Raw genomic sequence first — 72,089 nt, 5'->3', positions numbered from 1 at the left:
TATTGCAAGAAAGCTTGGCTGAGTAGATTACACAAGAAGGAAAACACACAGCAAGTCAGCAGGATTTAGGAGCAACATGGCAGATGTGACAACCTACATGGTGAGCTGCAGCATGTGCTACATGTTCACAGATCGACTAGAAGAAGAATCGAATTTCACCTGTCAGAAGTGTAGACTAGTGGTCCTTTTAGAAGAAAAGGTGCGGGGTCTGGAAGAAAGAATAGCAACTTTGAAACTCATCAAAAAGAATGAAGACTTCCTAGACAGAACAGAAGCATCTCTACTGGTCACAGAAGGTGAAAAAAGTGTCAGAGAACCTCCAAAAGCAGATGAGTGGAAGCATGTGACCAAAAGAAGCAAGAAGACCATGGAGAAATCAACAACCACACAACTGAAGAACCGATATCAAATCTTTGTAGAGGATGAAGATGGCACACCTAAGGATGAAGCAATACCAGCAAGCAAAAAAGAAAAGGGCACACAGCAACAAGTGACAGCAAAAAGTACAGCCAAGAATCAACGAAGAGTGGTGGTGGTGGGAGACTCACTACTGAGAGGCACAGAAGCAGCCATCTGCAGACCGGACATAACTGCAAGAGAAGTATGCTGCCTTCCAGGTGCGATGATCAAGGATGTGACCGATAGGATACCAAAGCTCTTCAGCTCCAAGGACGTCCACCCATTTCTTCTGATACATGTTGGCACCAATGACATGGCAAGGAAGGACCTACCGACAATCTGCAAGGACTTTGAAGAGTTGGAGAAGAAAGTAAAGGAACTGGATGCACAGGTAGTTTTTTCTTCTATCCTTCCAGTAGACGGGCATGGCACCAGGAGATGGAACAGGATCCTTGATGCAAACAACTGGCTAAGACGATGGTGCAGACAACAAGGATTCGGATTCCTGGACCACGGTGTGAATTACTTGTACGATGGACTCCTCGCCAGAGACGGACTACACCTCAACAAACCTGGGAAACACACATTCGCCAGAAGACTCGCTACACTCATCAGGAGGGCGTTAAACTAGAAGAAGAGGGGACGGGAAGAAAAACATTAGACTCGAACAAAGAAGACCCAGGAAAACATACTCAGAAGGGAGGTAAGAACATTTCTAAAACAATCCACAGCGAGGAGATTGGAACAAAACAAAATCCTCTAAACTACATGCTCGCAAAAGCCAGAAGCCTGACAAACAAGATGGAAGAACTAGAAGCAGAAATATCTACAGGTAACTTTGACATAGTGGGAATAACCGAGACATGGTTAGATGAAAGCTATGACTGGGCAGTTAACTTACAGGGTTACAGTCTGTTTAGAAAGGATCGTAAAAATCGGAGAGGAGGAGGGGTTTGTCTCTATGTAAAGTCTTGTCTAAAGTCCACTTTAAGGGAGGATATTAGCGAAGGGAATGAGGATGTCGAGTCCATATGGGTCGAAATTCATGGAGGGAAAAATGGTAACAAAATTCTCATTGGGGTCTGTTACAAACCTCCAAATATAACAGAAAGCATGGAAAGTCTACTTCTAAAGCAGATAGATGAAGCTGCAACCCATAATGAGGTCCTGGTTATGGGGGACTTTAACTACCCGGATATTAACTGGGAAACAGAAACCTGTGAAACCCATAAAGGTAACAGGTTTCTGCTAATAACCAAGAAAAATTATCTTTCACAATTGGTGCAGAATCCAACCAGAGGAGCAGCACTTTTAGACCTAATACTATCTAATAGACCTGACAGAATAACAAATCTGCAGGTGGTCGGGCATGTAGGATATAGCGACCACAATATTGTACAGTTTCACCTGTCTTTCACTAGGGGGACTTGTCAGGGAGTCACAAAAACACTGAACTTTAGGAAGGCAAAGTTTGACCAGCTTAGAGATGCCCTTAATCTGGTAGACTGGGACAATATCCTCAGAAATAAGAATACAGATAATAAATGGAAAATGTTTAAGAACATCCTAAATAGGCACTGTAAGCGGTTTATACCTTGTGGGAATAAAAGGACTAGAAATAGGAAAAACCAAATGTGGCTAAACAAAGAAGTAAGACAGGCAATTAATAGTAAAAAGAAAGCATTTGCACTACTAAAGCAGGATGGCACCATTGAAGCTCTAAAAAACTATAGGGAGAAAAATACTTTATCTAAAAAACTAATTAAAGCTGCCAAAAAGGAAACAGAGAAGCACATTGCTAAGGAGAGTAAAACTAATCCCAAACTGTTCTTCAACTATATCAATAGTAAAAGAATAAAAACTGAAAATGTAGGCCCCTTAAAAAATAGTGAGGAAAGAATGGTTGTAGATGACGAGGAAAAAGCTAACATATTAAACACCTTCTTCTCCACGGTATTCACGGTGGAAAATGAAATGCTAGGTGAAATCCCAAGAAACAATGAAAACCCTATATTAAGGGTCACCAATCTAACCCAAGAAGAGGTGCGAAACCGGCTAAATAAGATTAAAATAGATAAATCTCCGGGTCCGGATGGCATACACCCACGAGTACTAAGAGAACTAAGTAATGTAATAGATAAACCATTATTTCTTATTTTTAGGGACTCTATAGCGACGGGGTCTGTTCCGCAGGACTGGCGCACAGCAAATGTGGTGCCAATATTCAAAAAGGGCTCTAAAAGTGAACCTGGAAATTATAGGCCAGTAAGTCTAACCTCTATTGTTGGTAAAATATTTGAAGGGTTTCTGAGGGATGTTATTCTGGATTATCTCAATGAGAATAACTGTTTAACTCCATATCAGCATGGGTTTATGAGAAATCGCTCCTGTCAAACCAATCTAATCAGTTTTTATGAAGAGGTAAGCTATAGGCTGGACCACGGTGAGTCATTGGACGTGGTATATCTCGATTTTTCCAAAGCGTTTGATACCGTGCCGCACAAGAGGTTGGTACACAAAATGAGAATGCTTGGTCTGGGGGAAATTGTGTGTAAATGGGTTAGTAACTGGCTTAGTGATAGAAAGCAGAGGGTGGTTATAAATGGTATAGTCTCTAACTGGGTCGCTGTGACCAGTGGGGTACCGCAGGGGTCGGTATTGGGACCTGTTCTCTTCAACATATTCATTAATGATCTGGTAGAAGGTTTACACAGTAAAATATCGATATTTGCAGATGATACAAAACTATGTAAAGCAGTTAATGCAAGAGAAGATAGTATTCTGCTACAGATGGATCTGGATAAGTTGGAAACTTGGGCTGAAAGATGGCAGATGAGGTTTAACAATGATAAATGTAAGGTTATACACATGGGAAGAAGGAATCAATATCACCATTACACACTGAACGGGAAACCACTGGGTAAATCTGACAGGGAGAAGGACTTGGGGATCCTAGTTAATGATAAACTTACCTGGAGCAGCCAGTGCCAGGCAGCAGCTGCCAAGGCAAACAGGATCATGGGGTGCATTAAAAGAGGTCTGGATACACATGATGAGAGCATTATACTGCCTCTGTACAAATCCCTAGTTAGACCGCACATGGAGTACTGTGTCCAGTTTTGGGCACCGATGCTCAGGAAGGATATAATGGAACTAGAGAGAGTACAAAGGAGGGCAACAAAATTAATAAAGGGGATGGGAGAACTACAATACCCAGATAGATTAGCGAAATTAGGATTATTTAGTCTAGAAAAAAGACGACTGAAGGGCGATCTAATAACCATGTATAAGTATATAAGGGGACAATACAAATATCTCGCTGAGGATCTGTTTATACCAAGGAAGGTGACGGGCACAAGGGGGCATTCTTTGCGTCTGGAGGAGAGAAGGTTTTTCCACCAACATAGAAGAGGATTCTTTACTGTTAGGGCAGTGAGAATCTGGAATTGCTTGCCTGAGGAGGTGGTGATGGCGAACTCAGTCGAGGGGTTCAAGAGAGGCCTGGATGTCTTCCTGGAGCAGAGCAATATTGTATCATACAATTATTAGGTTCTGTAGAAGGACGTAGATCTGGGGATTTATTATGATGGAATATAGGCTGAACTGGATGGACAAATGTCTTTTTTCGGCCTTACTAACTATGTTACTATGTTACTATGTAGATCAGTAATATGTCTCCATTCTATAACTGCCATCATTCCACAACCTTGAGAATTTTCGGAATAGAGGATTCTACTATTCTAGGATATATAATTCTAAAGTTGAGTATATATCTTGGCTAAAAAGTGCAGTCTCTAATATTTGCATATTTAGGAAACAATAAGAAAGCAATTAGGATCATTTGCCTGTAAAAAGTTTTTTCTTCCCTTTTCTCACCATCATACCCAGCTCCCAGCCAGGTCATATACATGTATATCAGCCTACGTTAAATAATAATGTTTTTTCAGTCAAAGGCTGTGAAGTCTATATGTTGATACGTTACTTATCTAAGCACAATTGGTAAAAGATTGTGCTAATTACACAACTTTTAATTGGGGGCCATTGTGTTTCTACTATTGTGTCATTATTAGGTGACATACATAAACACTTATTAACATTAACCTGGGACTTTCTAAAGACAAAGGAAATATTCCAAGCGCTGATTGTCACACTCGAAACAATGGACATGATAGAAACAGGAAGAATCTTATCCAAGAAAAGACCTAAAATGTCAACATGTTAATCAAATAAGCGCAGTACAATGGGCACCATCCTGCGGGATCCGTAGCAAAAAAAAAAAGGTAAGAAAAAAGGTTCTGCAGAAATTAAAGTGGTCATCTGGTCGGAGGAGACAGATGACCTATCCCTTTCGGAATCAACAAATATTTTGATAAAAATATCATTTTCAAATTTTGGTTGCAATGAAAACAAGAATATAAAAGATCCAACAAAAATTCAACACTAGAGGTAAAACAATGAAGTTGGATAAATGGTAAAATAATAACATTTTCTGTGCACTAAGTACATAGTCAAAATCTTTCATATGATGGACTGATGTGAGTGATGGTATGTTTGTATGGTATTGATGACCTATCCTGCAGATGGTTCCCCTTAAGCCGATCCATCCCTGCACATCATCGGACTGTGTCACATTATAGCTTTTTAATAACAACAACCTTCATTTTCTTCCATAACTCTCCAATAAATGTGTTAATGAATATCTGAGTTTTCCAGTGACCCCGTCAAAATATTACCGACCCTTTAAAAACATGTGCTACCAATTCCGGTTGTCTTCAGTCAAATTGTTAAAAATTGTTTTTCGTCAATAGTTATATATTTAGCTGTTACGGGGTCTTGTAGCTAGGGGGCGCATGGCAGCATTCAGCTCTTACAAGCCAGAAGCCGACTGTGGGAAAATCAGATAATTAGTTTCAGGCAACTGTTAGTGTGCTTGTATGTCAATGCGTGAGAACATATGTTTGTGTGTATGTATTCATAGATATGTGTTTGCATGTATCTGTTTTTGGTTTAGGTGTTTGTATGTGGGGGGGAGTATGTGTATTTATGTGCATTTTTGTTTAGGCGTGTATGCGTATGCTTATGAATGTGTGTTTTTGTTTAGGTGTGCATGCGTATGCTCATGTATGTGCATTTGTTTTTGCATTTTTTATTTAGATGTGTACGCGTATGCTCATGTATGTGTATTTTTGTTTAGGTGTGGGTCACAACCTTGTTGTCAGAATACCGGAGACCAGTGGCTCCCCAAGCCGGGGCCACATTCCTTGCTGAGCTCCTGAATCAGCCTTATATCTGTCACTCTCCCCCCACCCAGGGAAGCAATAATCTACAGCTCTGCCAAATCAGGATCCTTGGTAAGACTCACTTCTAGCTGCCTCCTGACCTGAGAATAACACTCCATACGTTTCGCCAGCAGCTCCAGCAGGAGCCCAACTTAGGAACCACAGTTTCTGCCTCTACATCTTGTGACGGGAGATTAAGGGCTCATGCAGATGAACGTTTAAATCGGATGTGTGCGATTTGATTTCCTGACGACCCCAATAGAGCTGTTTAGATGTATCATTTTTTTAACTCGGTGATCGTGAGAAAAACATGGCAGCATGCACTATTTTCATCCAAGTTTTCGATGTGACTCACGCATTGAAGTCTATGGGAGCGAGAAAACAATCGGAACCCACATGGAACAATTTTTACGGATAGATTTGTACTGTAAACCTAGAAAACTGTATGTGATCATGTACATGTTTTACTGTACTTGCATGAAAAAGGATTGACACGCAAGTCACATGGACGTTAAAAAAAAGGACACACGTATGGCATATGGATAAAATCTGCTGAAAATTTTGAAAAAAATCATCCCGTTAGCTGGTACCATGAAGCTACGTTCACATGTTGCTTTTTTATTGCATTTTTTTTCTGCAGCCAAAACCTGCTCTCTTGGCAGCTAAAAAAGCTGCTTATAAAAAGCAGGTTTTTTGCTGCTTTTTAGCTGGGTTTTAGCTGTAGATTATTTGTGTCATTTGTCTAGAGTACATGTTAATAAAGTTAGTTTCATTCACAAAAGGCATAAAAAATTCAACGTTGCGCTTTTTTGCAGCATTTTTGCACTTTCTCTTTGCTTTCTACGGTGAAAAAAAGCTAAAAAAAAAAGAAACAATAGTGACATGCTATAGTTTTCAAAAAAGCGGAAGTTTTCCAATTCAGTCAGGAAAACAAAGCAATCGTGGTCAGGAGATTTCTGAAGTTTCATAGCTTTTACTGGTACTGTAAAAAGCAGCTTTTAATTTGAATAAAAAACATGCATAAAAAACACTCTAAAAACGCAGCGCTTGGACATACCTTAAGGCTTGGGATGAGCTGAAATGTCACATTAATCACTGAATGCATCAGTTATTATTTGTTGCGTTCATATCCACATACATATGAGTATGTACATCATGTGTGCGTCCCCTCATGTGGGTGTTATGCTGCATGTGTGTACATACCATATGGCTTTTTATGTGGGTATTATGCTGTGCGTGTACATACGATATGACTATTTATTTGGGTATTATACTACATGTGTGTACATACCATATGGCTATTTATGTGGGTATTATACTACATGTGGGTACATACCATTTGACTATTTATGTGGGTATTATGCTGCATGTATGTACATACCATATGGCTAATTATGTGGGCATTATACTACATGTGTGTACATACCATATGGCTATTTATGTGGGTATTACGCTGCATGTGTACATACCATATGGCTAGTTATGTGGTTATTATGCTGCATGTATGTACATACCATATGGCTATTTATGTGGGCATTATACTACATGTGTGTACATACCATATGGCTAGTTATGTGGTTATTATGCTGCATGTATGTACATACCATATGGCTATTTATTATTATTATTATTATTATTTATTTATATAGCACCATTGATTCCATGGTGCTGTACATGAGAAGGGGTTACATACAAGTTACAAATATCACATACAGTAAACAAACTAACAATGACGGACTGATACAGAGGGGCGAGGACCCTGCCCTTGCGGGCTTACATTCTACAGGATTATGGGGAAGGAGACAGTAGGTTGAGGGTGGGTATTATACTACATGTGTGTATATACCATACAGCTATTTATGTGGGTATTATACTACATGTATGTACATACCATATGGCTAGTTATGTGGGTATTACGCTGTATGTGTACATACCATATGGCTAGTTATGTGGTTATTATGCTGCATGTGTGTACATACCATATGGCTATTTATGTGGGTATTATACTACATGTGTGTACATACCATATGGCTATTTATGTGGGTATTATGCTGCATGTGTGTACATACCATATGGCTTTTTATGTGGGTATTATGCTGTGTGTGTACATACCATATGGCTATTTATGTGGGTATTATACTACATGTGTGTACATACCATATGGCTATGTATGTGGGTATTATGCTGCATGTGTACATACCATATGGCTTTTTATGTGGGTATTATGTTGTGTATGTACATACCATATGGCTATTTATATGGGTATTATACTACATGTATGTACATATCATATGGCTAGTTATGTGGTTATTATGCTGCATGTGTGTACATACCATATGTTATGTGGGTATTATGCTGCATGTGTACATACCATATGGCTAGTTATGTGGTTATTATGCTGCATGTATGTACATACCATATGGCTATTTATGTGGTTATTATGCTGCATGTATGTATATACCATATGGCTATTTATGTGGGTATTATACTACATGTGTGTACATACCATATGGCTAGTTATGTGGGTATTACGCTGCATGTGTACATGCCATATGGCTAGTTATGTGGGTATTACGCTGCATGTGTACATACCATATGGCTAGTTATGTGGTTATTATGCTGCATGTATGTATATACCATATGGCTATTTATGTGGTTATTATACTGCATGTATGTATATACCATATGGCTATTTATGTGGGTATTATGCTGCATGTATGTATATACCATATGGCTATTTATGTGGGTATTATACTACATGTATGTATATACCATATGGCTATTTATGTGGGTATTATACTACATGTATGTACATACCATATGGCTAGTTATGTGGGTATTACGCTGTATGTGTACATACCATATGGCTAGTTATGTGGTTATTATGCTGCATGTGTGTACATACCATATGGCTATTTATGTGGGTATTATACTACATGTGTGTACATACCATATGGCTATTTATGTGGGTATTATGCTGCATGTGTGTACATACCATATGGCTTTTTATGTGGGTATTATGCTGTGTGTGTACATACCATATGGCTATTTATGTGGGTATTATACTACATGTGTGTACATACCATATGGCTATGTATGTGGGTATTATGCTGCATGTGTACATACCATATGGCTTTTTATGTGGGTATTATGTTGTGTATGTACATACCATATGGCTATTTATATGGGTATTATACTACATGTATGTACATATCATATGGCTAGTTATGTGGTTATTATGCTGCATGTGTGTACATACCATATGTTATGTGGGTATTATGCTGCATGTGTACATACCATATGGCTAGTTATGTGGTTATTATGCTGCATGTATGTACATACCATATGGCTATTTATGTGGTTATTATGCTGCATGTATGTATATACCATATGGCTATTTATGTGGGTATTATACTACATGTGTGTACATACCATATGGCTAGTTATGTGGGTATTACGCTGCATGTGTACATGCCATATGGCTAGTTATGTGGGTATTACGCTGCATGTGTACATACCATATGGCTAGTTATGTGGTTATTATGCTGCATGTATGTATATACCATATGGCTATTTATGTGGGTATTATACTACATGTGTGTACATACCATATGGCTAGTTATGTGGGTATTACGCTGCATGTGTACATGCCATATGGCTAGTTATGTGGGTATTACGCTGCATGTGTACATACCATATGGCTATTTATGTGGTTATTATGCTGCATGTATGTATATACCATATGGCTATTTATGTGGTTATTATACTCGTTACTTGAGATTTCCCAAGCACGCTCGGGTGACCTCCTAGTATATTTTAGTGCTCGGAGATTTAGTTTTCCTCACCGCAGCTGAATGATTTACATCTGATAGCCAGCTTGATTACATGTGGGGGTTCCCTAGCAACCAGGCAACCCCCACATGTACTTATGCTGGCTAATAGTTGTAAATCATTCAGCTGCGGCGATGAAAACAAAATCTCCGAGCACTAAAAAATACTCGGAGGTCACCCGAGCGTGCTCGAGAAATCTCAAGTAACTAGTATATTCGCTCATCACTAATGGAGACACAATATATTCAGTCACAGAATATAAAAATTAGCAAATAGAAAAATATTTCTCTAGAGGAGCCGCAAGGAATTAATATTATTATTATTTATGAGATAGATAATAGATAGTGATGAGCGAACATGCTGGGATAAGGTGTTATCTGAGCATGCTCGAGTGCTAACCGAGTGTCTTCCGCGTGCTCGAAAAATATGTTCGAGTCCCTGCAGCTGCATGTCTCACGGTTATTCGACAGGCACAAACATGCAGGAATTGCCTAACAAACAGGTTGTCAAACAGCCGCGAAACACGCAGCCGCGGGCACTCGAACATATTTTTCGAGCACGCCGAAGACACTCGGTTATCTTATCCGAGCACGTTCGCTCATCACTAATAATAGATTTTAAATAAATAGATACGAGATAAATATACTCCCATATTTTTTGCATGGACTCCTTTCCTGATACTCCTTGGTTGGGTTCTGGTGGTTTCCACCATGATTTACTGAATTGCACTTTATCCAGTTGGAATAATTTCATTCCATATTGTGCATCGAAATTGATCCATTCAAGCACATCTGAGCGATTATCTACTTATATGTTTCCGTGTTTCTGTGTGTCCATCTATGTGCATGTATATATACAGTTAGGTCCATATATATTTGGACAGAGACATTTTTCTAATTTTGGTTATAGACATTATTACAATGAATTTTAAACAAAACAATTCAGATGCAGTTGAAGTACAGACTTTCAGCTTTCATTTGAGAGTATCCACATTAAAATTGGATGAAGGGTTTAGGAGTTTCAGCTCCTCAACATGTGCCACTCTGTTTTTAAAGGGACCAAAAGTAATTGGACAGATTCAATAATTTTAAATAAAATGTTCATTTTTAGTACTTGGTTGAAAACCCTTTGTTGGCAATGACTGCCTGAAGTCTTGAACTCATGGACATCACCAGACGCTGTGTTTCCTCCTTTTTGATGCTCTGCCAGGCCTTCACTGCGGTGGTTTTCAGTTGCTGTTTGTTTGTGGCCTTTCTGTCTGAAGTTTAGTCTTTAACAAGTGAAATGCTGCTCAATTGGGTTGAGATCAGGTGACTGACTTGGCCATTCAAGAATATTCCACTTCTTTGCTTTAATAAACTCCTGGGTTGCTTTGGCTTTATGTTTTGGGTCATTGTCCATCTGTTGTATGAAACAACGACCAATCAGTTTGGCTGCATTTGGCTGGATCTGAGCACACAGTATGGCGGCTCTGAAGACCTCAGAATTCATTCGGCTGCTTCGGTCCTGTGTCACATCATCAATAAACACTAGTGACCCAGTGCCACTGGCAGCCATGCATGCCCGCGCCATCACACTGCCTCCGCCGTGGTTTACAGATGATGTGGTATGCTTTGGATCATGAGCTGGACCACGCCTTCTCCATACTTTTCTCTTTCCATCATTCTGGTAGAGGTTGATCTTGGTTTCATCTGCCCAAAGAATGTTCTTCCAGAACTGTGCGGCTTTTTTAGATGTTTTTTAGCCTTTTTATTCTTGATGCTTATGAGTGGCTTGCACCGTGCAGTGAACCCTCTGTATTTACCTCCATGCAGTCTTCTCTTTATGGTAGATTTGGATATTGATACGCCGACCTCCTGGAGAGTGTTGGTCACTTGGTTGGCTGTTGTGAAGGGGTTTCTCTTCACCATGGAGATTATTCTGCGATCATCCACCACTGTTGTCTTCCGTGGGCTCCAGGTCTTTTTCCATTGATGAGTTCACCAGTGCTTTCTTTATTTCTCAGGATGCACCAAACTGTAGATTTTGCCACTCCTAATATTGTAGCAATTTCTTGTACGGGTTTTTTTTGTTTTTGCAGCTTAAGGATGGCTTGTTTCACCTGCATGGAGAGCTCCTTTGACCGCATGTTTACTTCACAGCAAAACCTTCCAAATGCAAGCACCACACCTCAAATCAACTCCAGGCCTTTTATCTGCTTAATTGAGAATGACATAACGAAGGGATTGCCCACACCTGTCCATGAAATAGCCTTGGAGTCAATTGTCCAATTACTTTTGGTCCCTTTAAAAACAGGGTGGCACATGTTAAGGAGCTGAAACTCCTAAACCCTTCATCCAATTTTAATGTGAATACCCTCAAATGAAAGCTGAAAGTCTGAACTTCAACTGCATCTGAATTGTTTTGTTTAAAATTCATTGTGGTAATGTCCAAAATTAGAAAACTGTTGTCTCTGTCCAAATATATATGGACCTAACTGTATATATATATATATATATATATATATATATATATATGTGACCTGATTGTGTCTATCCTTTTGTGTTACATTTCGGCCTCTTGTATCCCGTTGTCTCGTCTCTGTCTCATCTCGTGTGTGATGTTCTTGCAGACCCCTGATGCGGGACCCTCGCCGTCTTCTTACCATTATCAGCCGATTCCCTCTTCACCTCTCATTGTTTATTTCCGGATCCAGAAACCAATGGACGTCATAATGGCAGAACGTGTTACCGAGCTGATAAAGAAACGCGGGGACCTACAGCCTCATGACATCAGCCTCCTCCACATTCACTTCACAGTCATGAAAGGAAATGTCTCAGAGATTAGGACTTCTGGGAATTGCAATAAATACGACTTTCTGCCGCGCGTCTCTTTACATGTTACTGAAGATGTTGCAAAGTCGCATTAGTCACTTAGATCTGGGCTGCGATCAGTCTCTAATGTGAGATAATCCAGTGCACGACCATAGACAACACATTGCGATATCTCATGAGCTCGATGACGCATTCAGCTCTGCGACATCCATATACATGGCCGAACTCATTAACACAGATCAGTCCACAAGGTTGGCTGGGGGAGTTAGCAGTCACACAGATATTTCTCAAGCTTTAGTGGTCAGTTGAGGAGTTGAGATGTCTACTGGCATTAGCATAATTGTAGAATCTGATGAGCCCCAATGCAAAATCTGGACTTGTCTTCCCCCCACATGTTCATCAGCTGTATGTGCCCTTGTAGCATTGTAAATCCTGTAAGGACATATGTGTTTCCCTTATCCTGGCCCATTCTTGATATATATGTCCCCATCCTTGCATATATGTCCTCAATCCTTGTATATATGTCCCCCATCCTGGTATATATGTCCCCCATCCTTGTATATATGTTCCCATCTTGGAATATGTGTCTCCCATCCTGGTATATATGTCCCCCATCCTGGTATATATGTCCCCCATCCTGGTATATATGTTCCCATCCTGGTATATATGTCCCCCATCCTGGTATATATGTCCCCCATCCTGGTATATATGTTCCCATCTTGGAATATATGTCTCCCATCCTGGTATATATGTCCCCCATACTGGTATATATGTTCCCATCCTGGTATATATGTCCCCCATCCTGGTATATATGTCCCCCATCCTGGTATATATGTTCCCATCCTGGTATATATGTTCCCATACTGGTATATCTGTTCCCCATCCTGGTATATATGTCCTCCATCCTGGTATATATGCTACCATCCTGGCATATATGTCCCCATCCTGGTATATATGTCCCCCATCCTGGTATATATGCTACCATCCTGGTATATATATCTCCCATCCTGGTATATATGTCCCCATCCTGGTATATATGTTCCCATCCTGGTATATATGTTCCCATCCTGGTATATATGTCCCCCATCCTGGTATATATGTCCCCCATCCTGGTATATATGTCCCCATCCTGGTATATATGTCCTCCATCCTGGTATATATGTTCCCATCCTGGTATATATGTTCCCATCCTGGTATATATGTCCCCCATCCTGGTATATATGTTCCGATCCTGGTATATATGTCCCCCTTCCTGGTATATATGTTCCCCATCCTGGTATATATGTCCCCCATCCTGGTATATATGTCCTCAATCCTTGTATATATGTCCCCCATCCTGGTATATATGTCCCCCATCCTTGTATATATGTTCCCATCTTGGAATATATGTCTCCCATCCTGGTATATATGTCCCCCATCCTGGTATATATGTCCCCCATCCTGGTATATATGTTCCCATCCTGGTATATATGTCCCCCATCCTGGTATATATGTCCCCCATCCTGGTATATATGTTCCCATCTTGGAATATATGTCTCCCATCCTGGTATATATGTCCCCCATACTGGTATATATGTTCCCATCCTGGTATATATGTCCCCCATCCTGGTATATATGTCCCCCATCCTGGTATATATGTTCCCATCCTGGTATATATGTTCCCATACTGGTATATCTGTTCCCCATCCTGGTATATATGTCCTCCATCCTGGTATATATGCTACCATCCTGGCATATATGTCCCCATCCTGGTATATATGTCCCCCATCCTGGTATATATGCTACCATCCTGGTATATATATCTCCCATCCTGGTATATATGTCCCCATCCTGGTATATATGTTCCCATCCTGGTATATATGTTCCCATCCTGGTATATATGTCCCCCATCCTGGTATATATGTCCCCCATCCTGGTATATATGTCCCCATCCTGGTATATATGTCCTCCATCCTGGTATATATGTTCCCATCCTGGTATATATGTTCCCATCCTGGTATATATGTCCCCCATCCTGGTATATATGTTCCGATCCTGGTATATATGTCCCCCTTCCTGGTATATATGTTCCCCATCCTGGTATATATGTCCCCCATCCTGGTATATATGTCCCCCATCCTGGTATATATGTTCCCATCCTGGTATATATGTCCCCCATCCTGGTATATATGTTCCCATCCTGGTATATATGTCCCAATCCTGGTATATATGTCCTCCATCCTGGTATATATGTTCCCATCCTGGTATATATGGCCCCCATCCTGGTATATATGGCCCCCATCCTGGTATATATGCAGCGCCCCAGAGTCCTGGTCGTTGCAGTAATGTCGTTCTCCCACCAGGTGGAGTGATGTTACGTCTGATGGCACCAAAGGAGTTCACCCTGCCAGGTATCCCAAAACACACAGCACACTTCACACTCCAGTCCACCAGGGGGAGCAAAAGGTTCTATGTACTAGGCCACTCCTCACATTAGGGTAAAACTGGTGGGTTGGATAGGAAGTTAGACAGAAGCAGACTGGGCTTTGCCCAAGTAACACCTAGTCAGAAAGCTACCTGGGTTCGACCCAGAGAAGACCTGTCAGGCAGACATGGGGAGAAGGAGGAACATCTGAGCTGCAGACAGAGGTCCCTGTCAGGGGTGGGATCCTGACAGAGACTGAGCACGAGATGGAACGTTACGGAGCTGCGCCTGCACCTCATTGCGGCAGCATCTTAAGAAAGGACACGAAGCGAAGTATATTGTGGAGAGTGAGCCACGAGATCACAGCACAAGGAGATAACACCGGGAGGAGTTCTGCCTTAAGATCGGCAACATCCTTCTGGAGCGAGGGCCGGTGGCCGGAACACTGAGGGAGTAATAGACTCTACGCTTTACTTCAGAGACCGGCAGGGCAGTCAATTCCAAGTTGGCTGTCCGACCTAAACACCTAAGCAGACAAGGTGGCAACGCGGAGGAGGGGCGTCTCTAGGGTCCCTATAAAATAGCCTCAGGCCACCACCGTCATACGGGTTGGTCCTATCCATCTGGGGGACAGAGAGAAAGAAACATAACATCAGCAAACGTTGTGAGGACCTTACCGAGTTGCTCAGCAAGGGGGTACTACAACGCACGAGCACTACTAGGAAGGCTACTGATTTCCACCTGGATAAGGGGAACTCTGGAATTGCCATTAGACCGGCCGGACCCTGCCTACCCTGTCATCCGGCACTCTGGACTGTGGATACTGAAGCCTTCAGTAAAGGTAAAGAGACTGCACCCACTGTGTCCTCGTTATTCACCGCGCCTTGCACCATCCACCATCACCATCTACACTTCTAGGAAGCCCTGGGGAAACACTTCACCGGTGGGAAGGTATACCATCTAGCTGCCATAACATCACCCCAGTGGAACCCTAAGCAGCATCGGTCACCCTGACCGAATACCACAGGTGGCATCACGAACACTACCGTTATCTACGAACTCCGCCTTTTATTGGGCGCCCCTCATAGGGCCACGGTCCGGGTCGGGCCACCATGACATCCTCGCAGAAGGAACTGAAGGACCCGGTACTGAGTACCCCATTGCCCTTACGTGGGGGTGATCCATATATGTCCCCCATCCTGGTATATATGTTCCCATCCTGCTATATATGTCCCCCATCCTGGTATATATGTTCCCATCTTGGTATATATGTTCCCCATCCTGGTATATATGTCCCCCATCCTGGTATATATGTTCCTATCTTGGTATATATGTTCCCCATCCTGGTATATATGTCCCCCATACTGGTATATATGTCCTTATTCTTGTTATATGTTTCCCATCCAAGTATATACAGTGATAGTAGAAAGTGTTGGCACCCTTGAAATTTTTCCAGACAGTGAAGTATTTCTCCCAAAAAACATTTTGCTATATACATGTTTATTTTCTTTGTTTGTGAACAACACAAAAAAACAGAGGAAAAAAAGTAAATTTAACAGAATTTCACAAAAAACACAAAAAGGAGCTGGACAAAATTGTTGGCTTCTTTCTAAAATTGTGGGTAAACAACTTTGTTTCAAGCAGATGATGCTCGTTCAATCTCACCTGTGCCAAGCAACAGGTGTGGGCAATATGAAAATCACTCCAGAAACCAGATAAAAAGGGGAGAAGTTAACTCAATCTTTGCATTATGTGTCTGTGTGTGAAACACTATGAATGGAAACATAAATAGGAGAAGGGAGCTGTCTGAGGACTTGAGAGCCAAAGTTATCGAACAATTTCAACAATCTCAAGATTATAAGTCCATCTCCAGAGATCTTGATGTTCCTTTGTTCATGGTGCGCAATATAATCAAGAAGTTTACAAACCATGGCACCGTAGCTAATCTACCTGCATGTGGATAGCAAGAAAAATTGATGAAAGGTTACAACACAGGATAGTCCGGATGGCGGATAAGAAGCCACAATCAAGTTCCAAAGAAATTCCAGCTGTCCTGAAGGCTCTGGGTGCATCAGTGTCAGTGCAAACTATCCGTCAACATTTTAATTAAATTAAACTCTATGGCAGGAGACCCAGGAGGACCCCACTGCTGACACAGAGACATAAAAGTCTAGAGTGCCGAGTCTAGAGTGCAGTTTGCCATTATGTATGTGAGTAAGACAAAATCCTTGTGGGAAAGCATCTTGTTGACAAATGAGAACAAAATAGAGTTTTTTTTAGTAAAGCTGTTTACTGAAAACGGAATGAGACCTACAAAGAAAAGATCAAAGTACCTACAGTCAAATATGGTGGAGGTTCAAAAATGTTTTGAGGTTGTTTTGCTGCCTCTGGCAGTGGGTACCTTGACTGTGTGCAAGACATCAAGAAATCTGAAGATTACCACAGGATTTTGAGTCACGATGTAGTACCCAGTGTCAGAAAGCTGGGTTTGTGTCCTAGGTCATGGGTCTTCCAGCAGGACAATGACCCCAAAAATACTTCAAGAAGCCCCCAGAAATTGATGGAAACAAAGCGCTGGAGAGTTCTGAAGTGGTCAGCAATGAGTCCGGATCTAAATCCCAGTGAACACCTGTGGAAAGATCTTAAAATTGCTGTTGAGAGAAGGCGCCCTCAAATATGACAGACCTGGAGCAGTTTGCAGAAGAAAAATGGACCAAAATTCCAGATCAGAGGTGAAAGAAGCTTGTTGATGGCTATAGGAAGCGATTGATTGCAGCTATTTATTCCAAAGGGTGTGCAACCAAATATTAAGTTGACAGTGTCAACAATTTTCTCCATCCAATTTTGGGGATTTTGTGTGAAATTATCTCCAATTTGCCTCTTTTTCTATGTTTTTTTGTATTGTTCCAAAACACACAAACGAAATAAGCATGTGTAACTGCAATAATTTTCTGAGAGAAATACATTTTCTGTAAAAATTTCTAGAGTGTCAACACTTTAGGTCATGACTGTATGTCCCCTATCCTGGGCCCATCCTGGTATATATAGCACTGTGCTTTTTACTGTATTTAACGGTCCACTTAGGGGACTTGAAGCTGTGATCGTCTGATCGCTTTTGCTATATGCAGCAATGGTTCAGCACCAGTTTTGATGAATCGAGGCCTACTTTTCATACAACAATAGTTGCAAAGCCCCCAAGATTATCACCAAAATCTCTTGTATACAAATCCTAAAAACGGAGGCGGCACCCTAAATTCATATAGTGAGGAAAAATGATTATATACAGCTCATATGATGTTTCAGTTCAAAATAGCAGAGAAATATCTGAGAAAGACTTCTGAGCCAAAACACTGCATGGACTCAATAAAGTCCCTCCCTTCCTTCCTCCCTTCCTAAATCCCTCCCCTCCCTTCCTTCCTTCCTTCCTTCCTTCCATCCTTTCCTCTCTTCCTTCAATCCCATTACTTCCTTCCCTTCCTTCCGTACTTCATTGCCCCTTCTTTCCCTCCTTGCTTTCCTTACCTTCCTTCTTTCCCTCTCTTCCTTCCCTCCCTTTCTTCCTTCCTTCCATTCCCTCCCTTTTGTCCTTCCTTCCATCCCTTCCTTTTATCCTTTGATCACTCCATTCCTTACCTTGCTTTCTCCCCTTCCTTCCTTCTTTCCCTTCTTCCCTTTCATCTTTCCCTCTGCTCCTTTCTTCCCTCCCTTTGTTTCATCCATTCCCTTCCTTTCTTCTCTCCCTTACTTAATTCCTTCCTTTGATCCCTCCCTTACTTCCCTCACTTCATTTCCTTCATTCCTTCCTTTTTTCCCTTCCTTCCCTCCCTTCTTTGCTCCCCTCTCTCCCCCTCCCTTCATTCCCTTCCTTCCTTCATACCTTCCTTCCCTCCCTTACTTCAGTGCTTCCTTTCTTCTTTCCTTTCTTATTTCTTTCCTTTGATCCCTCCCTTCCCTTCCTTCCTTCCCTCGCTTCATTCTCTTCCTTCCTTCCTTCCGTCCTTCCTTCTTCCCTTTTCTCACTCCCTTTCTTTCTTCCCTTTTCTCCCTTCTTTCCTTCTTTTCTCCCTTCTTTCCTTCCCTCCTTCCCTTCCTTCTGTTCCTTCCTTCCTTTCCTCTCTTCTTTCAATCCCATTACTTCCTTCACTTCCTTCCGTACTTTGTTGCCCCTTGTTTCCCTCCTTGCTTTCCTTCCCTCCCTTCGTTCCTTCCATTCCCATTCCCTCCCTATTTCTTCCATCCCTTCCTTTTATCCTTTGATCACTCCATTCTTTGCCTTGCTTTCTCGTCTTCCTTCCTTCTTTCCCTCCTTCCATTTCATCTTTCCCTCTGCTCCTTTCTTCCCTCCCTTTGTTCCATCCATTCCCTTCCTTTCTTCTCTCCCTTACTTCATTCCTTCCTTTGATCCCGCCCTTCTTTCCCTTGCTTCATTCCCTTCATTCCTTCCTTTTCTCCTTGCCTTCCCTCCCTTCTTTGTTTCCCTCTCTCCCCCTCCCTTCATTCCCTTCCTTCCCTTCCTTCCTTCATACCTTCCTTCCCTCCCTTAATTCAGTGCTTCCTTTCTTCTTTACTTTCTTTTTTACTTCCTTTGATCCCTCCCTTCCCTTCCTTCCCTTACTTCATTATCTTCCTTCTTTCCTTCCTTTTTCCCTTTTCTCACTCCCTTTCTTTCTTCCCTTTTCTCCCTTCCTTCCTTTCTTCCCTTTTCTACCTTCTTTCCCTCCCTCCCTTCCTTCTCTTCCTTCTGTTCCTCCCTTCCTTCCTTGTGAACCCAATTCTGGCTTTGGCTAAAAAGAAACTGCATCAATAACTGAAGTGGTGTTTTTCTAAAAACAAGACCCTCTGTGAATCCACCAAATCACCCTAAGGGTGCGCTCACATTACGATTAGGTACCCGTTCAGTGGTTCACGTTGGTGCTAATGTCCAAACCCCTACAAAACGGGATTCGAGCATATGCACTGATGGGGCCATAGACTACAATGGTGCCGAGAGAGCGAACATGAACTCTCCAGGCTTCATTTTAGGACGTGTACGCCTGGTGATGGACACCAAGTTGTAGTAGAGTGCAGGTAGGAGAATGTGCCCGAAAATGACGCACGACATAACGCACTTTGACACTGCCAGCACCGGTATAGTCTATGGCCATGTCGGCACATAATCCGAATCGCGTTTTACAGGGGTGTTTGGATGTAAGCCCCAATGGGCAACGGGGCCAGTGAATGGGTGCCTAAAGGCAATGTGAAATCACCCTTACAGAAAGAAGGAGAAGATGTTAAGAGTTCTCACCACAATTCTACACAAAAAACACATGAGGAGAATAAATGTAAAAGGTCGTTATGTTGTACACAGATCCTCCCAATACATCTAGTAAATGATATTCCGCACCCTGCAGACACCGTGATGTTTCCATACAAATAAGAATGATGCCATGAGAATTCATTACCCTGATGTGGTGACAATTGATCAATGGCCGTTAGACGTTCCTGCGATCCTCCTGTGACACATGGCAATGAAAATGTACAGATCCATGGGAAGCTGAGGAGGGGATTCATTAAGTGCAGGACTAAAGTGTCCCAGAAGATATAAACGATCCACAGGCTGAAGAAAAAATAGATAAAATGGCAGGAAGTTGTTTTTAAGGGATTTTTAAGTCATTGTGCCAATATTTGTACCAAATTTATTAATATTTCACGATGTTTGATAACGTAAGAATATTTCTAAATCTAAACTTCTGAAAACTTCAGTTTAAGTGAGCTTAATAACTTTGTACTCCATTCCCTATTAGAGTAGTAAACTACAAACTATATACAACTCATAATCCATTTGCACAGAGGAATATGCCAATTTATACAGCGACTCTTTGGAGGACAAAAGCTTTAGTATATTCACAGATAGATAGATAGATAGATAGATAGATAGATAGATAGATCATCTCCTGCCTTGACTACTGCAACATCCTTTTCTGCGGCCTCCCTGCTAACACCCTTGCACCTCTCCAGTCCATTCTTAACTCTGCTGCCCGACTAATTCATCTCTCTCCTCGCTACTCCTCCGCTTCCCCCCTCTGCAAATCTCTTCACTGGCTCCCATTCCCTCAGCGTATCCAGTTCAAATTACTAATACTGACCTACAAAGCCATCCATAACCTGTCTCCTACATATATCTCTGATCTAATCTCCCGATATCTCCCCTCCAGTCCTCCGAAGACCTCCTTCTCTCCTCCACACTTATTCGCTCCTCGTCCAATCGCCTCCAAGACTTCTCCCGAATATCCCCCATCCTCTGGAACTCTCTGCCCCAACACGTCCGACTATCAACCACAGTCGGATCCTTCAGACGGAACCTGAAAACTCATCTCTTCTGGAAAGCCTACAGCCTGCACTGACACCGCTGCCTCCTCATCACTACCGAAGCTACCGCCTCACCAACACCGGAGCTACCGCCTCATCAACACCGGAGCTACCGCCTCACCAACACCGGAGCTCCTGCAACCCTCAACCTACTGTCTTCTCCCCCATAATCCTGTAGAATGTAAGCCCGCAAGGGCAGGGTCCTCGCCCCTCTGTATCAGTCTGTCATTGTTAGTTTGTTTACTGTATGTGATATCTGTAACTTGTATGTAACCCCTTCTCATGTACAGCACCATGGAATCAATGGTGCTATATAAATAAATAATAATAATAATAGATAGATAGATAGATAGATAGATAGATAGATAGATAGATAGATAGATAGATAGATAAGATAGATAGAAAAAAGGAACAGCACAGTATAAATACTTATCTTCGGGTGCAAGGCCCCTAGACAATCCGTCCAATGATTATCCAAACGTCATAGAATTCCAAAAAAGAGGCAGCACTCCATTGTTTCAGTGGAAAAATGTGCAGGATTTTAATCAACCCACATGTCTGGGCGACGTTTCGGCTACAAATTAGCCTTCCTCAAGCCTTGAGGCCTGCACCCTCTGCCCCCCGGTAGCTACACTACTGTGTAGACTATAAGTCCATAAGGACAAGAGCCTCTCCCCTCTGTATCAGCCTTTGGTTGTTAGTTTGTTCATTGTATAGATTGTAAGCTTGCGAGCAGGGCCCTCACTCCTCTTGGTATCTATTTTGAATTGTGTTTTTGCTATGCTGAAATGTCTATTGTACAAATCCCCCTATAATTTGTAAAGCGCTGCGGAATATGTTGGTGCTATATAAATAAAATTATTATTATTATTATTGTATTTTAGATTTGTATTTGGTATGTAACCTCTCATGTATAGCACCATAGAATCAATCGTGCTCTAGAAATAAATAATAATAATAATAAAGATAGATAAATAATAGATTACAGTAAGGTAACAATGACAGACTGATACAGAGGGGCGAGGACCCTGCCCTTGGGGGCTTACACTCTACAGGATTATGGGGAAGGAGACAGTAGGTTGAGGGTTGCAGGAGCTCCGGTGTTGGTGAGGCGGTAGCTCCGGTAATGGTGAGGCGGTAGCTCCGGTGTTGGTGAGGCGGTAGCTCCAGTGTTGGTGAGGCGGTAGCTCCGGTAATGGTGAGGCGGTAGCTCCGGTGTTGGTGAGGCGGTAGCTCCAGTGTTGGTGAGGCGGTAGCTCCGGTAATGGTGAGGCGGTAGCTCCGGTGTTGGTGAGGCGGTAGCTTCGATAGTGATGAGGCGGCAGCGGGGTCAGTGCAGGCTGTAGGCTTCCCTGAAGAGATGGGTTTTCAGGTTCCGTCTGAAGGATCCGAATTTGTTTGATAGTCGGACATGTTGGGACAAAGAATTCCAGAGGATGGGGGATATTCTGGAGAAGTCTTGGAGGCGGTTGGGTGAGATGCGAATAAGTGTGGAGGAGAGAAGGAGGTTTTGGGAGGACCGGAGATTACGTGAGGGAAGATATCGGGAGATTAGTTCAGAGATATATGGAGGAGACAGGTTATGGATGGCTTTGTAGGTCAGTATTAGTAAATTGAATTGGATACGCTGAGGGAATGGGAGCCAGTGAAGAGATTTGCAGAGGGGGGGAGTGGAGGAGTAGTGAGTCGCCCACCAGGGCCGTGGGGTACTCGGTACCGGGTATGGTGGTGTTCACAGTGGAATGTCACGGTGGCTGCAACCCAGTCCATGGCCCTGGGCGCCCATGTAAAAGAGAAAGGACTTTAAAGGGAATAAAGTTTATGTTCGTGACACCACCTGTGGTATTCGGTCAGTGGGGTCCGACGCTGCTTTAAGGGGTCCTCTGGGGTGATGTTATGGCAGCTAGATGGTATACCTTCCCACAGGTGAAGTATGTCCCCAGGGCTCCAGGTGTGTAGATGGAAGATGGTGAATGGTGCAGTAAAGAACGAGGACACAGGTTTGCAGTCTCTTTACCTGGTTTACTGAAGTCTTCAGGCAGCTACAGTCCAGGGCACCAGATCACAGGGCAGGTAGGGTCCGGCCGGCTTGGAGGCAAGTTAGGAGTCCCCTTACCAAGGTGGAAATCAAAGACTTGCTCTAGCGCAGTAGTGCTGTAGGCCATTACTGCCTATGGCTTCACATAAGGTCTTCACAGATGTTCTCTCTGTCCCCCGTATAGGATAGGACACGACCCGTATGACTGGTGATTTGAGGCGGATTATAGGGATTCTAGCACGCCCCAGCCTCTAAGGGTGTCACCGTGCCTCCTGGGTACTAAGGCGTACAGGGAACGTGGAGTTCAGCTGTCCTGCTCTCTGCGCCTCAGAAGGAGGCAGCCTGCTCGTGGCTGGTCTCCCACTGGTATCCTCTACTGTGCTTTGCTCTCCTGCACGTTCACTGCAATGTATTTGGCTTTCTGAATGTCTCTTTCCAGGAACTGCTGCACTGCGGCTACACAGCTCCGTAAACCCTCCTCTGCCTCAGACTGATCCAGTCTGTTTCCTGGCAAGACTGACTAACTTTCCCTACAGACTACCAGATATATATATATGGGGAGTCACCTAGTAAATAGGATCAAAAGCTCCCCTGGTGGCCTGGAGTGTGAATGTGTTGCATGTTTGTGGTACCTGTTATCCCTTCTTGCCTTCAAGCGTAACCTCACTCTCCCCGTAAGGAAAGCAATGGTACTGTGACAACCAGGACCCTGCGGCACCACAGTAGCGAGGAGAGAAATGAATTAGTCGGGCAGCAGAGTTAAGGATGGACTGGAGAGGTGCAAGGGTGTTAGCAGGGAGGCCACAGAAAAGGATGTTGCAGTAGTCGAGGTGGGAGATGATGAGGGCATGTAGTAGAGCATTTTAGTAGATTGAGGGTTGAGGAAAGGACGGATTCTGGAGATATTTTTGAGCTGGAGGTGACATGAGGTGGAAAGAGCTTGGATGTGCGGTTTGATGGACAGGGCAGAGTCAAGGGTTACTCCGAGGCAGCGGACTTCCAGTACGGGGGAAAAGCGTGATGTCATTAATTGCGATAGATAGGTCAGGTAAGGAAGATCTATGAGATGGATGAAAGATGATGAGTTGAGATTTGTCCACATTGAGTTTGAGGAAGCGAGAGGAGAAGGAGGATATGGCTGATAGACACTCCGGGATTCTGGAGCAGAGCGGTGACGTCTGGGCCAGAGAGGTAGATCTGAGCAGGGCCGTATTTAGAGTTTCTGCTGCCCTAGGCACTTTTAGTGCTGCCTCCCCCTTTGGTGAGTATAACACTATCGGCAGTGACTTTGGCAAAAATCGCTGATGTGAAAGTCGCCTTTTGCAGCAGATCCGACAGTTTTTCCGCATCTGCCGCGTAATGGATCACTTAGGGCAACACTGCATTCGGCCTCATTCATTCCCTATGGGACTTACAGACATGTGCGGCACTTGCGGTTTTGCCGCCATCCGGCAAATGCGGTACTTGCAGCAATGAGAAAAAACACTACTAGCAGTGTTTTATGTATCATCGTAAGTGCAAAACCGCAATTGCCGCACATGTTCGCAAGTAGCCATCACTACCTGTCCCTGCACCTTGCTAGCTCATCCCTATCCAACCCTCCCTGACCTATAACTACACTATAAAGCTTCAGAAAAGCAATTTATTAACTGACATATTCCTATGATAATGAGGGCTCTAGGCTACGGCGTAGACTGGGACGGGCAGTGTCCGGGTCTCCATCCTCTCTGTGCACACCCTCAGTCCCTGCCTCACTGCCTGTGCACAGACCTCCCTCCACCGGACCCGGTAATCGCCGCTCGCAGTAGGATACCGGCAGAGGTGTATCTAGGGTTTCTGGCACCCGGGGAAAGAATTCATTTTGGTGCCCCCCCTCCGCCAAGGACATATGTGATTTGCACACTCAGTCATGTGCCCACGAGCTCCTCTCCCTAATGCTCTCAATGTTCAGTGAAAAACTAAGAGAAGCAGAAGAGAAGCTCGTTGTCACAGGACCATAAGAGTATGTGTCCACGTTCAGGATTGCATCAGGATTTGGTCAGGATTTTTCATCAGTATTTGTAAGCCAAAACCAGGAGTGGAACAATTAGGGTCTGTTTCCACGTGCAGGAAACGCTGCGTGTCTGACGCTGCATAGAGCCGCAACGTCAAACACGCAGCGTCCAGATGTTACAGCATAGTGGAGGGGATTTAATGAAATCCCGTCTCCACTATGCGTGGTAACACGCACGCGGTGGCCCTGCGACTCCGGACATGCTGCGCGTCTTTTCAGATCGCAGCATGTCTGTATATCTTGCGGCGACGCTGCGTCGCCGCAAGATATAGCACAGGGCGCTATGGTGGGGTGCGATGATGCCGGATGTGTGCTGTGAACACATCCGGCATCATCGCGTCCCAGAAAGGGGGCGGGGCTTACCGCAGAGCGGCTAAGCCGCTCCGGCGATACCGCCGGCCATCCTGAAAGTGGACACATAGCCTTAGAGGAAAACTATAATAGAAACATATGCACCACTTCTGTATTTATCACCCACTCCTGGTTTTGGCTACAAATACTGATGTAAAATACTGACCAAATCCTGATGCAATCCTGAACGTGGACACATACTCTAAGTCTGAAAATCGCATATGAGTGACGTGTCCATGTGACGACTACTGGAACTTGCAGAGCTGAATCCTGACATCGCAGCTTCTGAATTCTCACAACGCATGCACTGCACACTTTTAGGATTCTCCCTTGCCGGTGGACAGTCATGTCAGCACAAGTATGTGATTTGTATACTTCTGACCACATTCCGACTAGATGTGCCCGGCCTCGCTCAGTTCATTTTCATTGACGGAGGTCACGCATGTCTAGTCAGCACATGATCGCATTAATGTAAATCCCCAGCATGAGAGAATCCTGACAGCGTGCAGTGTGCACTGTGAGAATTCAGAAGTCTGCAGTCACAAAGAATGACTGCAGACTCATCACAAGCCTGGACATCCCCTTTAAAAGGGACTCTGTCACCTGAATTTGGAGGGAACAATTTTCAGCCATAGGGGCGGGGTTTTCGGGTGTTTGATTCACCCTTTCCTTACCCACTGGCTGCATGCTGGCTGCAATATTGGATTGAAGCTCATTCTCTGTCCTCCATAGTACACGCCTGCACAAGGCAAGATTGCAGATTGTGCAGGTACAGTATGTACTACGGAGGACAGAGAATGAGCTTCAATCCAATATTGCAGCCAGCATGCAGCCAGCGGGTATGGAAAGGGTGAATCAAACACCCGAAAACCCCACCCCTATGGCTGAAAATTGTTCCCTCCAAATTCAGGTGACAGTGTCCCTTTAAATCTCCTAGCATATATAAAAACATGAGAGTTAGCATCACAAATAACATTTACATCCAGGTACCTGATAGATGACGTCGCCTCTGGAGCCGTTCTCCTTTTCTTCATCTTGTCCAGATCCCATGATGAGTTTTTTCTCATCCACAGCCGTCTCTGCAGACTTCCATCTTCGCCGCTCTTTTGCAGAAAGTCTCCACATGACGCCCTTAAAGATACAAGTGTCATTATAATGCTCCCAAATAAAAAATTGCCCCTCACTATATTGTCTGCACAAAGTATGACCCCCACACTGTCCCTCTTATGGTACATGCTCTTCACACTGACCTCTCCTTTCTATACCGGTCCCCTCTTCACACTGTCCTCTCACACTGTGTCCCCCTTATAGGGCCCAGTATTTATACTCCATATTTATACTCCATCCTCCCACACTGCGTTCATGCCTCCCCCATCCTCCCACCCTGCGTTCATGGCTCCCCCATCCTTCTCCCCTGCAAGCATGGCTCCCCCATCCTCCCACTCTGCGTTCATGGCTCCCCAGTCCCCATCCTTCTCCCCTGCGTTCATGGCTCCCCCATCCTTCTCCCATGCGTTCATGGCTCCCCCATCCTCCCACTCTGCGTTCATGGCTCCCCATCCTTCTCCCCTGCGTTCATGGCTCCCCCATCCTTCTCCCCTGCGTTCATGGCTCCCCCATCCTCCCACCCTGCGTTCATGGCTCCCCCATCCTCCCACCCTGCGTTCATGGCTCCCCATCCTTCTCCCCTGCGTTCATGGCTCCCCCATCCTTCTCCCCTGCGTTCATGGCTCCCCCATCCTCCCACTCTGCGTTCATGGCTCCCCCATCCTCCCACTCTGCGTTCATGGCTCCCCATCCTCCCCTGCGTTCATGGCTCCCCCATCCTTCTCCCCTGCGTTCATGGCTCCCCCATCCTCCCACCCTGCGTTCATGGCTCCCCCATCCTTCTCCCCTGCGTTCACGGCTCCCCCATCCTTCTCCCCTGCGTTCACGGCTCCCCATCCTTTTCCCCTGCGTGCACGGCTCCCCATCCTTCTCCCCTGTATGCACGGCTCCCCATCCTTCTCCCCTGCGTTCACTGCTCCCCATCCTTCTCCCCTGCGTGCACGGCTCCCCATCCTTCTCCCCTGCGTGCACGGCTCCCCATCCTTCTCCCCTGTGTGCACGGCTCCCCATCCTTCTCCCCTGTGTGCACGGCTCCCCATCCTTCTCCCCTGTGTGCACGGCTCCCCATCCTTCTCCCCTGTGTGCACGGCTCCCCATCCTTCTCCCCTGTGTGCACGGCTCCCCATCCTTCTCCCCTGTATGCACGGCTCCCCATCCTTCTCCCCTGTGTGCACGGCTCCCCATCCTTCTCCCCTGTGTGCACGGCTCCCCATCCTTCTCCCCTGTGTGCACGGCTCCCCATCCTTCTCCCCTGTGTGCACGGCTCCCCATCCTTCTCCCCTGTATGCACGGCTCCCCATCCTTCTCCCCTGTATGCACGGCTCCCCATCCTTCTCCCCTGTATGCACGGCTCCCCATCCTTCTCCCCTGTGTGCACGGCTCCCCATCCTTCTCCCCTGTGTGCACGGCTCCCCATCCTTCTCCCCTGTGTGCACGGTTCCCATCCTTCTCCCCTGTATGCACGGCTCCCCATCCTTCTCCCCTGTGTGCACGGCTCCCCATCCTTCTCCCCTGTATGCACGGCTCCCCATCCTTCTCCCCTGTATGCACGGCTCCCCATCCTTCTCCCCTGTGTGCACGGCTCCCCATCCTTCTCCCCTGTGTGCACGGCTCCCCATCCTTCTCCCCTGTATGCACGGCTCCCCTTCCTTCTCCCCTGTATGCACGGCTCCCCATCCTTCTCCCCTGTATGCACGGCTCCCCATCCTTCTCCCCTGTATGCACGGCTCCCCATCCTTCTCCCCTGTATGCACGGCTCCCCATCCTTCCCCCCTGTGTGCACGGCACCCCACTTTTTTTCCCTGTCATACTTACCTCTCACCGGCGCGCAGCACAGAACTTCCTGGCATCTCAGCGTCTTCCTTCCTGTCTTCAGCGGTCACATGGTAGCGCTAATTAAGGGTGATGAATATGCGCATATTCATCACCCTGACCGCTGAAGACAGGACGCGCTGCAGGCGCTGAGACGCAGTTGCAGCCACCGCTGGAGGAAGGTGAGTATTACGTCTTCAGGGAGGGAGGGAGGGGGGGCGGGAAGGAGGGAGGAGGGGGGGGGCGGGAAGGAGGGAGGGAGGAGGGGGGGCGGAAACTCGACCCCGGAGTTTTATAAAAAAAAAAAAATAAAAAAAAATAAAAAACCTAGCTCAAGGGCGCCCCCCCGCATCCCGCCGCCCTAGGCACGTGCCCTCAAGTGCCTAGTGGCAAATACGGCCCTGGATCTGAGTGTCATCAGCATAGAGGTGGTACTGGAATCCATGGGACTTTATGAGCTGTCCCAGGCCAAGTGTATAGAGTGAGAAGAGTAGGGGTCCTAGAACAGAGCCTTGGGGGACTCCAACAAAGAGAGGGTGGGATGAGGAGATAATGTGGGAGACACTGAATGTGCGGTTGGAAAAGTACGAGGAGATCCAGGATAGGGCGAGGTCTTTGATGCCAAAGAAGGAGAGGATCTGTAGTAGGAGGCAGTGGTCATCTGTGTGGAAAGCAGAGGACAGGTCTAGAAGGAGGAGTACAGAGTATTGTCCGTTAGCTTTGGGTGTAAGTAGGTCGTTAGTGATTTTGGTCAGGGCAGTCTCAGTTGAGTGATGGGGACGGAAACCAGATTGTAGATTGTCAAAGAGCAATTTAGATGAGAGGTGGGAGGAAAGTTCAGAGTGGACGTGCTGCTCCAGGAGTTTTGAAGCGAATGGGAGCAGCGATATTGGGCGATAGCTGGACATAGCAGTTGGATCGAGGGTTGGCTTTTTAAGGATAGGCGTGATTGTGGCATGTTTGAAAGCAGAAGGGAAGGTGCCAGAAGTTAGTGATAGGTTGACGAGGTGGGTTAAGGATGGGATAAGTGTGGCGGTGAGGTTGGGGAGGAGGTGGGATGGGGTCGAGCACACAGGTGGTGAGGTGCGATTTGGAGAGGAGACAATTAAGCCCCCCTTCAGTGATGTTGGATAGGGAGGTTATGGGGTTTGGGCATTGGTCTGGTATACAAAGGGGTTGTGGTGGATGAACAATGAAGACTTGCCTTGTCTGGTTGATCTTATATTTAAAGTGGGTGGCAAAGTCCTCAGCAGAGATGAGGGAGGTTGGAGGGGGCAGTGGGGGGCGGAGGAGGGAGTTAAAGGTTTTGAATAACTGTTTGGGGTTGGAGGATAGGGATATATAACATAATAATTGATGATAATAATAATAATAATAGATAGATGATAGATAGATAAATAGATAGATGATAGATAATAGATAGATAATAGATAGATAGATAGATGATAGATAATAGATAGATAATAGATAGATAGATAGATAGATAGATAGATAGATAGATAGATAGATAGATAGATAGATAATAGATAGATAGGTAGACATGAATGTGTGACACATTGTATGTAGCTGGGCGGTGATCCGTTCTTGTGTGATAACTCCGTCTCCTAATCATTCTCATACTGTACAGATGTTGGGAGATATCTGCTCAGGAGCTGTAGCCTCGGCCTGCTGACTACCAGACTATCACACAAGAAGCCTGTCTATGAAGAGTGGTGTTGGCAAACACAGGGGGCGCTGCGGGCACCCACCATAGTGCCACTGCCGGTATCTGCTCACACTCCGCACAGTAGGAGACACTGCTATAACATCATCTCACATAACCTGGGACTGCAGACGGCTGTGCCACAGACAATGGACTGCAGCTCTGTATATGGCTGACAATGGAGAATCCTAAAACCCAGACATGTACAGACATATATCCCCCGAGAGGCGAGACTGACCTATTGTATCCAGACATTAGTACATGTAATGGAGGCATCATGTCCCCACATAACGGGATTACGGTTTACCATGCCCTAAAGGCACAATATCTATTTATCTATCTATCTATTATCTATCTATTATCTATCTATTATCTATCTATCATCTATCCATTATCTATCTATTATCTATTATCTATCTATCTATTATCTATCTATCTATTATCTATCTATCTATTATCTATCTATCTATTATCTATCTATTATCTATCTATTATCTATCTATCTATTATCTATCTATCTATCTATCTATTATCTATCTATCTGTCTAATATCTATCTATCTATCTATCTATCTATTTATCTATTATCTATCATCTATCCCATATCTATCTATCTATCTATCCCATATCTATTATCTATCTATTATATATTATCTATCTATCTATATATTATCTATCTATCTATTATCTATCTATCTATTATCTATCTATTATCTATCTATCTATTATCTATCTATCTATTATCTATCTATCTATCTATCTATCTATTATCTATCTATCTATCTATTATCTATCTATCTGTCTAATATCTATCTATCTATCTATCTATCTATCTATCTATTATCTATCTATCTGTCTAATATCTATCTATCTATCTATCTATCCCATATCTATTATCTGTCTGTCTATTATCTATCTATCTATTATCTATCTATTATATATTATCTATCTATCTATCTATCTATCTATCTATCTATTATCATCTATCTTCTATCATCCCCCAGATTGCTCTGAGTGCAGGGTTCGTACATTCTGTCGCTTTCTAGGAACACTCCACTATCTGCCATTTGCTCCCATCCTATTTCTTCCATAGCTCCTTAGGTGACAGTCTGCTCCTTACACACTGGGGGAGGGGTGGCTGCATCCACTGAATGTAATATCCATCAATTCTAGTCTTAACCCATTACAGCCCTCATTAACCCTTTTCCGCAGTAGTGCAGGATATCTGCCCTGATAATTCCGCTGTTCACAGCCCGGGATGGACGCCAGCAGGTTTATGAATGGGCGCCTCACAGCCCGACATACAGGGAGCTGTGTGCAGCGCGCAGGCGCGGAGCAGCCTCTCCCGGCTCCATTACCTGCTCAACAGCGCCATCTAGCGGCCGCCTCCAAATGGCGCCCCTCGCAATGAATGACATTCGATCCTAGAAATAACAGCCCTCCAGAGAGGAGTTACATCTGATTTTATAAACGTTGCCACTGTCCAGGGGGGCATTATTTCTTGGAAATCGGCAACTAGAAAAAAAAAAAAGAGAAAAAGAAAACCACACATTGCAGCCTCTATACATCCCCTACAAACTTACACACACCCAGAATCCCATAAGAGAAAGTGAATGTCTTGACGATTAACCCCTTCACGTGTGGAGTTGGAATACAATGAAACAGTCAGCTCCCTGTGTACAATTAATATTAATTATTAAGGAATAAAATGAAAAATCCCATTGATACAAAAGTCATAAAATCATCAAAAGTTAAAAAAAAAGTTTTGCAAGAAGTTTTTTTTTAAGAGGAAACCAGGTGGTGACAACCTCTGTGTATTTGTCTGATTTTGCAAATGGTTGTAATTATGTTAATTGAGTGGAGTGTGGAAGGTTTGGGGAAAAATCTTTTGAATGAGAGACTTTTTTTTTTCTTTTTTTTTTTAACTTCTTCACAAGGCAAGAAAGTCCCCACCTCCTCATCCCCTGGTCCCTCCGCCCCTATTAAAGAGCAGGATCACCAGCAGCATTGGAACGGATTTTTTTTAAAAGACCCCCTTAACTTGAAGGAAGGAGGAAGAAAACCCGACAGAGGAGAAGAAGAGAGAGAGAGAAAAAAAAAAAGAGAGAAGAGGAGGGGGGTGAAAAAAAAAAAAGGGTCTGGAAAAAATTACAAGGAGAGACATTTGCTTAAAGAGGAGTCGGGAGCAGTGTGTGAGGCTCACACCGATGGGACAGCACATCTGGATTGCCCACTTCTATCTGCCCTGCCAGCCTGGGCAATGACAAAGAACAACACACTGCTTTTCTACTTAGTCTAGATACATTATTATTTTTTTCCTTTTTTCTTTTTTTTTTTTTTTTTTACAAAGTTGGAAACATTTTTTTTAATATATTTTTTATATATTTTTTTTTATGTTATTTTACCACTTACTTGCTCCAAGTGGTTTGCCTGCCTTGCCTCAACATTGCTGAACCAAAGCTGATTTCTTCTTAATATTATTACCTCACTATTGGAAACTGAAGACCCCACATCAGACTGCAGCTCAGGGGACCCTGGCATTCTCAAGGTAAACTTCTGCAAACTTTTATAAAGTTTTTTTTTTTTAAGGAAAGTTTAGAATGAATTGGTTTGGAGACTTCTTAGATACAGGCATTGATGTAGAATAGAATGTTTCTCTTTGTATTTGTAAATAAACCGATTGTGTGTTTGTAAATAGAGGAGAATTCTAAGGGGGGAAATGATACATTGGTAAAATACATCCATTCATTGAGGAGGAAGAAGAGGAGGAGGAGGAGGAAGGGGCTCAGATTGGGCCACTTATAGCCTGCAGGCACAGAGTTCTAGGTGCCAGGGTCTTGTCTAAGCATGGGGCAGGGGTGTCAGTGACAACAAAAGGGGAATGAGGTGACACAGACACCTCTATATGCAGTGAAGTGTAAATGCATGGGGGGCTTTGTTAGGGGAAGGACGGGGGGATATGGATTGGCAGCAGCCACTTCACACCTCAGCAGCTCAGCATTTCAATGAAACAAGTCAGGACACATTGTATCAGAGTAGGATGGGCTGCAAATGCCAACATGGATTGTATCAAGTTCCCCATCACTTGGGGTAAAAAATATTGTGGTGCAAGGATACATTGTATCAAGGAAGGAAGGGAGAGAGGGCTGCTGCAGACCTCACTGATAACATAGGTTGCATCAAGCTTCTTACACATCTTCTCCATCACATATTAACTATGTTGTGGCAAGGAATGAAAGGCTGCTGCAGACCTCATTGCAATATATAACATAGATTCTATCAAGCTTCCTCTCCGTTACAAAGGGTGACATATTGGAAATGGGCTGCACTGTATGACAGAAGGATGGGCTGCTGCAGACCTCATTGATAACATAGGTGGTATTAAGCTTCTTACACATCTTCTCCATCCCATGGGGTGAAATATTAAGAATATGTTGTGGCAAGGAATGAAGGGCTGTTGCAGACCTCATTGATAACAAGGTTGTATCAAGCTTCCTCTCTATTACAAAGGGTGACATATTGGAAATGGGCTGTATTGTATCAAGGAAGGAAGGGCTGCTGCAGACCTCATTGATAACATAGGTTGTATCAAGCTTCTTACACATCTTCTCCATTCCATGGGGTGAAATATTAAGAATATGTTGTGGCAAAGAGGGAAGGAAGGGCTGCTGCAGACCTCATTGCAATTGATACAATAGATTGTATCAGGAGCTGACACAATGGGTGTAATGGTAGAACTATCCTTCCTCTGCAGGAATATGTATGAAGTGTGAGCACTGAGCAGATGGAAGCATCCTGGGCTCCATTGTGTTGTACATGTGAGGGCTGCTGGATACATTGTATCATCCATGGATGAGTTGGTGCAGATGTTGCTGCAGTTCCTGGTCATATTCTCCAGGTAAAAGTTGGAGACATTGTTTCATCTCATCCACAATGGCTTCAGTCTGCAGATTGTGCCCTGAAACGTGGCAGACATTGGACTTGTACCCACTTAAATAAAAAGACAATGTAATGCAGAGCCAGGGTGAGGATACTGCAGAGCCTCATGGATGCTGCCTCCCTGCTGGGGCTCAGAACCAGAACTGGGCTGGAAGCTGCAGCAACAAGGAGAAGAATGATGTGTATGAGACAAGCCATGTGCTGAGCAGCCGGGGACATGGAGTCAGGGCCCATCCAGTGTGCAGCCGGCAGTGTGCAGCCATCAGAGTGCAGCCACCCAGTGTGCAGCCAGCAGTGTCAGTGTGCAGCCAGCAGTGTGCTCCTCACTGTTTGCACAGCTCAGCCGTCAGTTGGGCCATTAACCATGAGATCCAGTGTACACAGAGGCCAGTGTGTGCGGCTTGGCTCAGTCATGAAGTTGCCTCTTGTACTCCCTCATACATCTGATCCATGTGGGGGAATACCTGTGACGTCAGGGGGCGTAGACTTCCCGAAGTGACGCAATAGTCCTCCTTCTTGTGATTGGATGGAGGGTTATAGGCCGGGGGTTCCCTGTCCTTTATAAGTCTGCAGCAGGAGGGAGAGATAATAGAGGGGCATGGAGGGGCTCAGCATGGAGATAATAGAGGGGCATGGAGGGGCTCAGCATGGAGATACTAGAGGGGCATGGAGGGGCTCAGCATGGAGATAATAGAGGGGCATGGAGGGGCTCAGCATGGAGATACTAGAGGGGCATGGAGGGGCTCAGCATGGAGATAATAGAGTGGCATGGAGGGGCTCAGCATGGAGATACTAGAGGGGCATGGAGGGCCTCAGCACAGAGATACTAGAGGGGCATGGAGGGGCTCAGCATGGAGATAATAGAGGGGCATGGAGGGGCTCAGCATGGAGATACTAGAGGGGCATGAAGGGGCTCAGCATGGAGATAATAGATGGGCATGGAGGGGCTCAGCACAGAGATACTAGAGGGGCATGGAGGGGCTCAGCATGGAGATACTAGAGGGGCATGAAGGGGCTCAGCATGGAGATAATAGATGGGCATGGAGGGGCTCAGCACAGAGATACTAGAGGGGCATGGAGGGGCTCAGCACAGAGATACTAGAGGGGCATGGAGGGGCTCAGCATGGAGATAATAGAGGGGCATGGAGGGGCTCAGCATGGAGATACTAGAGGGGCATGGAGGGCCTCAGCACAGAGATACTAGAGGGGCATGGAGGGGCTCAGCATGGAGATAATAGAGGGGCATGGAGGGGCTCAGCATGGAGATAATACAGGGGCATGGAGGGGCTCAGCATGGAGATAATAGAGGGGCATGGAGGGGCTTAGCATGGAGATAATAGAGGGGCATGGAGGGGCTCAGCATGGAGATAATACAGGGGCATGGAGGGGCTCAGCACAGAGATACTAGAGGGGCATGGAGGGGCTCAGCACAGAGATACTAGAGGGGCATGGAGGGGCTCAGCATGGAGATAATAGAGGGGCATGGAGGGGCTCAGCATGGAGATAATAGAGGGGCATGGAGGGGCTCAGCATGGAGATAATAGAGGGGCATGGAGGGGCTTAGCATGGAGATAATAGAGGGGCATGGAGGGGCTCAGCATGGAGATAATACAGGGGCATGGAGGGGCTCAGCATGGAGATACTAGAGGGGCATGGAGGGGCTCAGCACAGAGATACTAGAGGGGCATGGAGGGGCTCAGCATGGAGATAATAGAGGGGCATGGAGGGGCTCAGCATGGAGATAATAGAGGGGCATGGAGGGGCTCAGCATGGAGATAATTGAGGGGCATGGAGGTGCTCAGTATGGAGATAATAGAGGGGCATGGAGGGGCTCAGCATGGAGATAATAGAGGGGCATGGAGGGGCTCAGCATGGAGATAATAGAGGGTCATGGAGGGGCTCAGCATGGAGATAATAGAGGGGCATGGAGGGGCTCAGCATGGAGATAATAGAGGGGCATGGAGGGGCTCAGCATGGAGATAATAGAGGGGCATGGAGGGGCTCAGCACGGAGATACTAGAGGGGCATGGAGGGGCTCAGCACAGAGATACTAGAGGGGCATGGAGGGGCTCAGCATGGAGATAATAGAGGGGCATGGAGGGGCTCAGCATGGAGATACTAGAGGGGCATGGAGGGGCTCAGCATGGAGATAATAGAGGGGCATGGAGGGGCTCAGCACAGAGATACTAGAGGGGCATGGAGGGGCTCAGCATGGAGATAATAGAGGGGCATGGAGGGGCTCAGCATGGAGATAATAGAGGGGCATGGAAGGGCTCAGCATGGAGGGGCTCAGCATAGAGATAATAGAGGGGCATGGAGGGGCTCAGCATGGAGATACTAGAGGGGCATGGAGGGGCTCAACATGGAGGGGCTCAGCATAGAGATACTAGAGGGGCATGGAGGGGCTCAGCACAGAGATACTAGAGGGGCATGGAGGGGCTCAGCATAGAGATAATAGAGGGGCATGGAGGGGCTCAGCATGGAGATACTAGAGGGGCATGGAGGGGCTCAGTATGGAGATAATAGAGGGGCATGGAGGGGCTCAGCATAGAGATAATAGAGGGGCATGGAGGGGCTCAGTATGGAGATAATAGAGGGGCATGGAGGGGCTCAGTATGGAGATAATAGAGGGGCATGGAGGGGCTCAGTACAGAGATAATAGAGGGGCATGGAGGGGCTCAGCATGGAGATAATAGAGGGGCATGGAGGGGCTCAGTATGGAGATAATAGAGGGGCATGGAGGGGCTCAGTATGGAGATAATAGAGGGGCATGGAGGGGCTCAGCATAGAGATACTAGAGGGGCATGGAGGGGCTCAGTATGGAGATAATAGAGGGGCATGGAGGGGCTCAGCATAGAGATACTAGAGGGGCATGGAGGGGCTCAGCATGGAGATAATAGAGGGGCATGGAGGGGCTCAGTATGGAGATAATAGAGGGGCATGGAGGGGCTCAGTATGGAGATAATAGAGGGGCATGGAGGGGCTCAGTATGGAGATAATAGAGGGGCATGGAGGGGCTCAGTATGGAGATAATAGAGGGGCATGGAGGGGCTCAGCATAGAGATACTAGAGGGGCATGGAGGGGCTCAGCATGGAGATAATAGAGGGGCATGGAGGGGCTCAGCATGGAGATAATAGAGGGGCATGGAGGGGCTCAGTATGGAGATAATAGAGGGGCATGGAGGGGCTCAGTACAGAGATAATGGAGGGGCTCAGTATGGAGATAACAGAGGGGCATGGAGGGGCTCAGTATGGAGATAATAGTGGGGCATGGAGGGGCTTAGTACAGAGATAATGGAGGGGCTCAGTATGGAGATAATAGAGGGGCATGGAGGGGCTCAGCATGGAGATAATAGAGGGGCATGGAGGGGCTCAGCATGGAGATAATAGAGGGGCATGGAGGGGCTCAGTATGGAGATAATAGAGGGGCATGGAGGGGCTCAGTACAGAGATAATAGAGGGGCATGGAGGGGCTCAGCATGGAGATAATAGAGGGGCATGGAGGGGCTCAGTATGGAGATAATAGAGGGGCATGGAGGGGCTCAGTATGGAGATAATAGAGGGGCATGGAGGGGCTCAGTATGGAGATAATAGAGGGGCATGGAGGGGCTCAGCATAGAGATACTAGAGGGGCATGGAGGGGCTCAGTATGGAGATAATAGAGGGGCATGGAGGGGCTCAGCATAGAGATACTAGAGGGGCATGGAGGGGCTCAGCATGGAGATAATAGAGGGGCATGGAGGGGCTCAGTATGGAGATAATAGAGGGGCATGGAGGGGCTCAGTATGGAGATAATAGAGGGGCATGGAGGGGCTCAGTATGGAGATAATAGAGGGGCATGGAGGGGCTCAGTATGGAGATAATAGAGGGGCATGGAGGGGCTCAGCATAGAGATACTAGAGGGGCATGGAGGGGCTCAGCATGGAGATAATAGAGGGGCATGGAGGGGCTCAGCATGGAGATAATAGAGGGGCATGGAGGGGCTCAGTATGGAGATAATTGAGGGGCATGGAGGGGCTCAGTACAGAGATAATGGAGGGGCTCAGTATGGAGATAACAGAGGGGCATGGAGGGGCTCAGTATGGAGATAATAGTGGGGCATGGAGGGGCTCAGTACAGAGATAATGGAGGGGCTCAGTATGGAGATAATAGAGGGGCATGGAGGGGCTCAGCATGGAGATAATAGAGGGGCATGGAGGGGCTCAGCATGGAGATAATAGAGGGGCATGGAGGGGCTCAGCACGGTACTTACAGCTCAGAGGCGGCCGGCCCTTCATCCTGCTCTCATCTGCACAGACATTTTCCATTAGGCATTTGTAGGACATTTTCCTATGATATGAGGAGCACTCTGCTATCTGTGACCTGGCTAGGAATAGCACAGGCTTCATTCCTTCTATAGTCTGCAGGCCAAGAGAGGAGCACAGTAATGCAAGCAGCAGAATATAATCCATCCATCCATCCATCCAACCGTCCATCATAGCGATGTGGCATCTATGAATCATAGTGCGAGCAAGTGAAATATATCCACAACAGAAGCATTCTGTCAGTCAATCTAATCTATTTCAAATATTTTTTTTTATTTTTATCGACTTTTCTCATATTTATTTTTTTACTTCACCATATCCATCCATCTAACCATTTTATATATATGTACTTCATATCAATTTTTCTACCTATCCATTATCTATCTATCTATCTATCTATCTATCTATCTATCTATCTATCTATCTATCATCTAATCTATCTATTATCTATCTATTATCTATCATCAATTATCTATCTATCTATCTATTGTCTATCTATCTATCATCTATCTATCATCTATTATCTATTATCTATCCATTATCTATCTATCTATCTATCTATCTATCTATCTATCTATCTATCTATCTATCTATCTATCTATCTATCTATCATCTAATCTATCTATTATCTATCTATTATCTATCATCAATTATCTATCTATCTATCTATTGTCTATCTATCTATCATCTATCTATCATCTATTATCTATTATCTATCCATTATCTATCTATCTATCTATTATCTATCTATCATCTATCTATCATCTATTATCTATTATCTATCTATCTATCTATCTATCTATCTATCTATCTATCTATCTATCTATCTCTCTATCTATCTCATATCTATATATCTATATATATCTGTATATCCATTCATCCGTCATCCTCCCATCAGTGACATTGGTGATTAATTTATATCCTGTAGACGAGCAATAGTTGACATTTCACAAATGCCATCCGACCATTCACATACCAAATTCAGTTCTGCTATATCAAATAATAAAAATAATGTGTATATATTATTGTACACTATTAAAGCCCAAAGTGCACATTTATGGACGTTGCTATTTCATTAACTTTCTTTCCCAAACTTTACAGATCAGAATTTCGCTGAATTTAGGATTTTCCGTTCCCTTAGTGGAGAGGTCCTGCTCCTATCCCACCACCATTCCTAGCGCATATTACATATTACATATTTTGTATACCCCTCCTCACATGTAAAGCGCCATAGAATAAATGGCACTATAACAATAAATAATAATAATAATAGAGACTAGGACATGGTCACGTTACGGCCATGATGACACATTTTACTGTCACTTTCTACATTTAGTGTCCTTCATTCAGTTCTCATACAAACAATTAGATTTTTGCCAAACCACAACGTCCAGCTTACTCCCCTAGTGGTCATTTGGGCAATTACAATTCCAGGGTGGTCTGCATCATTCCAGGGGGAATGTATAGTAGCTTATTCTGTGTATTTCCGTTTTTAATGCCATTTTTTTAAATTTTGGTAAAGGAAATGTTTTGCGTTTTTCAGCAATGGGAAACTGATTAAACAGCCCACAATGACATTTTCTATCATTTTCCCATGCAACCAATTATTTTTATTCCATATAACGAAGACAACATCGTATTCCCACTACATTAGATATTAACGCAGGTGCAGCAGAGTTGAGTTTGTCAGCGCTGCGGAGTGGAGGTTGTGATGTGGGACATTCAACATTGTATCACACTGTTATTGTTCCGCCATATAAGTAGGTAAGGGAATACATCTATGAGTGGACGTATGAGTGCTCCGAGATAGATGTCCCATATGGACGCTTTTCCTATTTTATGCATTTTTTTATGCATTATATTGCTACTTTTTGGAGTTACCACCATGAAATATCTCAACATGTGTTGAAAGGTTTACAGCAGCCAAAGCCAAGAATGAAACATGTGTTTAGCAGTTGATGAGTGAGAGGCCAGCCATATGTCCGACACCTCTTGACTGTCACGTCCTCCTCGTCCTCCTCGTCACCTCATTGACCTGGGAAAAACTTTTACTTGTCTCTGGAGACCATTAATGTTCATGTCCCAGCAAGCCACAGAAGTCATTGCCTTTGTATGGCCAATGGGCAAGGTATTCTCTAAAGTTGAGTGAATCTCTTGGAGGCATATCAAATTTTTCAATTTTACCAAACAATTAGATTCTCTGTTCGGCTGTGGATGATTTGTGCCTGGAAGGTGATAAAAAATAATAATAATAATACTCAACTGGCCTTCACCTACCTCCTTCAGCCCAGTCACTGGTGTGGTCTTCACTGGGCCATCTTTGGCTTCATCCAGTGCTCGGCATGTTTGGCGTCTTTGTATGGCCAATGGACAAGGTAGAGTTGAGTGAATCTCTTCGAGGCATGTAAAATTTTTCAATTTTACCAATTAGATTCTCTGTTCGGCTGTGGATGATTTGTGCCAGGAAGGTGATAAAAAATAATAATAATAATACTCAACTGGCCTTCACCTACCTCCTTCAGCCCAGTCACTGGTGTGGTCATCACTGGGCCATCTTTGGCTTCATCCAGTGCTCGGCATGTTTGGCATCTTTGTATGGCCAATGGACAAGGTAGAGTTGAGTGAATCTCTTCGAGGCATGTAAAATTTTGCAATTTTACCAAACAATTAGATTCTCTGTTCGGCTGTGGATAATTTGTGCCAGGAAGGTGATAAAAAATAATAATAATAATACTCAACTGGCCTTCACCTACCTCCTTCAGCCCAGTCACTGGTGTGGTCATCACTGGGCCATCTTTGGCTTCATCCAGTGCTCGGCATGTTTGGCGTCTTTGTATGGCCAATGGGCAAGGTAGTGTTGAGTGAATCTCTTCGAGGCATGTAAAATTTTTCAATTTTACCAAACAATTAGATACTCTGTTCGGCTGTGGATGATTTGTGCCAGGAAGGTGATAAAAAATAATAATAATAACACTCAACCGGCCTTCACCCACCTCCTTCAGCCCAGTCACTGGTGTGGTCTTCACTGGGCCATCTTTGGCTTCATCCAGTGCTCGGCATGTTTGGCGTCTTTGTATGGCCAATGGACAAGGTAGAGTTGAGTGAATCTCTTCAAGGCATGTAAAATGATTCAATTTTACCAAACAATTAGATACTCTGTCTGGCTGTGGATAATTTGTGCCAGGAAGATGATAAAAAATAATAATAATACTTAACCGGCCTTCACCTACCTCCTTCAGCCCAGTCACCGGTGTGGTCTTCACTGGGCCATCTTTGGCTTTATCCAGTGCTTGGCATCTTTGGTGTCTTCTGGCAACTTTGGGATTCCCTGCATTGAGTGGGCTATTATTATCTTATAATGTCATGGGCTAGTCAGATGGAGGAGGTGCAAGATTCCAAATTCTGGAAGACCGCAAAAATGGTAGGCGCTGGAAGAACCCGAAGATGGCCCACTTATGACCGGATTGCAGAAGATGACCGGTCAAGAGCAGGGTTGCATGACGGGACAGGTGAAAGCTAGGTGTGTAAAATTTGTTTTTGGGTTCAGAGCATAATAATGTAAGGTACATTCGAAACATATCTAATAAATTCAATGCAAATTTTTGGGAACTGTAGAATTAAAATTTCGTCAGATTCTCTCATCACTAGTATTCTCATATAGCACCATACTCTTAAAATCGCCCACGTCATGTCATTACTAAACCGTATTTTTTGACCGACGCTTGGTTCACAGTACTCGGTCAGGTTGTGCCAATGCTATATGTGTTTATACGTGACTCCTAAGTGGTTGTCATACATGTACACATTTTTTGGAAGTCCATGGATGACCAAATGAGCATCTCATTGATCTTCACTTGAATTGAGCCATAACAGAATGAGGACAAGGAGTGACTTTGAATCAACAAATATAAAATACGTGGAATTTAAGGATCCCCAGATCTCAACTAAACCCTTTTAGGAGAAATAGAAGAACCTTAGACCATTAATCAGATTTGGCTTTGGACGCACTCATTGACTACCGGATAATACATGTCCACAATGTTTACTTTTATTTTTTGCTTGTCTCTGCTGGGCAGTTCCTTTTTTCATTCCAAAGCCTGTCAATTTTAATCCTAATTCCATAATTCCATGCCTGTATAACACTTGGCAGGCTAAAGATCTTTGGGACCACTGCAGACATGATATAATTTTCCACAGCGAGATTGTGCATGTATCCAACCACACAGGCTCTGGTGGGTAATCAAGTAAAGTCTACATTCTTTAGATTAATCCATCCCTTCCTATTCATTTTATGAGTTTACGCTCTACAAGGATTATCACTTAACCTCTTTCACTTGAGACAGTGCAGCATTGTTTTACACTAAGGAAAAAAAAAAAAGGATTTTTTACCTCTTCATGGACATATGAATGGGTTTGGGGGAGACGTTAAAACAAACTTGGGATACATGGAAATGTGAAAGCTCCATTACAAACCAAAATAACCCTTATAAGCTTTTCCTTCCTTACTCTTTCCTTCTAAGCTTTGTCTTCCATAACCATTCCTTCTAAGCTCTCTCTTCCATAACCATTCCTTCTTAGCTTTCTCCTCCATACCCATTCCTTCTAAGCTTTCTCTTCCATAACCATTCCTTCTAATCTTTCTCCTCCATAACATTCCTTCTAAGCTTTCTCTTCCATAACCATTCCTTCTAAGCTTTCTCTTCCATACCCATTCCTTCTAATCTTTCTCCTCCATACCCATTCCTTCTAAGGTTTCTCCTCCATAACCATTCCTTCTAAGCTTTCTCTTCCATACCCATTCCTTCTAAGCTTTCTCCTCCATACCCATTCCTTCTAAGCTTTCTCTTCCATAACCATTCCTTCTACGCTTTCTCCTCCATAACCATTCCTTCTAAGCTTTCTCTTCCATACCCATTCCTTCTAAGCTTTCTCCTCCATAAGCATTCCTTCGAAGCTTTCTCCTCCATAACCATTCCTTCTAAGCTTTCTCCTCCATAACCATTCCTTCTAAGCTTTCTCTTCCATTCCCATTCCATCTAAGCTTTCTCCTCCATGACCATTCCTTCTAAGCTTTCTCTTCCATACAAATTTCTTCCTCACATACTCTTCCATAACTATTCCTTCCAAGCTTTCCATGACATGCCCAATCCTTCCATGTGTGCTCTTTTATTCCTATTCCTTCCAAGCTTACTCCTCCATACCTGTTCCCTCCACTCTTACATTTCCATACCAACACCTTCCAGGCTTACCATTACATACCCACTCCATCTGAGCTTACTCTTCTATACCCATCTCATCCAAGCTTTCCATGACATTCCCAATCCTTCCAACCTTACCATACCCATTACTTCTAAACTTACCGTTCCATACCCATTCCTTCCAAGCTTACTCTTCTATACCCATCCCATCCAAGCTTTCCATGTCATACCCAATCCTTCCAACCTTACCTTACCATAAACATTCCTTCTAAGCTTTCCCTTCCATACACGTACCTTCCAAGCTTTTCCTTCTATACCTATATCTTCGAAGCTTTCCATTCCCTACCCAGTCCTGCCAAGCATGCTCTTCCATGTCCATTTCTTCTAAGCTTAACCTTCCATACCCATTTCTTCAAAGCTTACTTTTCTATACCCTTTACTTCCAAGCCTGCACTTCCATACCTGTTTTTTTCCAATTTATCCTTCTATACCCACTGCTCTCAAGCTTACCCTCAGATATTCATACCTTTTAACTTTATCCCATATCCAGTCCTTCCAAGCATGCTCTTCCATGTCTATTTCTTCTAAGCTTACCCTTCCATACCCATTTCTTTTAATCCTTCTCTTTCATACCCATTTTTTACAAGCTTACAATTTCAACCTCGTTTCTTCCAATTTACCCTACTATGCCCACTGCTCTCAAGCTTACCCTCACATATTCATACCTTTTAACTTTATCTTTCCATACCCAGGAAGGAGACAACCTGAGATGGACTAACCTCTTCATGTGCCATTCCCAAGGGGCTATCTCCATGGCATGAATGTCCTTGGTCTTCCCAAGTTTAGGTCTTTAGAGTACATGGAGACCTATTGTGAATTGATTCAGTCCTAGTGAGATGTAAACCCTTCAAAAACCTCTTATCTTATGATTTCTACCTGGGCCCTCTACGTAGACTTGTAGTGTTAATTAGTAACATGAGTAGTCCTGTGTCTATTACATTTTTAAAAATTCTGAGATATTATTTTTACAAATGGTCTATTACAATCAGAATGTTTTTTCAATGACAATCTGGGTTTATTTAACATTAATGAACAGAGGTTAATTGCCAACTTGACGGCGAGAACTTCACGTTTTATGAGTTTGTTCTTCGCGAGGTTGGTGGCAGTATCAATGTACTCGTGTTTTTCCGTAACCATCCTGTGGGTGACTGGTCATTAGTACAGTCATGAGGTAATGGTCTGAACTCTGTCAAGTTTTTCTTTGATTTGGGTAAATATTACACCTCAATTACGACCCCCATGGGGGTTGTCACCTAAACTTTCACAGACTCCGCAATTGCAAATTACCTAAAGATACATATTACAAAGTGTAATTGCAGTTCAGGAGCTTGGGAAAGTGTGACAGCCTCCATGATAGTGGAGGTCATATTGGTAAAAATTCTATTATAAAACAACTTGATGACATTTTTATTCATTTAAACTGTCGCTTGCTTGAAAAAAATTTAATTTAAATACATTGTAAAAATCCCTGAGCTCCCCTGATTCTGCTGCTCTTTTCCATTTTGCTCTGCCTTGCTCCATTGCGGTGATATTCACATTTGTTGCCATTGGAGCACAATATGTGAAATCTCTGCTTTGCAGTACGACTGGGTGTTTCCTCACAGTCTTCCCTGGGGGCATGAGCTTTCACCCTTATGTACCAGAAGCTACCAATCACAGGTCAGCAGTGTCTGAAAATGCTAGATCAGCTGCTGAGTTGTGAAGAGACCCAGTCTGTAAAGAAACCCAGTTGGACTACAAGTAGAGATTTCACATACTGCTCTACAGAAGAAACAAATGTGAATATCTCTGCAATGGAGCGACCAAACAGAAAAGACCATCAGAATCAAGGTAGCTTAGGCATTTTTTCAGAAGGCATTTAAATCAGTTTTGTTTAGCAAGTGACAGGTCCACATTAAGGCATCATATATCATGACACCTGATGGATTTAAATAACAATGTAGATGGATAAAAACCGCTTTAGTACCAAGTCTAATCAAATGATTGAAAAACTGATCTGACTTATTCTAAAAACAGTGCCCCCCCGTTGATAGCCTGATATTACAGCTTTGCTCCATTGAAGTAAATGAGGCTGAACTGCAATACCACAATTAACCTGTAGATGGGTGTGGCGCTATTTTGGAAGAAAGCAGACATGTTTTTCTAATCTAAATTTAATTAATCATTACAGTATCTTCTTCTCTTTTCACACCAATCTGGTCTGACCTTGTTTCATAACACAACATGTCCCAGCCCCGATGGTAATTACATTATATTAGCATGTGGCCCCATCGGAGGCTTTGATGAATGACCCTGCCCGCTGCTAATGTTTACTATAACTCTACCTTTTTATATACACTCGGCACTTTCCATAACAGGGGCTGGTCTTGTTACCGCTTCGTTCTTTTTCCCAGGGTTACAGTTTGTCCTGAAAGGCTATTTTGTCATCTTCTATGAAAGTACAGACTTTTTTCTTTGGGTGAAAAAAACATGTGCTACTTGAGGTAAATTCATCACATTCCAGTAACACAGTGAGGCTTTTAAATATCTTGGCTTTCGGGTACAGAACAAGTTATATGTGTACGGTTCCTTCTTCTCAGTGCTAAGGAAGATTTCTGTACAGTTGTGCAAGAAAGCTGCTCCAACATATTGCTTCAAAAAGTATAAAAACCTATGTCCCTCGCAATGTCCTACAAGCCTCCTCCCCCCAAGTAGGTAATTGGTGGCATTGAGCATTTGTGATGGCTCGCGTAAGGCCTTGTGAAGGAAAGTCTAGTAGATATAGTTATACTTTCTTCAATCCTGGTGATATCATTATTGACTCATAGTGATCATGAAGAATTAGCAAAGCTGAATTTACCAGAAGATGATTTTTTCAGTTTACAACAGGGCATGTGACATTTTATTAATGGTGGCCATACATTTTCAAGAAGTGTCGAATTCGTGTTCTTGTTCACTTCAAAAGGACCAGATAGCCCTACAAACCTTCTGATATCTGCGGCATCCTCAGCATCTCATCTGATTAGTAAACCCATGTTGTGACGCGACACACGAAAAACGTCATGGTGGTTACTAATCAGAAGAGCCTCTGGAGATCTTCAGCACTCAACCAAAAGTCATTCTGCCCAAAGCTATTTCTAACATGGCACCCATACAAGTGCATACCTGGCATGGCCAAGCGTACACATGTTGTCAATGAGAAGAGGAGAATAAACCTCGCTCTCCCTACATAATAGATGATGGGGGATGTTTAAAAAATCAGCATGCCCTATGCTTTTTTCCTCCAAAGTTGGATGAACAGATGTCGTCCACCTTAGATGACTGACCGGTGCCATCAGTGTTTGGCAAACCTTTGTCTTCTTAACTCAATGACAAAATGCGAAAATGATGTGATGTGAAGCATAGATCAAACCTCTACTGAGACATTGTACAATTACCCCTGATGCTGACGATACACACTGGGAACTTGACAATATTGAGGAGATTGGCAAATGATGTAACATGCCCAAAACTATTTCTAGTGAGCCACCCATACAACTGCATACAGTACTTGGTTTGGCCAAGCATGCACATGCTGTCAATGAGGAGAGGAGGATAAATCTTGCTCAGACACCTCTCCCTTTAGAACAAATGATTGAGGATGTTAGGAACTCTACATGCCCTGTGCTTAATTCCCCCAAAGTAGGAAAAACAGATATGTTGTACAACTTAGATGATCGACCTCTGCCACCAAGGCTTGACCAACCTACATCTCTTTAATTCAAGGAGACAATGCAGAAATCCAAACCCTACTATGAAAATGTAAACCGTAGAGAAGTCTAGTAGTGGAATTACATAACTTTCTGATGCCTGTTCCTACCATACACTTTGGGAACTTGATAATATTGAGGAGATTGGCCAACGATGTAACATACCCAAAGCTATTTCTAATGAGCCACCCATTCCCGCAACGTAGGATGAACAGACATGTCATCCACCATATATGATCAGTGCCACCAAGGCTTGGCCAAGCTGTATCTCCTTAACTCAAGGAGAAAATGCAGAAATCCAACCCCTACTAAGAAAATGCAAACCGTAGAGAAGCCTAGTAGTGGAATTACACAACTTTCAGATGCCTGTTGCTGACCATACACTTTGGGAACGTGACAATATTGAGGCTAGAGGCCAACAATTTGACATGTATGCGGACAATCCTCATGGATCAGGCATGCTAAATGTAATCATGGCAAATCCTTTCTACCCGATAGAAATCACTCCCATCGACATTGATATCTGCTCATTTTCTTCGTTAGGTCATCCAAAGAGACAGCAATCATTTGGGCAGTAACGGAAGCCATTTCAAACATTTCTGAGTAATTGTGTAGATTATCGGAACCCCACTAGAATGATGAAATTTGAAGGCCATGACGAACTTGAATATCAGAAATGAAGATTATTTTGTTTATCGACAGTTAATTTTATAGTGGAACTAGAAAACTTAATCAAGGAAAATCCTGAATTCTTCCAATCAGAGCAGCGTGACTAGTTTTTCAATTTACATTGACGTTTCTCCCTTCCTGCATATAAACGACTTCAGCATGTTCCTGGAGCTGTAGGACGACGTCTTAAATCGAGGCTAATCCTTACAATTGACATTGTAACGATGGAGTCAGCCCGCGTCTCAGTAATGTTTGGGCTGCTTCTAGCTGTACAGGAAAGACAGAATTTGCAGTTGCATGATGTCACAGGGTGGTGTTCCAAAAAAATCCATCTGAAGCCAAGAGATGATGTGAGAGGAGAGAAATCAGAGCATGCTCTGCTGGCTGATAAAAGACAAAGGGAAGAAAGGCCAGAGGCGGCTTATCATACCGTTCCCAGGACCTCAATCTTCAGCCATGAATATAAACAATCTGCCACCTAAACCCATAATCTGGGCTGTCCCGGATTCTTGGTGGAAAGAATTACCTACGAGATCTGTGCCGTTAGGTCAACACCCCTCCAACTCGTCTACAAAGAGGCTACGCCCAATATTAACAGCTACAATGGCAGTGTACTGAAGGCTAGAACAAGCATAAGGTCAAATAGACATGTAACAACCAGAGGTGTAAAAAAAAAGCAGGTTTTGCTGCGTTTTTTTTTGCTGGGTTTATCATGCTCATACAGTTTAGTGCCGTTGTTCCTGAGGTTTCTGGACCCAAAGCACAGCAAAACCCAATACCTGCATTTTTGCTGTTTCCTATGGGTAAAAAAAAAACTCAGCAAAAATGCTTAAAAAAGTGACATGCTGCATTTTTTTAAAAAACGCAGCAGTTGTACAATTCAGTCAGGAAAAAAAAAACAATGTGTGTGCATGAGATTTCTGAAATCTCATCATTTTTGCTGATACTGTAAAACGTAGCTTTTAATTTGCATATAAAAACGCAGAAAAAAATCAACGTGTGAACACAGTCTTATAGTGAACTATACAGCGATATTATTTAGGTGGCGGTATTATGTAAAAATTGTATTGTGTATTATTGTGTGGTGTATGACTATTGTACGGTGTCCCTATGCAGTGTTCCCAACAATAGAGGTAACTGGACAGTTACTGGATCTCCTCTACTTTGTATCGAACCGTATGGCGGTATTATTTAGCCATTGTATGATGTAGTATTGTATGGTGCATGGTATATTATTATTGTGTGGTGCGAAACTACGCAGTTGCTAAATCTCTGTCTCTTGCTTTATAGTGCACTATTATTATTATTATTATTATTTATTGTTATAGCACCATTTATTCCATGGCGCTTTACATGTGAGGAGGGGTATACATAATTAAAACAAGTACAATAATGTTGAACAATACAAGTCACAGCTGGTACAGGAGGAGAGAGGACCCTGCCCGCGAAGGCTCACAATCTACAAGGGATGGGTGAGGATACAGTAGGCGAGGGTAGAGATGGTCATGCAGCGGTTTGGTCGATCGGTGGTTACTGCAGGTTGTAGGCTTGTCGGGAGAGGTAGGTCTTCAGCTTCTTTTTGAAGGTTTCGATGGTAGGCGAGAGTCTGATGTGTTGTGGTAGAGAGTTCCAGAGTGGGGATGATACGCGAGAGAAATCTTGTATACGATTGTGGGAAGAGGAGATAAGAGGGGAGTAGAGTAGGAGATCTTGTGAGGATCGGAGGTTGCGGGTTGCCACTATGTGGCGGTATTATTTAGCCATTGTATGATGTAGTATTGTATGGTGCATGGTATATTATTATTGTGTGGTGCGAAACTATGCAGTTGCTAAATCTCTGTCTATTGCTTTATAGTCCACTATGTGGCGATATTATTTAGGCATTTTATTGGGTATTACTTGGCCACTCAGTAATAACTGGATGACAGTACTATATGGGTAATACATGGCAGTATTGGTGGGTACAATAGGTTAGTATGGAATGTTAATTTACACATTGTATTGCTGAATTATTTTATATATGTAGCTTTTATTAAATGTAAAAAAAATGCTTTCTTAATGTCCAGGTCTATATTTCTAGTGAATAGCCAAATAATTTCTTAAAGGAGTTTTCCTGGACTGATATACCGATAATCTATCCCTCGGATAGGTCATCAATACCAGATTGGTCCGGCACCTGGCATACCCCAGAGCTGTGGTCACCAGAAGTCCACAGTGATCAGAGATCAGATTGACTTCAATGAGAGTCGAGCTGCAAGTACCTGAGAATGGCCACTACATGGTTTATGGAGCTGTGCTTTTCTAGCTCCATGCGATGTAATTTTTACACTGAGCTGGTAACAGCCGATCTGTGAGGGGCTCTGGATATAGGACCCACCACAGATATATTGATGACCTCCCATAAGTTTAGGTGGTTAATTTTTTAAAGTCTGTCTGGGAATTAGACCTCCTAGAAATATGTGCTTATAATCGATGAGCCCTCCATGAATTTATCTACAGTGACTAGTATGGAAAATAAATCTTGATAAATAACTCTTTCAGAAGCCACCATGTCTTCTTATCAGTGTTATTCAAAGGGGCTCAAATTGGTGATGTCTGGGCGTCCATCCCGACACGTTGGTTTTGGCCTGTTTCCTATATAATATCAATTCTGGAAGATGTTTCCTTATATCTTTGTGTTGTGCCTTTTCCCTGTTTCTTGTACTAGAAATATATGCATAATTTGACAGCTGGGTGTGTCCCTGCCACACTATTACACTGTCCAATCAGTGCTGGGAGTTTTAGGGCTTGTTTTCACTTGCAAGGAACACGTCCGTGTCTCGCATGTGGAAACGAAGCTCTGGTGCCGGCACTGTGGAGCGGAGCGTGCGGCTCCATGTGTTCCTATGCGGCCGCACGCTCTGCTCCCAAGTGCCGGCGCCAGAGCTTCGTTTCCACATGCGAGACACGGACGTGTTCCTCGCAAGTGAAAACAAGCCCTTAGACTTGTTTCAGAAGGAAAATAAAAAGAGCAGCACCCAGTAGTCAATTTAAGCACAACGTAAAGTTATTAGAAAAAGCTGAAAAAAAAGCTTTTCAAAAAAAGCTGAAAAAATGCTTGAAAGAAGCGCAAGAAAGAATTGTTTTTTTCATGGGGAATACAAGTAATTACAAAAACAGACATGTCAGAGGTGGTGACTAATCCTCCTTAAGGACAATTGGATGTAATATTCCAGATGTGTAATTAACAAGTTCTGTATTTTTTGTTTTGCCTTTTCAGATGCATTGTGAGAGATTTATATGTATCCTAAGAATAATCGGGACTACCCTCTTCGGAGTGTCACTCTTACTAGGAATTACAGCTGCTTACATTGTTGGGTATCAGTTTATCCAAACGGACAACTACTACTTTTCTTTTGGACTCTACGGTGCCATATTAGCACTGCATCTCCTCATCCAAAGCCTCTTCGCCTACCTGGAGCACAGGAAGATGAAGAGATCTCTGGAAACCCCTATCAAACTGAATAAATCAGTTGCCCTATGTATTGCTGCATATCAGGAGGACCCTGACTACTTACGGAAATGTTTACTGTCTGTGAAACGGTTGACCTATCCGGGGATGAAGGTCATCATGGTCATCGACGGTAACGCCGAAGAGGACCTTTACATGATGGATATATTTAGTGACATTATGGGGAACGATCGAAGCGCCACTTATATCTGGAAAAATAACTTCCATGAAAAAGGTCCGGGAGAAACGGAAGAGTCTCACAAGGAGAGCATACAGCAAGTCACTCAGCTGGTTCTTACCAACAGATACGTGTGCATCATGCAAAAATGGGGAGGAAAACGTGAAGTGATGTACACCGCCTTCAAAGCCCTGGGCCGGAGCGTGGATTATGTGCAGGTAGGGTAAAAAGTCCATGCATGGTCGCCAACACAAACATGTCCAAAAATAAAGGATCTTTTGTGCAATCGGTGTCGAGTGTTACAGGATACGCTGGGCCCTCGTCAGCACAGTGAACCATTCAGACTATTTAAAACACACCGGCCTTCGAGAAAGCCGCTCTCTGCCCGGTATAAAAAGAGGCAGAAAAAAAACTGTAGAGTGAAATGAAAGTGGATAACGTCATTCCGAGAACTGACATGGTGCCATCACGATCCTCCCTCCCCATCCCCCAGTACATGTGTTCCTAGAAAGCCATGACACTAGAAGATGCACATTCCCTAGCGTAGAATGAGCAACCCAAAATGTTCCCTTCTAGCCTGAAAGTTTGAAATGAAACTCACTTAGTCTTCAATATCCTAATGGCCACATCAAAAAAAAATCCATGTCAATTAGGTGGGAAATGCATCTTCATAATAATCTTTATTTTTTTTTATTTTTATAATAATCTTTATTTTTTATATAGCGCTAACATATTCCGCAGCGCTTTACAGTTTTGCACACATTATCATTACTGTCCCCAATGGGGCTCACAATCTAGATTCCCTATCAGTATGTCTTTGGAATGTGGGAGGAAACCGGAGTACCCGGAGGAAACCCACGCAAACACGGAGAGAACATACAAACTCTTTGCAGATGTTGTCCTGGGTGGGATTCGAACCCAGGACCCCAGCGCTGCAAGGCTGCAGTGCTATCCACTGAGCCACCGTGCTGCCCTAGTCAAGTGAACCTGTTCTTGTAGCTTTTCCTTGTAGACTTTTCTTACTGACCATTTCGGAATAATATATATAGAGATTTTTTTTTTCATTTTTTTCAAATTTTCCCCAAATTTATTTTTCACTTTTTATTTTTTCAAACTGTCTTCAGGTTCCAAATTCTAAAATTTGAAAATTAAAATATGAACAGTAATAGACATAATAATAATAATAATAAAAAACATAAAACAAAATTATTGTTTGATTAAAGAGAAGGTGCCATATAAAAAAAATAAAAAGATGCAAAAATGTAAAGTATTAATGGTTTAATTTTTAAGAAAAATATTACCTTTTTTTAATGGTATGAAATGTGAAAAATAATTTAAAAAATGCAGATATTTTTCACTTTTAAACACTAGTGGGAGCTCTTTAATTAAGCAGTGTATCTATAGGGGGTGATAAAGTAGCAATTGCACCCAGATCCCGATGCCTGTAGGACCCTGAAAGACCCTCTAGCACATAGGAAGAGACCAATATTATAAATGATACATGGATAGCAGGTCCTTTTACAAATTTACCATTAGGGCACCAGAGGTTTGTCTCTGTTATTCTACCTCAATGATATATCAAATGTGGTCTTAAGGTAAAGATCCGATTTTTCACCTACTAAGGCTCTTGAGTAGAGTTGGTGCAAATTGATTCACAGGACCCTGTCCACACCACTACTCTGTTGCCGCCGGCCGGGAGCCCTCTTACATGATGGCTTCACTTTTGACTAGCCAGCCAAGCTTGTTAATTAAAAGTAGAGTGACGGATGACGTCGGAAAGTATGGGCTCTCTGTGTTCCCATACGACAACCATAGGTTTGTACCATTCTACTGCTAAGGTTAAGAGTTAAAAATTGTGTTACCCTTTATAGGTGTATTGATTGGCCCACAGATTGGGCAGGCATAGATACAGATTATTTTTGAGTCCACCGAGCCAATGAGGACAAATGAACATACTCCAACTGAAAGTTGCTTTACGATAAAGGGCTTTGTCGTTTAAGCTTGAGTTGGGTTTCTCTGGCGCCTTCCACTTTTGCCATTGATGTTGCATCCACATATCGGCAAGTTGGGTGCACGGGCGAAAGGTATGGCGCCTCCTCTCCATTAGTGATTATTTCTTATTAGTCCTATAAAGGGCTATGCACTAAAACGGTCACGAGTCCATCGACGCAAACATCACCTCCTCATGCAAAAGTGGCAAGTGCTGAAAACACACCCTTAAAATTATTCAAAATATTTTTTTTTTACATTTTATTTATGTTTTTATTTATTATTACTCAATTTTTCATTTTTTGGTGATATCCATTATCGCGACTAAACTTTTACCTGCAGTTCTAAAAAAATACACCAAAAACATTTTTCAACGTTCGCAACAAAGCCATCCTTATATTTGATTATTAAAGAGGAAAAAAATGGCACAAAGATGAAACACATGTAGGGAAAGTTTCCCCGCTCTACATATGGCCTACACCCGTCTCTTTAAAACTCCACAACACCTGAATTTTTGGCAGGATCGTGTAATGTAAGTTGAGGTCAAGTCTCTTTAACCCCATAAGCCCCAGACGGCAGAGCGTCTGCAGCCACCATGAGTGCATATATTACGGTAGATTTGCTCGGTTGTTTGGCAAAGGTGAAAGAGAAAATATTTTCTCTTGAGAAAGTCGTTAGTTCCGAATCCCTCGGCATGTATCACCTTCCAAATCCATTTCACTGTCTCCTAACTATGAGTCAGGCGGGTCCTCTTATCCCGCAGGATCGTGTTGAATAGGGAGGGTCTCCCTGCCCCGGCACACAGCGTACATCTGGTGAAAGTTTTTTTTTCAGTGTTTGACGTTAAATATGTGATTTTTCTAATCCCAAAACAGTCTAAGTGGCATTTTTCCAGGAAAACGAGGTTCTCTATGTAAGGCAGGTTTTTCGTTGATGATTTTTTTTTCTGCCTCAACAGCTGATCACCTCTTACTTTTTGAGCAAAAAAAAAAAAAAGAATCATGCCGCCTCCATTGTAAGTTATAGGATGCAAATGGCTAAAGCTCATGGGGTGTGCGGGGAGTAAACCGTCTGGAAATATTTATATCTAGACGAGGAATGTTCTGATTCCTTATGTTACATGAGAAATGGAACAACTTTGCAAATAGTTTTATTGTAATATCTCCTACCGTTTTGGGCATTCGAGTACTATGCAGACAGATGAGATTTCCTGGTAAAGGTGCCCAACTGTTGGCCGAACCTTTGCTCCCCTCTGTGGACCTTAGTAGGGAGCGAGGAGTAAGCTCCTCTGGCAGTGGCTTATCTTCTGTGGAAGCGAAAAGATTGGTTATACAAATTTGACAAGCCAATTGAAGGAGGCCACCAGTCATGAGGTCCCCATACACAGTCAGATGGTCCTTCTGAAATCCCTCTTTGTGCCTCACCCTGGTTTGCGCACGTTCTATTAGATTTTTGCTTGTGGCCACTAACTATAGACATAGATAGATCTGCATAGGAGTTATTGATAGACATAACTACCAATTTTCATCTTCGATGATCTGGAAGAGTGGACCCTTCGGGGGTCACCATGGTTGACCTGGAAACGTGAATCTTTAGGTTCCTCGGCCAAAGTGCAACATTTTTTAATAGACGCCCCAATATCGTTGTATTACTAGTGTCTTTTGGACCCTTCTTAGACCCCATGTTCTTTTATTTTATATTATTATGCATTGCTTCTTTAGCGCCATCATATTCCACAACGCTTTACAAGCATGGCTGCCCCCATTGGGGCTCACAATCTAGATTCCCTACCAGTATGTCTTTAGAGGAAAACAAAGAAACCAGAGGAAATCCACACAAACACAGGGAGAATATGCAAACTCCTTGCAGATGTTATTCTTGGTGGGATCTGAACCCAGGACCCCAGCGCTGCACAGTGACAGTGCTAACCAATGAGCCACTGTGATGCCATCCTGGGCACTTCTCCTCTTACACCTCTTCCGATTGGTTGAAAAGTGCAATGAATTTCATAAATGGAGTATTTTTCTCTAATTTGGCACGACTGGGTTCATGTATTTATTCCAATACAATCTTCTGTTCATTCCAGCCAGCAACGAACAGCTGCAAATATTCTCTTTTCCTGAGCAATGAGACAGTAATAAAAATGATACAATAAGAGCCTGTTGCTGAAAGCGGAGTTATCCCATCATAGAAACAAGGCTTAGAGGCCAACATTAAAGTTTGTTTTTTTTTTTGTCTTTTCCTTCCACTCCAACTCGGAGATGTTCCCATAAAACACAGCACCTGCGACGTCCAAGTGTCTGTGTCATGTTTCATATATTCTGGGTCTGCCGCTTGTGCAAAAGACAAAGCCAAGAAAAAACAAAACCAGAACAAACAAAAGCAAAATCAGATTAAATAATATAATATAAAAAATTGAAAAGATTAAAAAAGATAAAAAAAAAAACATTTTTATTCTTCTATATTTACATTATTTTAAGATTTTTAATCTTTTTCTTACCGGTGTTTTTTGTTTTGCATTTACTAGGTGTGCGACTCCGATACAGTCCTTGACCCAGCTTGTTCTGTCGAGATGGTGAAAGTTTTGGAAGAAGACCACATGGTGGGAGGAGTTGGGGGAGATGTGCAGGTAAATTTTTTAAATATTTTTTTTCTGTTACAAAAAGTTGCTAGGGTCAAACCTGGGGCAAAAAAAAAATCAGTTTCCTGTCATTGTCCTATTTATAATAATTATGGATAAGGCAAAAGCGAGTTTCTGGCAAGAGCAAAGCTACAGAGGTTGGTAAAAAAAAAGGCATGTGACCCGGTTGCTGTGTGCCAGGGGAAGTGACCACCACTTTGCTTTGACCAAGGTATATACATTTGGTGCTTTGCAGCAAAAAAGTGTTTGCCCCAAGTGAACAAAAGCCATGCCCCCCAACACTTAGCCCCCAATGTACATGTATATCTCAAGAAATGATTCATAATGGTGAGACATTCTGCAAAATTTGGGGACAGGCTGAGTTTGATAAGGAGGAAAAACCAGATTTGAAACCCAAGTTAAGGGCGTAAACGTAAAGGATGCAGAGATTAAAGTCACACTAAGGTTCTCTTGGGGACTTGATTCCATTCTTGCCAACTTTAGCCGGCAGGAAACCCGGAGCGGTATCCCTTTACATTGCGTGAAATGATCAGCTGTCAATTTCATGTGTAACCTTGCCTCTTTTACCAAACCCAACCTCATCCATGCCTAGTCCCCTGTCTCACCATGTCCTCTTCCTTGCCTCCCAATACCATCCAAAATATATTGTTTGGGGGAGAACTAAGGCAAGTTCATTGGGGCACAGCAGATTTACTGTCTCTTCTGTTCCGTGGCTCTTCCCTTATTCAAGGCCTCCTGGACATTTCTGGAGACTTGATAAAACGTCTTTAAAGGTAGTCTGTCAGCAGAAAATTACAGTGTTCAAACTAAACTCAGAAACTCAGTGCACCCTTGGCATTACAAAGCAGCTTAGTGCACTTTTGTTGTACATTTTTTTCCCTTTATCTCTGTCCCATTTTTCCTTGATTGACAGTTTTGTCGTTATAGATCCAGAGAAGGATGGAGATGATGGAGAAGAAATAGGTGGGATATTGTACTGAACTATTTGGCCATGCCAAGGGTGCACAGAGAGCTTCTGCTTGGTTTGCACAGTCATTTTCTGCTGACTGGTTAGCTTTTCCGATTCCTGTTGGGCAAAAAGATGGGTCACTAATGCTATAAATACACGTAATAGATGGGTGGTCCTGAAATTAAGCTTTTTCCAGGGCACGTGATCTTGAAGTTACTCATTAGGTCAAGGCAAATTCCAGATGACAAGGGTGTCAATTTTTTCGAAATGATGCAAGACCCAGCAGTCCTAAATAATATCAGGCCTGGCAGCTGTCTATTGCCTGTAGAGACATCTGACTGTAGCCCCAGCCGGGCTGTGTAGCCTGTTATTTCCAGGAGCTCCTTGCTGGTTTTGGCTACCTCTACCCCTTTGAAAGCAATACTCCATGTAGTCACTTGGATGACATGGGGCTTGCTGAAATTCTAATTTATGATTATCCCGAGGAACGGCAGGAAGTGCAGCCCTGCTAGACCAGCAGTTGGGCTTTTACAATTAAGATAAAATATGGCCAAAGGAGGAGTAACACTTAGATGTTCCTTTTGATGTTCTGCTCACTGGCCTATTGTTCCTTTGTCCCACACATATAATTTAGTCTGATGTCGTTTTCATCCAGAGTCATTATTTCTGTATTAAATCTCATCCATTTATTTGGATCGGATGTATAATGCCTTTGTGTATGTTTAGATTTGTATTACAGGCATTTTCTAATTATACCCTACATCCATATCAAAATCAATGCTTTTTAATATTGGATACAAGTCAAACGAATGTATCCAAAACTGAAAAATGAATCATAAAAGGGTTAGCTATGATAAAACAATACATGGCTGCCTTCTTTAAAAAAAAAAAAATTGGAGCTGCAATACAACACACAGCCGATGGACCAACGTGTTTTTTGGTAGGAAGTAGCAATGATTTTCTTGCCTTTGCGTAACCCACGACTTATATTTCTTACCTCGTTTCCCCATAATTTACTACTTTTATTGTTTTCCATGCAGATCTTGAACAAGTATGACTCGTGGATCTCCTTTCTAAGTAGCGTGAGATACTGGATGGCCTTCAACATCGAGAGAGCTTGCCAGTCCTATTTTGGATGTGTCCAGTGCATAAGTGGACCTCTTGGGATGTACAGAAACTCACTGCTACATGAATTCTTAGAAGACTGGTACAATCAAGAATTTTTGGGATCCCAGTGTAGCTTTGGAGACGACAGACATCTAACCAACCGAGTTTTAAGTCTTGGCTATGCAACCAAATACACAGCACGATCCAAATGCCTTACAGAAACCCCTATCGAATATCTAAGGTGGCTTAATCAGCAGACACGTTGGAGCAAGTCTTACTTCCGTGAATGGTTATACAACTCCATGTGGTTCCACAAACACCATTTATGGATGACATATGAAGCTGTGATCACCGGATTCTTCCCATTTTTTTTAATTGCCACTGTCATCCAACTTTTCTACCGGGGACGCATATGGAACATCTTGCTCTTCTTGTTGACTGTCCAGTTTGTTGGCCTCATAAAGTCTTCTTTTGCCAGCGCTCTCCGGGGGAATATTGTTATGGTTTTTATGTCTCTTTACTCAGTCCTTTACATGTCGAGTTTACTACCTGCCAAGATGTTTGCCATTGCGACCATCAACAAAGCAGGTTGGGGCACGTCGGGAAGAAAAACTATCGTTGTCAACTTTATAGGGTTGATTCCTATAACCGTTTGGTTTACAATCCTTTTGGGTGGTGTTGTTTATACCATCTGGAGGGAAACTAAAAAGCCATTTGCAGAATCTGAACAGACAGTTCTCATAATCGGTGCAATACTTTACGCATGCTACTGGGTGATGCTATTGACTTTGTACGTGGCACTGATAACAAAATGTGGCAGGCGGAAGAAGGAACAGCAGTACGACTTGGTGCTTGACGTATGATGATAATCAATAACCACCATAGTATGCAAACTTATCAGAAATTATCAAAAAGCCTTAAGAGACTTTATTTTATTATTTCTATAGGAGTATTACGGACATGATTTCATGTCTTTAAGGGAATTGCAATACTGCTGCTGGGACTTGAACAAACACTAATTGTGGCTCATTTTCACTTATCCAATGCCAAATAGTTGAACACTTTTGAGAAAATGAAACACAAATTTTGAACCAGGTCTCCCCTCGTTTTTTCGGGGCAGAGCTATTTTTGTGCACTTTTTAATTGTGCATATGCCTGACAGTGTTATGTTCTATATACCTCACTGGTCATGCTTATGTCTGGGTGGTCAAGGCGGAAAGGAGTTGGAAAGATTTCTGGGCCTCATACACTATAGGATCTTTTCTATTTTTCCTCTGGGAAAGTTCCTAGTAAGTGGGCCAATCGGCTCTAGCAATACACTACAACTTTATTTATAAACTTTTTTTATTTTTTTTTATTTTAGTGATGGCTCTTTGGTCATCAATTATAAATGCCAGATGTGCTTTAAATAAAAAGCCTAATTGGCTATGCTGTATTTTTATATTATTGTATTAATTATGGGTTTTTTATTTGTATGCGAATGTTTAAAGTTTTTACATATTTTATATTTTACATATCTGATAAATCATTTGGTTCTCTATTCTTTTAATATGTGTTTTTTTTTTTTTTTTGTTTGTTTTTTTGTTTTTTTAAACTGATACTGGCCAAAATGTGAAACTTTATAATAGTTCATATTGTTCACCAAGAAAAGAATAAAATAATTATTTGTACATTCATGTCTGATTGTGTTTATGATGTTAAATGCGACCGGTGTCCCGACTGAGTTGGCAAAACCCAACAATAACAATGATTTTTTGGGGGCTGCTGTTCATGTACATGCAAAAATAACCTGACCCTATTACACACATTTTGCTTCTATTTAATGTTAATTTGGCTAGCTTGTTTTAGGAATGATTAGGCTACACCTTTTTCTGCAAATTGAGAATCAAATGCTCAGCATTCTTTCACAGGGGCCTACCGGAGGATTATCCTTTTCCCCTGTGGGGCAGTCCGAGCCTGAATTTGACCATAGATTTTATTTCTTTGTTTTTTGGTGGTTATTTATTGTTTAGTGGGTTATTCTCAACATTATCACCTATCCAGAGGTTATCACCTATCTGACTACTGGGACACCCCCTGATTCTGAGACCACCAATTTTCTATGGAAGATAGCTCATTTCAGGGCTCAGAGATGATCCATCCGGTCATTTCAGAGCCCCGGTAGAAGTCCCAGGAGTTGGACCCCAATGATCGGCAAATCACCCAAGCAGTTGGACTCCACTAATCTGCAAGTCACCCAAATGGTAGATGATAACATTTATCATTGATACTAATTCTTTAAATTTGATCCTGTAATTTCAGTGAAGGAAATGTGTCTACAAAAAAAGATGCTACACCTTTGCATACAGATATGTCCTTATTTCCTTTTAGTCTTGGCTCAACATATCCCAAGGTGAGTCATGGCATGATGTGAGCAACTTTTTTTTTTAAAAATGTAAATTTGCGATACTCTCTTGAGAGATGTTTATACTATATGTGTCCAGTCTGTGCTTGTGAGCAGAATAGAAGAAAATATCCGGCATGTGTTTCACCTTGATTTAATTTTTAATGAAGTGTTAAAAGGAAGCTATAGTCAAAAATTGACCAATTGTAGAAATCGTTTATGCATTAAATGTACTGATGGGCAAACCCCTGGATGTTTGGGTTCGGGATCAGCCGAATAGTTTAAAAAAAAGTTCAGTTCTGGTACCAGAACAGTACCAGAACTCAGATCCCGTTCACATGAATGGGGGGCCCAAACATCTATCTGCATGACAACATGGCAAACACTGCCTCTGATCGGCGGTAGGATCATTAGTATTACCAACGGTCAGAGTGGCGTGGCTTCCACGCTCTCAGATGACAGCATGAGCCCACAGCTGTGATCTGAGGTAAAAAGTTTACCTCCGGTCACAGGACATGGCTGATGGGATTGCTACTCCCATCAATTTATGCCTGCTGTCGCTGAAAAGAGAGAAAGCAAGCGGCGGCAGATGGGATTAATCATCAGCTGGTGCCTGCTCTATAAATACATTAAAAAAAGACGGGGGTTCCCTTGTATTTTTGATAACTAGCCAGGCAAAACTGAGGTTCCCCCTATTTTTGACAACCAGCCAAACTAAAGCAGACAGGCATGTATTGTCAGGCTGGTAAGGGGCCATGGATATTGTCTAAAAATAGCAGCCTACAGCCATCCCAGAAAAGGTGAATCTACAAGATGCACCAATACTGGCACTTTGTACAGCACTTCTCATTTGCCCTGTGGCGGTAGCAAGTGGTTTAATATTTGTGAGGGTGATGTCACCTTTCTATTGTCAGGCGACATCAAGCCCACGGGTTAGTAATGTAGAGACGTCTGTAAGATGCCTAGCCATTAGTAATCCAATAGTCATATAGTAAATAAACAGACAGCCATAATAAAAAGACTCAGTTGTACTTTTTTATTTAAAAATAACAAACACAGTTACGGTATAGTCACCTTACACCCATTCTATTGAAGCCCTTGTCTCCTGTAAAAAAACAGAAAATAATAAAGAACAATAATACTCTCCTAATGTCTTTTGAAGCCCTGTTCTCCTGTAAAATAAAACAAAAATAAAAAACAACCATATCCCTCACCTGTCCAATGTTCTGCCCCATGCATTAACCCATGTCTGCAATAAATGGTTTTCAACCTGGACGGTGCCAAGATGTGACCGTCCAGGCTAGAAACCACAGGAAAAGGAACCGCAGTCTCAGTGACTAGCGGTGATGTCATGGAGGTAACCGCAGGCCACTGAGGCTGCATTCCCAGCAGGGCCAATAAAAAAGTCTCACAGCGCAGCGCCGAGCTCAGTGACTTCATTGCTGTTCACCAGTGAGCTCAGCAGTGCGGTGAACTCACTGAGTTCATTCGAGTTTCCTCACTGAGCTTATCTAATAGATGCGCCTTTTCTGTGGCGGCTGTGTGCTGCTATTTTTAGGCTGGGGGCCAATATCCATGGCCCCTTACCAGCCTGAAAATACCATCCCCAGTTGTCTGCTCTAGCTTGGCTGGTTCTTAAAAATGATGGGGACTCCATGCTATTTTTTTAAATTATATAGTTAAATAATTGAAATAAAAGCTTGGGGACCCCTCTGTTCTTGATAACCAGCCTTGCTAAACTTGACAGCTGAGGATTCAGCCCACAGCTGTCAATTTTGCCTGGCTGGTTATCAAAAATATAGGTGTACCCACGCAATTTTGTAAATTTATTTATAGCGCATGTGCCAGCTAATGAATACTCCCATCAGCTGATGCCTGCTGTCGCTGTTATCAGTACTCTCATCAGATGAAGCCTCTGTGACCGGAGGTAAACTTTTTATCTCCAGTCACAGCTGCAGGCTCACACTGTCATCTGACAGCGTGGGAACCATAACGTTAAGACAGGCAATATTCATCTTACTGCTAATCAGAGCAGTGGGTGTTTCTTGTGATGTCATGCAGATGACAGTATGAAAAACATCCGATGTTCGGGTGGCCGAACGTGAACAGTAACGCGGACTTCCTGGAAAGTCTGTGTTCGGGGTCCATGCCCGAACAGTAGGTGTTCGGTGCGAACCCCAAACTTTACTGTTCCGTTTCGCCCAGCTATAGCTACATACATTTAAAAAAAATGAAGTTTTGGAAAAATAAATGTTTCATTATTATCAAGATCCATATTATAAAAAAATAGTAATCCTTCAATTTTTGCAATAGCCACAGTGACTTTCTTAGGCTATGTGCACACGTCAGGATTTCTGGAAGAAATTTTCCTGCCAGAAATCCGCATGCGTTTTTTTTCACATTTTTTATGCGTTTTTGCACGTTTTTGATGCGTTTTTGATGTGTTTTTTCTTGCGTTTTTTTCCAAATGCATAGAATAGCTGGAAAAACGTAAAAAAATCGCAAAATTAATGAATATGCTGCTTTTTTTACCGGAAAAAAACGCATCATGTGCACAAAAATTGCAGAATGCATTCTAAATGATAGGATGCATATGTCTGCAGTTTCTAATGCGGTTTTATCACGTTTTTATCGTGAAAAAAACACGAAAAAAACGCGAAAAAAACTGAACGTGTGCACATACCCTCAGACTTATACTTCCTGCCTTTTCAGGGAGACTTTTCAGCAGATTTTTTTTATCACCAGTGTCATGATTACAATGACAGGTAAGACCTCTATTCAAAATTGATAATACAGGATCCTCCAATCACAGTAGGCGATATCACAGCTGATGGGAAAAATCGTTAATCTTGTCCAGCACTCGATTTCCAAATTTCCAAGCGAAAAAAAAGCTTTATTGATCCATTAAAAAGATACTAAAAATGCTCAAGTTTATAAATAGGACATCCTGAAAAAAATCCTATGCATTTCAAACCTTTAAATATGTACCGTTGTTAGTCATGGAATGCAATGAAGGATTTTTTTTTTTCAGGAAGTCATGCATTTTAAGTTTTGTGTTTTTTTGTATCTTTTTAAAGGATAAATAAAGCTCTTTTTCACATAAAAATTTGGAGATTGCGTGCCGGACAGGATTACTGTTTTTTCACATGTGTTCTATTATCCTTCCAAATGGGATTCAGTACCCATGCACATCCGGAGAGTTCAAAGCTTTTTCATCAGGTGAGCTAAACATTTCTTTTTTTTTTGTGAATGTCGCAGATAATCCTGCTTGACACGCTCGTTAGATGCTTCAGTACAAAAGATAGGGTCGGGATCCGACCATGGTGGATAATGTACATGTGTTGTTTCCTTAAACAATAGAGAGTCTAAGTAGGCCCCAGTGGCCAGTGTCAAAATTGGAATAGTTCCATTTTTCTTTCAATACAGATTGTAGTATGTAAAAAAAATAAAAACGTTGGAAAAAATACATTTAACACAAAAACATTAAGCAATAATAGGTCATTCTTTCTATTAAGTGATGTTCACATTTAATTATTTGATTATTTTCGGTATATGCAATGCAGAGGCTCTCCATGCCTATACTGAACATATCTGTGAGTATTCCTGCAAAGATAGTTGTGGTAAAAAAAACTGATATAGAATAATAAGTATTTAGAGCAAAGTAGATTGATGTCTATGCTGCCAGTCAGTTTTGGACTGGACTGCTTTGAGGCTCAGGGTCTTCCATCTAGCTTTACAGATCGGGTGCATGCCCTATTTAGTCATGGGGAGTACTAGCTGTCCTTTGGGAGATTCAGCTTATTGGGAACCTTAGATTTCCTTGTTTCCTGGGAGCAAAGTTAGGTAAGTTATCTCTCCTCCACTGTAGTACCATCTATAGGTAGCAACCATGCAAGTTAATGTGTGACCTCTGGTAGGCTTTGTCCACCGTCAACTGGCTAAATGGACCCAGGTTGCTGGAAAAATTAAAAAAAAAAGGACCAAGACTCATCTATCTGACCCTTGCTGCTTTTCTGTACTGTTAAGGGGTACCCTGCTGCTTTCCTGGATTTCATTGGGTGACTTTTGGCCATGGCGTCAGGTGACCACTGCAGCCAATCACCAGTCGTCACTGAGCCATTGGAGGACACCACAAAACTATCTGGAAACTCAAGTAGAAGTATAGAGGACTAGCTGTGGTCTGGTTATTATTCCTTTTTATTTTTACTCCACCCTGGCCCAACATTAACCTGTCTTAAAGTAATTGACAACTCCATTAAAGGGATTGTGTACTACTTAAAAAAAAATGTTATCAATGTCCCCAGGGTGCTTAGAAAATTAAGAAAAAAAAAACATACTCAATTACCGGACCAGTAATGCTTCTCTAGTCTGCTGCTGGTTGCCCCCAACAGGCTCATGACTTGGGTGGGAGTCAGCGCCGCAACGCAACAGCTGTAAACAATCAGTGACTGCCGACTGGCTGCAGTGGTGACATTCTCTTCAAGCTAGAAGGACAGTAAGCTGATATGGACTTTTTCTTTTTTTCAATCATTCTGAGGCTGAAAAAGCTGTTTAAAGTTGTGAACAACCCTTTTAAGGTGACCAACGTCAAATGGCTCTCCCAGTCATGATTCACTAGTGTGACAGACATTTTTATAACTCAAATGACCTACTCAGTCAGGACAGGTTTTTATAAATGGAAGCTGTGATCAGAAAATTACTTACAATTTAAATTATGCTTTTGTGTTATATGTACTTTAAAAAAAAAAAAAAATTAGCAATTTTTTTTATATCTTTAACCCATTAGCACCCGGGCCATTTTCCGGTTTTGAATCTTTGTTTTTCACTCCCCTTCTTCCCAGAGCCATAACTTTTTTATTGTTTGGTCAAAGTGGGGACTTATTTTTTGCGTGACAACAAGTTGTACTTTTAAACAACACCATTGGTTTTAACATACTGTACATTTTACTGGAAAACGGGAAAAAAAATTTCCAAGTGCGGTGAAATTGCAAAAAAAGTGCAATTCCACAGCTGTTTTTTTTGTTTTGTTTTTACCATGTTCGCTAAATGCTAAAACTGATCTGCCATTACAATTCTCCAGGTCATGACGAGTTCACAGACACCAAATATGTATAGGTTCTTTTTTATGTAAGTGGTGAAAAAAAATCTAAAATGTGTTCAAAAAACAACATGGGCACATGTCAGCTGTATAGATAATAATAATAATCTTTATTTTATTCCGCAGCGCTTTACAGTTTGCACACATTATCATCGCTGTCCCCGATGGGGCTCACAATCTAAATTCCCTATCAGTTTGTCTTTGGAATGTGGGAGGAAACCGGAGTACCCGGAGGAAACCCACGCAAACACGGAGAGAACATACAAACTCTTTGCAGATGTTGTCCAAGGTGGGGTTAGAACCCAGGACCCCAGCGCTGCAAGGCTGCTGTGCTAACCACTGAGCCACCGTGTTGCCCAATCAGCATGTCATGTGCCCGGAAACATGTTGGAAAGAGGTTAATATAAAATAATTAACACAATCTTGCAATTTTCAGCCTGGTCACCAGGGAATTATTAAGGTGCCTTCACACTAAACAACTTCACAATGATATCGCTAGCGATCCGTGACGTTGCAGCGTCCTGGCTAGCGATATCGTTGTGTTTGACACGCAGCAGCGATCAGGATCCTGCTGTGATGTCGTTGGTCACTGCAGAAAGTCCAGAACTTTATTTAGTCGCTGGACTCCCTGCAGACATCGCTGAATTGGCGTGTGTGACGCCGATTCAGCGATGTCTTCACTGGTAACCAGGGTAAATATCGGGTTACTAAGCGCAAGGCCGCGCTTAGTAACCTGATGTTTACCCTGGTTACCATCGTAAAAGTAAAAAAAGCAAACACTACATACTTACCTTCTGCTGTCTGTCCCCGGCGCTCTGCTTCTCTGCACTCCTCCTGCATCCTGTGTCACCATCGGCCAGCCGGAAAGCAGAGCGGTGACGTCACTGCTCTGCTTTCCGGCCGCTGTGCTCACAGTCAGTGCAGGAAAGCAGAGCGCCGGGGACAGACAGCTGAAGGTAAGTATGTAGCGTTTGTTTTTTTTACTTTTACGATGGTAACCATGGTAAACATCGGGTTACTAAACGCGGCCCTGCGCTTAGTAACCCGATGTTTACCCTGGTTACCGGCATCGTTGGTCGCTGGAGAGCGGTCTGTGTGACAGCTCTCCAGCGACCAAACAGCAACGCTGCAGCGATCGACATCGTTGTCGGTATCGCTGCAGCGTCACTTAGTGTGAAGGTACCTTTAGACTCATGTTTTCAGCAGGCTCCTTATCATCAGAGGCAGTATTAGAATGACTGATAACATCTCTATACACAGCTGTTAACACAGGATCCACCAGTATTACAGCTTCCCTGCTCCTCTTTCCTTTGGAATGACCTTTGCACCCGCTCATTAGATGCTTTAATACAAATGATAGGGTCGGCGTCTGACCATTGTGGCTAATGTAATTGTGGATTTCCTGGAACTAAAGGAAGTTGAGACTAACAAAGCCACAGTGATCAGTGTGAAAATTGTAAGGTTTTTATTTTGTATCCTTCATACAGTTTGTGATGAAAAATCATTTGCCGGTTTCTGAGGCGGGAACAGATGATATGTATGAGGTACACATACTCCTGGCCTGAGCCAGTTCAGTGGGTGTGACCTTGCTGCTTATACTTGTTGGGAGCGAGGGCGTGCCCTCTAGTTGACCACATCCACTAGACAGCGGTGTCATCTGTCGGGGCGCGGCCTCGCTCAATTCAAGTGTATGGGCCAAGGCAGCACCCACTAGACGGGCTCTGGCCGGGAGTTTGTATAACACATACATGCTCTCTGTTCATGAACCAGCAAATGGCTGCAGCACACAGAGATTTGGACCAGTGAAATCTCTGGGCACAGTCAGATGGTCGTATCAATTGGACCAAGACCAGACTGCACTTCTCGGATTGGCTGGTGGCTCTCCCAACCTGTCGGCCAGTTCTTGACAGCTTTATATATTTCAATGCAACTGTCATGCTCGGGTGAGGAGAGCCACGACCACTCCATGCACTGTGGTCCGATCTCAGCTAGGTTTATACAGCTGCCTGACTGCGCTCTATGACTGGTGTATGCAAAGTCATTCTTAATGAATCAGTCTCTAAAAGTCTTTTTTACACGGGCAAATGTTGTGCCCACAAAAACGTTGATCGACAAACATAGCAAATGAATCGGTGCTCGTCATTTCCTTTCATTTCCATCTGAACAAACAATTGTTTGGATATTCGCTTGTGCTTATAGAGTTTTTTAGGCGTTAAATATGTGCTGGCGAGAAGCAATTATTTTTAGGCGGCATAAATATATCATTGTGCCAACGAGGAAATATTTGCTTCTTTGTTGATTGTTGGATGAGATTGGGATAGGAATGAAGGTTCAAACATTTGCTCAGCCGATCATCGACCTGTTTAAATAAAGACATTCCTAAAATAAAGCCCTTGTTTACAGAATCAATTTGCCGCTGGTCGTTAAATATTTAATAGCCTGTTTATATCGGCAGACCACGCTTTGCAACAGTCAGTTCATTGACCATAATTTTCCATTGTACTCAACAGTACAGGTCCTATTTGCACAGGACAATGTGCTGCCGAGAAGAACACAAAAAATCGTTTCACACAATGAACTTGCTTTTTAATCATTCGACCATTGATCGCCAGCCTGTTTACACTCCATGATTATCCGCAGTCAAGGAGCTTGTTCACAAAAATCTTTTTGCAATTGCACCCTGAGTCATGTGTAAATTATATTTGGTTTTATTCTTCTTGACCTTCTTGATGGTGCTTGTACATCTGGCGATGACATCTGCATCTAACCCCTTTAGATGCCATGATCAGTAGCAGCATTGCATCTAAGTGGTTTTACAGACGGAGTGATTTGAAGGCTGTGGTCATCGCTCCCTTTTTCGTCTAATAAGAGCAGTCCCCATACTGTTCTGATTATAGGCTAATTAAGGCCTCATTCAAATGCCTGCTTTTCACGTACATGTTCTATCCTTTGCTTTTCAATGATAAAGCACATACCCATTATAATATAATGTTGATCTGAGTGACGAATCAAACTCCCATCACTGCAAATCTATGGTTCCGTGAAAAACTCGTAGAGCACACGGATGCCAACCTTGTTCCATCCTCAAGTCAGTTTTTCATTGACTTCTTGAAAATGCTGAAAAACTTCCATCAGTTTTTTTTTCATCTGAGAAAAACTGATAAATCACTCATCGTAAAAAAAAAAAACTTAAAAAAGTGTCACAGTGAGGAGTAAGATAGGGTCCAATATGTAGCATTTTTTTTTTTGTCAAATTTGAATTTTTGGTCCGTTTCTATTTTCATCACCAATTTCTCATATGCAAAAACAATCTTTCCTAACTTCTGTTTTACCCTTTAAAACAGACAGTTCTTAGTAAACAACACAAGTGAAATCCGTGTTTTATCTTATTTTTATTTATTTTTTACAGACCCACTGATTTGAAAGGGCATTTGTGAGCCTTAAATTGAACCAAAACCAGACATGTCTCAATTTTTTGTTTTTGCAGACAATGGATCCACAAAAAAAAATTGGATGAGTGAACAGCCTCATAGAACATCAGATAAGAGATAAAACATGTAAGTGTGAATGGGCCCTTTACATTAGCACAGCAATGTGTTAAATAAGCAATCAAATTATCACAAATTAAACAAAAAACAGTCTTATTTAAAAAAAAGACAAAAAAATCCAAAGTAAAAAAAATAAATAAAAAATTAATTTTTCAATACAACCTTTATTGTACAATAGTATAAAAATATTAAAAAAGGAAACTTAATTTAGATATTGAACCATTTGTACCGACTCTATAATTAAATTAAATGAATACAAAAATATTTAAAAAGAAAAATCTCAAAAATACAATGGAGGAATTGTTGAGGGTTTTTTTTAACCCGTCAACAAATGTATAAAATGTTATCAATAAGTTAAATGTTCTCCAAAATTGCACTATTACAATTACAATTTGTATAAACAACAATGACAAATGGTTGAACATTGTGTGTGCATGCTAGGCCTTGTTCAGAAGAGAGATTTCTTTAGCCTTTAGCTAATTAGCAGGAAGCCACCTTGTTTGCATAGTCAGGAAGAGCAGGGAACCATTTCAAAGCTGATCAGAACTCATTTTGTTACCTCCCATGTATCAGTGAGGGCAGTGAGGCTTGGGGAAATAATGAATAACACATCTAAGAATCACAGGTCTCAACTCTTCAAAGACCTTGGAGCCATCACATTTGTTTTCCTTGGTGTCTACGTCTGGTGGTAAGTTTTTGTAGCCTTCAATAAGCTTGAAGGACAAAAGATGGGATGTGGAGTCAGGAGGTCATGATCCTGAATGCTCATTACTTTGACAGGACATCACTAATAGCATACCACCACCCATCAAGAGGATCTGTTCTCCAACAGAGACAAAAACAGGGTAACACGATCCATCTCACCAGTGGGATGTTTATCTATTCATTCGAGTTACTTTATGATAACACGTCCTAGTTAGAAAATTTTGCCTTAAAATCTTTCAAGAACAAGTCCACTGAATTGTCCATTGAGACATTGTCCCCAATGGCCATAATTCTAAAATATACATGTAAAATAATCTAATACGTTAACCAGGGATGAGCGGATTGATCTGCGGAGGATCGAGTTTGCATTTAATTTACTGAATTTCTAACATTTTGAGATTCGATTTGGTATTCACAAAATAAAAACAGCCTGGCACCACATCTCATACTGCTGAAGCACTAGAGAGCAGGATACCATAATTTTTTGTTGCCGCTAGCGCCTCCCCATAATGCGCTGTAGCTATGACATCTAGTGGATTATCATACCTTTTAAAGTGGTGGTCAGTTCCTGGGCCACCACAGTTCAGCAGGTCCCACAGGAGCACGGTTTATATAACAGAGTCATTTTCCATCTCTAAAGTCAATGGGTAATTCTCTGTCTGATGTAGAGTGTAAGCTCTTATGGTTAGCGGGGTCCTCTCTCTCCTGTAGAGTGTAAGCTCTTATGGTCAGCGGGGTCCTCTCTCTTCTGTAGGGTGTAAGCTTTTATGGTCAGTGGTGTCCTCTCTCTCCTGTAGAGTATAAGCTCTTATGGTCACTGGGGTCCTCTCCCTCCTGTAGAGTGTAAGCTCTTATGATCAGTGGGGTCCTCTCTCTCCGGTAGAGTGTAAGCTCTTATGGTCACTGGGGTCCTCTCCCTCCTGTAGAGTGTAAGCTCTTATGATCAGTGGGGTCCTCTCTCTCCTGTAGAGTGTAAGCTCTTATGGTTAATGGGGTCCTCTCTCTCCTGTAGAGTGTAAGCTTTTATGGTCAGTGGTGTCCTCTCTCTCCTGTAGAGTGTAAGCTCTTAAGGTACTGTCACACTAGACGATATCGCTAGCGATCCGTGACGTTGCAGCGTCCTTGCTAGCGATATCGTCCAGTGTGACAGGCAGCAGCGATCAGGCCCCTGCTGTGCTGTCGCTGGTCGGGGAAGAAAGTCCAGAACTTTATTTCGTCGCTGGACTCCCCGCAGACATCGCTGAATCGGCGTGTGTGACCGATTCAGCGATGTCTTCACTGGTAACCAGGGTAAACATCGGGTTACTAAGCGCAGGGCCGCGCTTAGTAACCCGATGTTTACCCTGGTTACCATCCTAAAAGTAAAAAAAACAAACACCACATACTTACCTACAGCCGTCTGTCCTCCAGCGCTGTGCTCTGCACTCCTCCTGTACTGGCTGTGAGCGTCGGTCAGCCGGAAAGCAGAGCGGTGACGTCACCGCTCTGCTTTCCGGCCGCTGTGCTCACAGACAGTACAGGAGGAGTGCAGAGCACAGCGCTGGAGGACAGACGGCTGTAGGTAAGTATGTAGTGTTTGTTTTTTTTACTTTTAGGATAGTAACCAGGGTAAACATCGGGTTACTAAGCACGGCCCTGCGCTTAGTTACCCGATGTTTACCCTGGTTACCGGCATCGTTGGTCGCTGGAGAGCGGTCTGTGTGACAGCTCTCCAGCGACCAAACAGCGACGCTGCAGCGATCCGGATCGTTGTCGGTATCGCTGCAGCGTCGCTAAGTGTGACGGTACCTTTATGGTCAGTGGGGTCCTCTATCTCTCTCCTGTAGAGTGTAAGCTCTTATGGTCAGCAGGGTCCTCTCCTCTCCTGTATAGTGTAAGCTCTTAAGGTCAGCAGGGTCCTCTGTCTCTCCTGTATAGTGTAAGCTCTTATGGTCAATGGGGTCCTCTCCTATAGAGTGTAAGCTCTT

The 72,089-nt window shown here is 43.0% G+C and overlaps 1 protein-coding gene across 1 annotated transcript; it reads left to right on the top strand.

Annotated features, from left to right (window-relative positions):
• Positions 1-32,102: 32,102 nt before the first annotated feature.
• On the top strand, positions 32,103-60,063 carry HAS2 (hyaluronan synthase 2). Its single transcript, XM_069731843.1, has 4 exons — positions 32,103-32,684; positions 51,294-51,920; positions 56,219-56,320; positions 58,322-60,063. Exons 2-4 carry the CDS (start codon positions 51,294-51,296, stop codon positions 59,249-59,251), a joined length of 1,659 nt encoding a protein of 552 aa, XP_069587944.1. The 5' UTR covers positions 32,103-32,684; the 3' UTR covers positions 59,252-60,063.
• The last annotated feature ends 12,026 nt before the right edge of the window (positions 60,064-72,089 follow it).

This window comes from Ranitomeya imitator, chromosome 6 (genome assembly GCF_032444005.1).
Source record: "Ranitomeya imitator isolate aRanImi1 chromosome 6, aRanImi1.pri, whole genome shotgun sequence".
Classification (NCBI taxonomy): Eukaryota; Metazoa; Chordata; class Amphibia; order Anura; family Dendrobatidae; genus Ranitomeya; species Ranitomeya imitator.
This window is presented reverse-complemented; position numbering and strand designations above follow the sequence as displayed.

Bases quoted from the DNA above. Each gene is read 5' to 3' on its own strand.
- HAS2 (XM_069731843.1), top strand. From the start codon at position 51,294: ATGCATTGTGAGAGATTTATATGTATCCTAAGAATAATCGGGACTACC. The intron at 51,921-56,218 runs GTAGGGTAAAAA...TGCATTTACTAG, and splicing joins GGAGCGTGGATTATGTGCAG to GTGTGCGACTCCGATACAGT. The intron at 56,321-58,321 runs GTAAATTTTTTA...TTTTCCATGCAG, and splicing joins GAGTTGGGGGAGATGTGCAG to ATCTTGAACAAGTATGACTC.